Source organism: Lygodium microphyllum, chromosome 10 (assembly GCF_053477565.2).
Source record: "Lygodium microphyllum isolate KBCC chromosome 10, Lygodium_microphyllum_v1.1.10, whole genome shotgun sequence".
In the NCBI taxonomy this organism is placed as follows: domain Eukaryota; kingdom Viridiplantae; phylum Streptophyta; class Polypodiopsida; order Schizaeales; family Lygodiaceae; genus Lygodium; species Lygodium microphyllum.
Genome location: NC_141144.1, coordinates 111933409 through 112005497, shown reverse-complemented (window position 1 = coordinate 112005497; position 72089 = coordinate 111933409). Strand labels below are relative to the sequence as shown.

Sequence of the window (72089 nt, the reverse complement as noted above, 5' to 3'; positions counted from 1 at the left end):
CAAAAATATTTTTTTCTGAAATTTAAAGGTGGAGAAAAAGAGGGCCATGGATTGCAAAAATAAAAGGAAAGGTTTCTAGATTTTCTGTAATTTTTCAGAATATAAAATGGTTTTTTTAATGATTGATTTATATTTTTCAATGGTTGTGTGTGTTTTTTAGGTGTTATTTAAATGGGAAAAAAGGATTTACGGATGTGTTAATGAAAAATGTGGGAAAAATACCCAGCAACAGGCTGCGTGGCAGCTGCGTGGTCAGCAACCAATGATCAAAAGCCGACAGCCGCGTACAATCAATCACGAACAGTCTCCAGCTCCCACACGTGCGTACACACTGGCGCGTGTGTCGACGTCTCGAGGGAGAACGGGGGTGTATGTGGATGTCTGCGGGGGGGACGGGGGTAGTGTGATGGTGGGACTGGGGGCTTGCAGGGAGTTTTCTGCGGTTATCTGCGTGGGAACAGTGGTTAGAGGGGGGTAGTTTGGTGGGTTGGTTTGTTTGCGGGGGGGAAATGTGGGGCTTAGAGAAAGAGATGGTTTGGTGTGCGTGGGTGAAGGTAGGGGGGAAAGGGGGCTTAGGGAAAGGGGTGGTTGGGCTTGTGTGGGGGTGTGGGTATGTGTGTGGTGGGAAGGGGGGTTAGTGGGGGGGTTAATGGGGGTAATGGACAGGGCCACGTGGCATGGGAGGATTCGGCAGCGGGCGAACAGGGCGGGCACAGGCGACAGGAGAAGGTGGCAGCGAGGACAGGGGCGAAGAGGGAGGGAGCAGAGGCAGCGAGGACGGCGGTCGGCGGCTGGCAGGACCGTCACGGCGTCCACCAGGCGGGCGTCACGGCGGCTGGGACAGGGCGCGGGCGTCGAGGTGGGGACGCGGCTGCAGGCTGACAGGGGCGGGGCTTCAGCGATGGTGGCGACGAGGGCGATGAGGGCGGCGATCGCGAGGAGGGAGGTGGCCGAAGAGGGCGTCCAGGAGGCGGGCCGGACGACGACAGCGGATGACGGCGAAGACGGAGGGCAAGGAGGGGAAGGAGAAGGGGGAGGAAGAGGAGGAGGAAGAATGGAAGAGGAGGAGAAGGGAGAGGGAGAAGAGGAGAAGGAATGGAGAAGGAGGTCGTGGAGGGGGGAGAAGGAGTGGAGAACGCAGGGAGAGGAGGGCGCAGGGAGAGGAGAAGGAGTGAGGGGAGGGGAAGGAGGAGAGGGAGAGGAGGAAAGAAGGGAAGGAGAGGAGGTGGAGATGGAGGGAGAAGAGGGAGGAGGGAGAGGAAGGAGAGGAGAGGGAGAAGAAAGCGTGAGAGGAGGAGACGACGGGGAGAGGAGACGCACAGAGAGAGAGAGAGAGAGAGAGAGAGAGAGAGAAAGAGAAAGAAAGAGAAAGAGAGAGAAGAGAGAGAGAGAAGGGACGGTTGGCGGGAGGGGGTGTCGTTTTTGTTTTTTTTTTCTTTTTTTTTTCAAAAAGAGGTGGGCGGGCAGGTTGGGGTGGGCAGGGGGTGGTGGGCAGGTTCAATGGGCGGGTGGGTGCCCACGGGGGGCGGGTAGTGGAAATAGGGGTGGGCAAGGGCAATGGGCGGGGGGGGAAGGGTGGATGGGCAGGGGCCCAAGGGGGTGGGCAAGGGCAATGGGCGGGTGGGTAGTGGAAATAGGGGTGGGCAAGGGCAATGGGCGGGGCCTAAAAAAAACAAAAAAGGCGTATCCCCGTCCCGCGCACGTGCGCGGGGCGGGGTAAAAAAATTTTTGCCGTGGCGGGATTGGAATGGCACCGGGAAGACGGTACGGGTTACGCGGAAAACGGGCGCGAGAAAAACGTAAAAATAAAGAAAAATTAATAACTCCCAATTCGGAAGTCAAAACGAAATATCGTAAAAACGAAAAGTGGGCAGGACGACAGGGGGGAAACAAGGAAAATACGGGACGGGGGTTCCGGGAGGAGTAAAGGGCAGTCACGTGCAAAAACACAAAAAACGAACCAAAAACGCAATTTAAAAATTAATATCGAAAGATCCGTGCATCGGAATGAGGTGCAGCAAAAAGGAAAACTAGGCAAAAAGATGTGCCCGACAATCCTATCTCATCAAAACATAGTTTCGACTGAAATAAGACGCGTTCACATGGGAAAAACCCAAAAAACAAACCCGAAAATGGGATCGAAAATTAATATCGGACAAACTGTTCACCGGAATGACATGCAGTTAGAAGAAAAAATGTCCGCAGGAAGGAGTGGCACAGGGTTATCACGTTAAAACGCAGTTCCGGCGGAAGTAGGAGGGGTCCACATGTGAAAAACTCCAAAAATACTCCCGAAAAGTCATTTAAAAATTAATAAGTAAAAATCCGAACATCAAAAAAGGGTGGAGGAAAAAGGAAAAAGGTAGGGGAAGGCACAGGGGACACGGTTGTCAAAGCAAATTGGAATTCCGATGCAAACAGGGCAAGTTCACATGGAAAAATATCAAAAATACACACGAAAAAGTCTTAAAAAACCGGAAAATTAATAACGGACAAACCATGTATCGAAATGATACGGAATAAGAAGAAAAAATGTCAGGGAAGAAGCGTGGGTCAGGGCTATGACGTCAGATCATGGTTCCGAAGCAAGAAAAGCGCGTTCACATGGAAAACCGTCTAAATTGCGTAAAATGTTTCAAAAATTAATAACTCGAAAACCGTGCACCGGAACAGGGGTAGGTAAAAAGGAAAAATGATCAGTTCAATGGAAGGAACAGGGCTATAAGGTTGGATTTGGATTTAAGTGAACGTAGGGTGCATTCACATGGAAGGACCTCAAAATCAGGGAATGAAGGAAAACTGCAAGGGAACAGCCCCAAGGGTGGGTGGAAAATAACCGGGTGGGTGGGAAGGGACCCCATCAGGGTAACAGCAAGGCAATGCATTCATGCATGAACAGGGTAAGGCATATGCAGAAAGGTATGCACTGTAGACGCGCAGGGACGCGTCCCCACACTTAAGACCTTAACGGATAGGGTTAACCGATCAACAGGGACCTAGGACCATGCCACAGACCATCCACTAACTTCCCCACACTTAAAACATGAACATCACGAAGAAACAGAAGTTGTAGGGTTAGAAAAACTTGGCCCGTTTCGTCAAGAATCAAGGTTGAGTATCGATGGCACGTCCAGTGTGGTTGTCGGCGCTGGAGGAACCAAGGCAGCTTCTCGGCACACGTCCGTCATGGCAGGGACCACGCAGCAGCACCTAGGGAGGTAGCTGATGGAAGGAATCGCAAGAAATTCGTCGATAATGAGGGATATTGCACTCAACTCACAGTCACTCAATTTGGAATGAAGGAACAGTCACTCGCCCCATGACTAATATCATTCAAGGAAGAATGATTGAAACCCATATCTCATACCCGGTTGAGGAATCAACATGAGGAAAATGGTGCAGAAGGAGTATGCCAGGGTGCACAGTTGATGGTGCATTAGTGCGTCCAACTCGTCTGGCATAAGTGCAAGGAGGAAGGCAAGGGAGCCTTACAGTGCAGTGTACAGAACAGGGTGATGTGTCTTGTGATGACGGTAAAGACCCATCCCGTGGGTGCATAGGGAAACGGGAACATACCTGACTCCAAGTGTCGTAACGTCCCTCAATCTCACCTCTCGGTAATTGATTGAAGAAACTCCAGTCACACTCAACCCACCCTCTGTCTCATGCTCGGTTGATAGATACAGAAGGGCAGCCTTTTCCTGAAACCCATTGATGTAATCCTCACAGTCACTTGTGCAAAGGGTGTATGCCTTGTACGCATTTGATGGTGCAACAGTGCATCCCGCCCTGTGCCGGCATACGGTGCAAGAAGGAAGGCAAGGGAGCCTTATGGTGCAGTGCACAGAAACAAATTGTGCTTTGTGCATTGAGAGGCCCATCCCGTGCGTGCAACACTTCATTCACACTTCTCACCTCTCATTTGATTTGAAGGGAAAAGATTGGTCTCTCGCCCCACCCTCTGTCTCACTCGTTGTTGATAGATACAGAGGGCAACCGTACTCACTTCCCCATCCGGTTAGGATGAAAGCTCACATCACTCAAGGGGTTGTCGATGAAGATCGCGTCATCAGTTGTTGAAAAGGCGTACCCAGGGAGGTAGCCATCAAATCGAACATTGTATTGGATAGGAACATGTCATCTGCTAGAGGACAGTTAGTCACTTTGCAAAGAGACCCATGACACAGCGTACCAAGGGAGGCAGCTTCGGAATTGGATCCTGGGAATATCAATCAATGAATCCACTTTCTGGACTGCTGGGTGTTACCACCTTTTCCACAGCCAGCTTCCCGCCCAAGGGTGTTTACCACCTTTTCTTGAAACGAGGCCCGCTATGACAGGGAATTGCTTCCTTTTCTCTCATAACAGATTTGTTTTGTTTGTTTTTTTTTTTCTTCTTTGTTTTTTTTTTTCTTTTTCTTCTTTTCTTTTTTCCCTATTCCCGAGGGTGTTTCCACCTTTTCTCGAAGGATAGGTCGGCATGACAGGGACCTAAGTCCTTTTCTCCCATAACCGATATGTTTTTTTTTTTTCAATATTGAGCAAGGGAATGGTAGAGAGACCATTTGTCAGAACCCACCTCGCCACTGATGCTGGTGGAAAATAGAGGATAAGAGATCAAGGCTGGAAGGGGGTTTTGAGGGGACAGAGGGTTGCACCCTCTTCATCAGAAGTGGCTGAAGAACGGCTATCAGAAGTAACATCATAAGAAGTACAATGCCGCGCCAACGAGGGAAAGGATCAAGTATCCGTAATTGTCAAGATCCCCAAGGAGGGAAGTACTTCTTCAGGCGATATCCATTGATCAGAAAGGGATCATCAGAGGCATCAACGGTCTGTATTTGGACAGAGCCATTAGGGTTGACTGCAAGTACCTTATAGGGGCCCATCCACCGCTGTTGGAGCTTGCCAGGAAACTTGCCAAAGCGTGAATCATAGGCTAGGACCAAATCACCTTCTTTGAACTCCTTGTGCTTGATGAAGCTGTCATGGTAAGCCTTACGTCGAGCTTGCGTGGCTTCCATGCACTGTAGAGCCATCCGACGAATTTCGTCCAAACATTCCAAGTGCAGGAGACGGCGTTGCAGTGAATCGTCATCCCTCAAACGCTCTTTGATCGCCACTCTCAAAGAGGGTAGTTCCAATTCAACAGGAAAAACTGCTTCTGTACCATACACCAACTGGAAGGGTGTTTGTCCTGTTGCTGCTTTATGAGAGGTTCTGTACGCCCAGAGGGCCTCTGTAAGTCGATCGTCCCAATCACGACGATGTGCGGCAATTGTTCTTGTCAGAATCGAGCAGAGGATGCGATTGGTGACTTCGACTTGGCCGTTGGCTCTGGGGTAATAGGGAGTGGACTTGCGATGGCGGATCTTATACAACTCTGTCAACTCTTCCATGACTTTGTTAAGGAAATGCGTGCCTCTGTCACTTACCAGCTCTAAGGGACTACCAAAACGGGTGATGATATTCTCGTACATGAACAGGGCCACGCTGTTACCATTGTCCCGCTTTAGGGCTTTAGCTTCACACCACTTTGTGACATAATCCGTACATACGAGGATGTATCGGTTCTGCTTCCTTCTGGTAGGAGGGTCGATCGGACCTACGAAGTCGATGCCCCACTTCTCAAACGGCTTTAAGGGAAGGATAGGTTGCAGTGGCATGGCACTTGTCTTGGTGGGTTTCCCCATTCTTTGACAAGCATCACATCTTTTACAGTAATTATAGGAATCTTTGTGAATGGTAGGCCACCAATATCCTGCTAGCAGAGCCTTTCTGGCCGTAGCTTCTCCTGCAAAGTGACCTCCACATGGCTCGTCGTGGCAAGCCTTCAGAACAATCCCAATCTCATCCCCGGCAACACATCTTCGGAGCACTTCATCTTTACCTTTCTTGTACAGTGCACCGCCTAGCAGAGTGTAGGGGGCTGATTCTAGCATGAGCTTCTTCCTTTCCCGACTAGAGATACCAGGAGGGTACTGTTGGGTTGCCAACAGATTAGCAATGTCTGCATACCAGGGAGTTACAGTTTCCACCAAGAATAGGGAAGCATCAGGGAGGTCTGGATCATCCTGCTCCTCGTCTGCAGTTTGTGGGATACGCGACAGATGATCAGCCAGAACATGGGAACGACCAGGCTTAGTAATCACCTCAAAGTCGAACTCCTGGAATAAAAGGAGCCATCTCATCATTCGTCCTTTCACATCTGCTTTGTTCATCAAGAAGGACAGGGCCTCATGATCCACATAAAATTTAAAGTGGGTGGATAGGAGGTAATGGCGAAACTTTTCTAGGGCAAACACCATTGCCAAGCATTCTAGCTCTGTCACTGTATAGTTTCGTTCCCTATCAGTGACTTTTCGGCTTGCATAATAGATCGGTTGATCCAACTTTGAGGAGCCCTTTTGGCAGAGGACAGCACCTAAGCCTTCAATTGATGCATCAGTGTGTACATGGAACTCTTTCGTCCAATCAGGAGGTTGCAGAATGGGTGCCTCTATCAGGCACTGCTTCAGAGTGTGGAAGGCTTTGTTACATTCTTCCGTCCAAGTAAACTCTGCATCTTTCCTCAGGAGCTTATGCAAGGAGGTTGCCTTTGTCGCAAAATGGGCTATGAACCTTCTGTAGTAACCCACATGGCCTAGGAATCCCCTCAACTGTTTGAGGTTGGTGGGTGCTGTCAGAGCTGCGATCTTTTCGATCTTTGCAGGGTCTGTTGATATCCCTTGTGCTGAGACAATGTGGCCCAACAGGACTCCAGAAGAGACCCCAAAGATGCATTTGTCGGGGTTGAGGGAAATCCCATACTCCCGGCATCGGTCAAAGCATTGTTCCAAATGTCCCCAGTGTTCACTGATCAAACTATAGACACAAAAGTCATCTAAATATACCTCAATAAAGCCGTGCAGATGATTTTGAAATGCAGCCATCATGACTCGTTGGAAAGTAGCAGGGGCATTGCATAGTCCAAATGGGATCACTCGGTAAGCGTAGGTCCCCCATTCTGTGGTGAAGGTTGTTTTGGATTGGTCTTCTTCTGCGATCTGGACTTGGTTGTATCCGCTGAATCCATCCAAAAGGGAATAAAGCTCATGTCCTGCCACTGTGTCCAACAGTTGGTCTGTGAAAGGGATAGGAAAATGATCCTTCTTTGTCTTGGAATTAAGCTTTCGGAAATCCACACATATGCGCAATTTGCCATTCTTCTTAGGTACAACCACGATGGGTGAAACCCATTCACTATTTGCCACTGGATAGATGAACTCGGCTTCCAGAAGCTTCAGCAGCTCCGCTTTCACCAATGTGGAATAATTCGGGTTCATTCGCCTCTGTCGTTGCCGTACTGGCTTGGCATCAGGCTCCAAGTCAATATGATGTTGACATATTGTGGGATCAATCCCCTTTAGGTCTTTGTAAGACCATGCAAACACGTCCAAATTTTCTTTCAACAAGTTGTACAAGGTTAACAACTCCTCTTCTGGGAGACTGCTACCCACCTTCAAGTGGCGTTCAGTGCCTTCTGCATCCACAAAGGTTAACTGCCTTTCACCTTCTACTTCACGGATGAAGGTCTCGCGGACTGCTTCTGGATACAGATCCGACTCCTTCAAGGGAGTGATGTCCTCTTCTGATGTCCCACTAGAACCAATTTCTTCTTTTGGTGGAGACTTAGGTTGCTCCTTAAGATGTTGGAATGGGATAAGAGCTGTTTCGGATTTGGTTTCAAGATTAATTACCTCGTGGCTTGAAGACTCCTCTTCTGATGATACATCCAAGAACGTCACATAACAGGGACCCTCTGATGCTTGTTGGGTTAGTTGGATTGGTGCTTGTTGGCACGGTGCATCATCATCATCTTTCTTTGGCAAGGATGAGTTAGGACGGCAGGAGCCATACTTAAAAGACGGCTTGCTCTTCTTAATCCATTTCTTATAAAGGTTTTGCATATGAGAAGATCCATTTACCAGACCAAATGGTACCATTGCCATTCTGTCCCATAGCATGAGCTCATCGGCTTCTGATACTTCTGGAACTTCTTCTTCAAATGTATCCTCTTCAAGTGGGATAGACTCTTCTGGCTCACTTTCATCATTCTCTTCGTCCATATCATATTCATCCTCTTCGGTCTCTGCTTCTGCTTCTGCTTCTGCTTCTGCTTCTGTCTCTGTAGGAGCTCTGTAACAGAAGAACAGATTCTCTGGTTTCTCTCCTGTCTCTGTCTCTGTTTCTGCTTCTGCTTCTGCTGTGACCATGTAACAGGGAGAGCAGTACATCCATGCTTCTATCTCACTGTCAGAAGTGATTTCCGAAGTCATTTCTGATTCAGACAGGAAGTATTCACCCATTGATAATGGCTTTGCATCTTTTGGAAGTCGGCTTACAGTTTCCACTGTTAAGGAATGTGCCACTGTTTTCTTGGGAAGGATCTGTTTGACAGCATCTTCGTCTGCTGACGTTCCATCTGTAGCAACATAGGGGAGTCAGAAGATAATTCCAAGGAGGTGGATCCATGTCCTTTTTGAGAACCATACAGTTTCAGCACCACTTTGTTGGGTCCTCTGCCCAAGGTCAAGGTTCCTTTGAACCAATCCGTCCTTGCTCGGGCTTCAAAAAGCCATGGTCTGCCCAGTAACAGAGGATAGGATGTACCATAAGAGTTTGGCTTCACCACCAAATAGGTCAGCCAATAATCTTTTCCAGCCACAGTAGTCTTCACATATGGGAGAATGCCCAAAGGCTTGATTCTACTCTGATCCGCCAGTCTGATGAGCCATTGGGTTGGTTGCATACCTTGTAGGCCTAGATCCTTCATCGTCACATCCGTCATAATGTTCACTGATGAACCACCATCAATCAGTGCATTTGCAATGAAGCAACCTTCTATCCATACGCCAGTCTCTGGAGTACCTGGATCTAGGAAAGCGTTAGCCACATCCACTTCTTTTACAGGCTCGGTAGCCTTGTTGGACTTTGTTGCTGTTGAGGGAGCAATCCTTAAACCACGTCTTTTTGTCAGTATACTTTTGAATCTTTTCCGGCAACTGGGAGACAACATCAATAATTGTCGGAATGTGAGGTTTGGTTTAAAGGTATCTAGATCTCTGACCAGATCGTATTCCTTAATAGGATCCACTGGCTTCTCTAACCGATTAGGGAATGGGGCAACACCCATTTTCATTTTCCCTCTTTCTTCCATCAGAGGAATTACAGGAACTTCTTCTGCCATTTGTGGCACTTCCTCCTCTTCTGTATCCTGGACCTCTGGTCCTGTCTCTGTAACTGTCTCTGTAACTCTCTGTGGCACTGTAGGGCTCTGTACGGCACTGTTAGGCTCTGTTCTGTTCTGTTCTTCTGGTGGAAGATTGAACTTCACTGTTCTGGCAGGAGGGTTATTTTCTTTCTGGATAGGTGGGTCCTTCTGCTTTGCACGCGTGATGGCAGCAACTTCCAATTCCACCAAATTGGAGGTAGGCTTTTGGGCCTTGGACGAACTATCAGTAGCACTGTTTTTCACTGGGGCTGGGCTTGGACAGTCTTTTGCAGTGTGGCCTTCTCCTTTGCATCGACTGCATAAGGGCTTGTAATCCACTGACCTTCGAGGATTTGGACAATTTGGTGAGATGTGGCCCTTTTCTCCGCATCTGTAACACTCCACTTCTGATCTCTGACCACCGCCAGACTGTCTTCCTCTGTAACTTTGAGAAGGAAATCGTCTGGGTCCGAAATTAGGACCAAACTCTCTAGGCTTGGGTCCAATATCTTGTGTTGTCATTTTGGATTCTAGCAAGTTAAATCTTGCGTCTTCTTCCTTCCTTCTCCTATCATGCATCTCCTTCAGAGAGCAAATGTCCTCTGTATGGTTCTTTCGCAAACAGTAGGAACAGAAGGCTCCAGGGATTGTTGGTTTTCGTGTACATTCAGTGGCTAAATGACCTGCTTGATGACACTTACCACACCAAGTGTTTGACCGCATCACATCTCTTCCTGCTCCTGCAACGTTGGATATGCTAGCGGTATTCACTTTCAGCGTCTGTAGATGCTCTGTAATCACATCCATCAACTCCTTTTTGATGTTTGCAACTGAGTTAGATAAGTAGTCCTTCAAGCTTTCTCCTCCTGATGTACTGGCAGGAGGGTTTTGAGGAGTCTCTGTAATCACTGCATAAACGGGTTGGGCTGGTACAGAGGGGTCTCTGTTCTGGTTCTGATTCAGAGTTCCTGTTTGAACTGTTGGCTGTTGGCTCCAGTTGGTAGGATTCCACTGTTGCTGTTGATTTTGCATTGAGGAGATTGGTTGGGACCATTGTTGTTGTGGTTGAACCATCATTTGAGGCATGGATTGTGGCCACTGTGGATTTGGTGCACTGTACTGTGATACCGGGGGCATCTGTTGGTAGGGATAGGGAACAGTCCCTGGAACTACATTTGGTGGGTACATCATTCCTGGCATCAGAGGAGGTAAGACTCCTCTTCCCGAATTCATCGCTAATCGAGCTTCCACTTCATCGTACAGTCTTGCACCTTCCGTTGCAGCTTGTAGTGTGACTGGTCTTTGTAGCTCCACAAACTTACGGACTTCTGGTTGTAATCCTCTGAGAAATACCCCCTTTTGAATGCCATCATCTAGATTATGGTTAGTCCATCTCTTCAGGATGGATTCCATTCGTGAGACATAGGCTTCTACTCTTTCTCCAGAGGACTGACTTAGGTTCATAAATTCCTCTCTCATCCGCTCTTCAAAACCTTCACGCCTGAATTTAGTGAGGAAGGCCAACTTCAGGTCGTCCCATGTGCCAAAAGTTCCTGCTGCTTGTCTCTCATACCACTGAAACGCCGCGCCCTTGAAAGTGGCGGGGAATATTGCTAACCAATGCTCAGGGGTTCTGGCATTGTTAGCCACACATGCTACCATAAACTCTGCTACATGAAGATCGGGGTCTTCATTGTACTCTCCCTTAAAAACTGGCAATGGGACTACGTTCGCTGGTCTGTCATCAATATTTTCAGGACGGATCTGGCTTGGAAGTGGACCTCCAGCAGGAGGAGGAAGGGCTTGATGTGCCATTGGGACTTCTGTAAAGAGTTCCGCAAGGGCGTCAAAGGCGGCTTCCGCTGCGAGCTCGTTCTCAGCCTTGATTTTTGCTTTCTCTCTTCTCACGTACCTCTGGACTCGTTCTAACGCTTGCCTTTTTATTGCGTCATTCATCAGGGGGTTGACTCCACTATGTTGTTAGTGCTCCACAGAGGGTTAACAGAAGGCTTCAGTCTCTGGAGGACTCTCTTGCCAACATTTCTTCTACTTCTTTCTTTTCAACGTCCCTGAATTCTGCTTTCATGCCACTACACAGGGGAAGGTATTCGGTTCTGAAGGTGTCAAAATGCATACGTCTGAGCATTGTGGTAGTGCCATCATCATAGTAATGCCAACTTCTGATGGTTTCAATAGTGTATGTTGTGAAAAACACTCTGTCTACCAACTTCCAATGGGTTGCTAATTGAACAAACAAAAGATTATCAGTACACCAAGCATCCCATGTATCTTGCTGTTGAGCATCCACGAACAAATTCCAACTCTTTTCCTTCTTGTCTTTGTGAACCTCTACAGACCAAGACTCCTGAAGCTTCTTCACAATCTCCCACTTGATGTTGTCTGGAAACTTCTCAATGAATGCCAAATCTTCCATGGATGTTCATTCTCTCTGTTTGTGCTCTTCAGTTTGTTCCCAAACAGTTTGCCACCAAGATGCAAGTTTCTGCTGCTTCAATAGGAAGAGGAAACTGTCCACCACATAGAGCATGCATCATGATGGTGATGTGTTTCCGCCATTGTGGGATGAACTTCTTGTGGAAAGTGGCTTTGATTATAAGGAATTCCAACTCTTCAGTGGAAGAATGAACTTTACAAACATCCATTGAATTCTTCTCTTCTTGGCAATGCCAATTCCTTCATTTTCAGCCTCTTTTGGTGCTTGTTGATGGCAAGTTTCCCCGGCTGCGCATCAAAAACATGGAGCCCCGAGAGGAACACCAAGGAAAAGGGAATTCTCTTGCAAGAAAATCTATCTTGTAACATCAACAAGCTTGTTTATCATGTTTCATATGATCACAATGAAGAAAAGAACACCAGGCACAACAAATCTTCATGCAGCATCATGTAAATCTCCCACGGTTTTTAATAGAATCAACCATATTCTTCAACATCTTCACAAAATCCATCAATAGACCAAAGAAAGCAAAGAAGTACACCATCTTTGAATGGAAATACATCACATAGTATTCATCTTCAATATCTTCATAGTCTTCTCTCTCAATCTCTCATATACAATCACTCTGTTTTAGTAGAATTGGCTATCTCTGACTCTCTCTCACACACTCCATCAATAATACATCATATCCTCACTACAATCTCTCAAAAATTACTCTCAATAATCACTCTTAGGTCGTGGATACCCCTCCCAAGAGGTATGTCTGATATGAAAGGTCACCAGAGCCACTACAGTGTCTCTTCATAGCTCACTACTGTCACTTCACTCTAGTCTTCTCTTGAGTCTTCAGCAGCTACTTCTTCCACTTCTTTCAGCTCTTTTACACTTGTATTCACCTCTTTCCAAGGCTAGAAAACTTTCCCAAAATCACAGATACATTCCACAGAACACTTACAGAACAGTCTACAGAACAGTACCAGAACAGTTACAGTACAGAACAGAACAGAAACAGAACAGAAGCAGAAGCTCTACAGAAGACCTACAGAAGGTTACAGAAGGTTATCAAAACCTCATAACTCACTCTCAAACCATTCCAAACTCTCACAAACCATTCAATAAACTTCCACAATATCTCATTCTTCATCACAGACCAAAACAGAACAAAACAGAAGGTATACAGAACCTATCAGAACCTATCAGAACATCACAAAACCATCAACAAACATCATGATCTTCCAAAACACAATCATTATCATCTAAAACACTCTCAATCCACTTCCAAATCAATCAATCATCCCTTAAAATCAACCATTCAGCTCTCAAAAACAACAAAAATCAGCCAAAAAACAAGTCATTTCAACACTCAACAGTCAGCTAGCTGAATGGATTTTGTGTTTCTTTCCTTCTACATGTTATCTATATATATCACTTCTTCAAAAACCCTTACCACCAGCATGTCACTTTGCAAACTCGAATTACTTGCAAGTGTCTAACAAAGCTCTTTATTTTAGATCCCATTTATGAATACATCGGATACGATTTTTTGCATGGGTCATATCATTATTGGAATTCTCTTATAGAGGCTACAAACATGGGTGATATTGTCGTGGATATCTTCTCTATCCTTTTGATTGACATTCACCAGCTTAACAATTAGATTGTCAACATAATCTGCATCAACAATTCTCTTCATAAAGAGATCCTTGAGTACGTCAAAGTCATTGTGCTCCAAGTTATCTAGGCTGGTGAACCAAGTGCATCCCTTTTCTCCTAAGCACAACCCAAAAGCTTGTGTATGCTGACCAACATCTTGGAGTTTGTTGTGGGCCTCACAAACCTACTCAAACTGCTTGATAAAGCTATAAGGGTAGTCTCCTACTTTGTACTTCTCAACTTCTTTTGTGGCTATCGCAAATTTTGTTTGGCTCCTGGTGTTGGGTGCAATTCCTACCCTTGCTAAGATGAAGCGGCTAATGCTGTGCTACTTCATTCATTGGCTGAATTATCTAGCAACCTCTTAGTTAAAATCTTGACTGGCATGAGATCTTCCCTAAGCACTACAAGGAAACACATGTATAGCGACGACGGGTAGCGACACAATAATAGTGACGTCCCTATTTGTGTTGCTATTAGCGTCGCATTTGCGACGCAAATAGCAACGCCCCAGAGGGAAAAAAAGAGGGCCGAAACCCGAGCGTGTTTCATTTCGTGCATTAGTGAGACATTTCGAGAGGAAGAGCGAGAGAGCGAGAGAGAGCGACCGTTTTGCATAGAGGGTGAGAGAGAGAGAGAGAGGAAGAAGGCTTGCCACCACCGCTGCCACCGCCACCGCCATTCGCGAAGGAGAGGAGGAGCCGCTGTCACGAAGAGGAGCCACCAAACCCTCGCCAAATCTTTACGATGAGTCTATTCTCTATCTCTCGGGACTTCTCTCATCATTGAAGTTTTAACAAACATTCACTTGCATCTTCCTGTTTTCTAACACCAGAGCTTTGGTGTTTGCAGGCGAGGAAACAAAAAGCACATTGGGAAGATTTGTCCTTATCATTTGGTTGTTTGTAGTTCTCATTATTATTTCAAGCTACACAGCCAATTTGACTTCTATACTTACAGTACAGGAGCTTGTTCCAACAATTCAAGGAATCAGTAGTTTGCAAGCAAGTGATGGTATATTGAGAGACGGAGAGGAAATGAGAGAGATAGAGAGGGAGAGGGAGAGGGAGAGGAAGGGAGAGAAAGAGAAAGAGAGGGAGAGGGAGGGGAAGGAAATGAGAGAGGGAGAGGGAGGGAGAGAAAGAGAAAGAGAGGGAGAGGGAGGGGGAGGGGGAGGGGGAGGAAATGAGAGAGGGAAAGGGAGGGAGAGTGCATTCTCTCTCTCTTTTACTTTTTTTTATATAATTTGTGTATATATATTGAGAGAGGGAGAGGAAATGAGAGAGAAAGAGAGGAAGAGGGAGAGGGAGAGGGAGGAAAAGGGAGGGAGAGGGAGGGAGGGAGAGGGAAAGAGAGGGAGAGGGAGAGGGAGGAAATGGAAGAGGGAGGGGGATGAAATGAGAGGGAGGGAGAGTGTATTCTCTCTCTTTTTTATTTATTATTTGTATAATTTTTGTATAATGAGAGAGGGAGAGGAAATGAGAGAGAGGGAGAGGGAGAGGGAGAGATCGAAAGAGAGGGAAATTAAAGAGAGAGAGAGAGGGAGGAAATGGGAGAGGGAGGGGGAGGAAATGAGAGAGGGAGAGGGAGGAAGAGAGAGAGAGGGAGAAAAAAAGAGAGGGAGAGGGAGAGGGAGAGGGTGAGGAAATGGGAACGAAAGAGGGAGGGAGAGGGAGAGGGAGAGGAGGAGGGGGAGGAAATGGGAACGGAAGAGGGAGGGAGAGGGAGAGGGAGGGAGGGAGAGGGAGAGGGAGGGAGAGAAAATGAGAGAGAGAGAAGGAGACATTAAACATAATAGGAAATGAGAGAGGGAGAGGGAGAGGGGGGGAGACGAAAACATAATAGGGAAATGAGAGAGGGAGAGGGAGGGAGAAGAAATGAGAGAAGGAGAGGAAGAGAGCAAAAGGAAATGAGAGAGGGAGAGGAGAGAGAAAAAAAGAGAGAATGAGAGGAGAGAGAAAAAGAGATAAGATGTTAAACATAATAGGAAAAGAGAGAAAGAGAGGGTGTGGGTGAGGGCGAGGGCGAGGGAGAGAGAGGAAATGAGAGAGGGAGAGGAAGAGAGAAAAGGAAATGAGAGAGGGAGAGGAGAGAGAAAGATCATTAAACCTAATGGGAAAAGAGAGAAAGAAAGGGTCAAGGTGAGGGAGGGAGAGGAAATGAGAGAGGGAGAGAAAGAAAGAAAGGGAACTGAGAGAAGGAGAGGAGAGAGAAAAAGAGAAAAAAATCATTAAACCTAATAGGGAAAGAGGAGAGAGAGAGGAGAGAGAGAGAGGAGAGAGAGAGGAGAGAGAAAAAGAGAAAAAAATCATTAAACCTAATAGGGAAAGAGAGAAAGAGAGGGTAAGGGTGAGGGAGGGAGAGGAAATGAGAGAGGGGGAGAAAGAGAGAAAGGGAAATGAGAGAGGGAGAGGAGAGAGAAAAAGAGAAAAAAACATTAAACCTAATAGAGAAAGAGAGGGTGAGAGTGAGAAAGGGAGAGGAAATGAGAGAGGGAGAAAGAGAGAAAGGAAAATGAGAGATGGAGAGGAGAGAGAAAAAGAAATATAAGAGAGAGGAGAGAGAAAAAGAGAGAAAAATCATTAAACATAATAGGGAAAGAGAGAAAGAGAGGGTGAGGGTGAGGGTGAGGGAGGGAGAGAAAATGAGAGAGGGAGAGAAAGAGGGAGGAAGAGGAAATGAGAGAGAGAGAGAGAAAGATAGAAAAGTAAATAGGACCTTACAATAAGCTTAGGGTACTATGATAGTGTGTACTAAGAATGAGTCCACCTCACTAAGAATAGGATTGGCGATTCACCTTACTAAGAATGAGTCTATGTACCTATCACATACCATCATAGTACCCTCTTAGGGTACTATGATAGTGCGTACTAAGAATGAGTCCACCTCACTAAGAATAGGATTGGCGATTCACCTTACTAAGAATGAGTCCATGTACCTATCACATACCATCATAGTACCCTCTTAGCATCATCCCCATAACCTCATAGTATCCTAGAATCAAGCTTCCACTTGTGTCAGCACAAGGGTACCATCGTATTTTACCCTCCTGCTCTCTATATTTGTGTATGCATCTAGGTACAAAGGATACAAATACATTATCCTAGAAACTACATTATACAAGCTTCCACTTGTGTTGGCACAAGGGTACCATCATATTTCACCCTCCCCCTCTCTATATTTGTGTATGCATCTACGTACAAAGGGTACAAATAAAAACAGACAGAAGAGAAGCCAAATAGACAAATGTAACAATATGTGGGTATAATAGTCAGTGTTACAACTTCTCTTCTTCTTTACTACACATATTTGCTATTGTACCCAAGTATTATGAAGGTAGATAAATAGATAGATTAATAGATAGATGGATAGATAGATAAAGAGATAGACAGAGTGTCAAGAATCGCGTGGTGGAGGGGGTTACTCAAGATGCTGCACCGAACACACACAGAATGCACAAGGAGAAGCTCAGTCAAGAGACAAGAAGAGAGATGGAGGCCAAAACGTTTTCTTGCTGATTTCTTCTTCTTCTTCCACACACTTTACAATGTACACAAAGTATAGATAAGATACAACATAAAAGGAAAGTGGCCTATTAAGTCAAACAATGCATAACCGACTACACTAGTCGACTGGCGCTATAACTATGCCAGCTGTAAATAGGTGTAACGACCTGAATATAATAAGTAATGAGTCAGTGGCCATGTGAGATTGATAATGACCACCGACATACTAAGTGTAGACGTGTGGACCCATCTAACCAGGCGGTCCATCATCAATGTCCGCATGTGTTGAGCTTGTCATCTCAACACTCCCCCTCAAGCTCAACTGCATCTCTGCAACTCCAAGTAAGCTTCGAAACTTTTGAAGCTTCTCTGTACCCAATGCTTTCGTGAAGATGTCAGCTATCTGATCCTATGTGCTGACATACACCAAGTCAATCTCACCTGCTAGTACCTTCTCTCTCACAAAGTGGTAGTGTACCTCAATATGTTTTGTCCTGGCATGGAACACAGGGTTCCTAGCCAACTGTATACTGCTCATGTTGTCACAATAAATGACAACCGGACCTTCCACCTGGACATCCAAATTAGCCAATAGCTTTTGCAGCCATACTACCTCACATGCTGCAATAGCAGCACCTCTATACTCAGCCTCTGTACTCGACAAAGCAACTATAGATTGCTTTTTGCTGCTCCATGCAACTGCTGCACTACCAAGAGAGAACATGTATCCGCTGGTAGATCTTCTATCAGACATACTACCAGCCCAATCTGCATCTGTGTATCCAAATACATGTACATCTGTACCCGCCTCATAGAAAAGTCCATAATGTAATGTGGACTTCACATATCTCAATATGCGTCTGACTGCATCCAAATGTGGCTTTCTAGGTACTTGCATAAACTGACTCACATGACCAACAGCGTAGCTCAAGTCTGGCCTTGTAATGGTCATGTAGATCAAACTCCCTACTATCCTCCTGAACATAGTAGGGTCTTCTATCTCATCCCCAACATCAGCACTCAGCTTTACATTCTGCTCCAATGTGACTGAAAGTGGTTTGCATGCAGTCATACCATACTTAGACAACATATCCAAGCCATACTGTCTTTGGAACAGCCATATACCATCATCACATCTGATCACCTCAATGCCAAGGAAGTACCTTAGCTTACCTAAATCCTTCATCTCAAACTTCATCTTCAAACAGCCCTTGACTTCAGCAATCCCACTATCACTATCACCTGTAATAATCAAGTCATCCACATAGATGACTATGATGACCAAACCTGCATCTCCCTTTCTCACATAAAGTGAGTGATCAGCATCAGAAACATAAAAGCCAATATTGACAAGATACTCTCTAATCTTGTCAGACCATGCTCTAGGTGCTTGCTTGAGCCCATAGAGTGCCTTCTTCAACCTGCACACATACGTGGGATGCTCTAAATCTTCATAACCTGCTGGCTGATCCATATACACTTCTTCCTGCAAATCACCATGCAAGAAGGCATTCTTTACATCCATTTGCTGCAACCTCCAACCTTTGGCTGCTGCCAAAGCAATCACACATCTGACAGTTGCCATCCTAGCAACTGGACTGAAGGTTTCATCATAATCTATGCCATATGTCTGGGCATAGCCTTTTGCAACCAACCTAGCTTTGTACCTGCTAATAGAACCATCTGCATTGTGCTTAATCTTATAAACCCACTTACATCCAATAGCTTTCTTTCCCTTCGGCAATGATACTAGATCCCAAGTCTTATTGGCCTCTAATGCAGTCATCTCTTCATCCATTGCTGCATCCCAATGAGCATGACCAACAGCCTCCTCAAAACATGTGGGCTCAACATCCTCAACTAGTTTCACCATATAAGCATAATGGTGAGCTGCATAACCTTCAAAACCAAATCTTTTAATAGGGTATCTCACCCTGCTAGACCTGCGTACCACTGGATTACTCAATGGAGTCTTTGCATTAACGCGTGCTCTCTGCGCACCTGGAGTCCTCACTGAAGGAATGCCAAGTTCATCATCCAAGCTCTCTGAGCCACTGGAGTCTCCATCAAGAACTGCATCAATGCCTTCTGACACTTTATTCTTTCCTTTGTCTTTACCTGTAGTGCTACTAGATGCACCCGAAGATGTAGAGGTACTCCTTAGTCTCCCAGACCAAGGACTACAAGATGATGTCTCTGGTCCGCTAAGAGTTCGTGATTCTTGCTTTTCAACCTGCACATGAGTGTCATGATCATCATCATCATCCAATGCATCACCACTAGATGCATACCAACTGCTCATTTCATTAAAGATGACATCCCTGCTCACTCTGAACTTGCATGTGACAGGGTTGTAACAGCAATACCCTTTCTGCTCTAAAGAGTATCCAATAAAGACACAGTTTTCAGCCTTTGGATCCAATTTCTTCCGCAACTCATCTGGCACATGAACATACGCAATGCAGCCAAATACTTTCAAGTGTGAAACATCAGGCTTCTTACTTGTAAAATATTCTTCGGGGGTCATACCATGAACTGCAGCTGTGGGAGTTCTGTTCATAATATAAACAGCAGTATGAACAGCCTCAGACCAAAAATTCTTAGGCATATTCTTTTCAGCCATCAAGGCGCGTGTAACTTCTGCAATATGCCTGTTTTTCCTTTATGCAACCCCATTTTGCTATGGGGTATATCTGCATGTGAACTGTCTCTTTATCCCATGAGACCTCAGAAAATCACTGAACTCATTTGAGAGGTACTCTCCCCCTCCATCTAACCTCAAGCACTTTACTTTCAAGCCTGTTTCTCTTTCAACTGCAGCCTTGAAAGTTCTAAAGTGCTCAAAAGCTTCACTCTTTTCCTTCATAAAATATACCCACAGCTTTCTAGAACAATCATCAATGAATGTGACGAAGTATGAACTACCTCCAAGAGATACATTTTGTGTAGGCCCCCAAATGTCTGTATGCACAACATCAAGGATATTTCTGCTTACATCTCTGTCATGTGAAAAGGGTTGTCTTGCCTGCTTACCAAACTGACATGCTTCACATACCTTCTGAAATTCTGCAACTTTAAATGTAGGCAAACCTGTAACCAACCCTTTGGACTGCATTAATTTCAGCCTTTGTACATTTGCATGTCCAATGCGTTTGTGCCAAATTTCAATGTCTGCAACAACACCTTTTCCTTTGGCATATATAGCAGCATTCATAGTAGGAATTCCAACATCTAGAGTGAACATACGTCCAACTCTACTTCCCTTTGCTACCAACCTGCACTTGTCATTGAAGTCTTCTACAAAGCAGCCCTTTGCATTAAATCTGACTTGCAGCCCTTGCTCTACCATTTGACCGACTAACACCAAGTTCTTTGTAATAGATGGCACATGTAATACATCTGAAAGACTCTTTGTCTTACCATCATGCAAGGACAAGGGAACTTTTTCAATGTGTGAAATTGGGTGGTATGAGTCATCACCCGTCTGTACATAACCTGCATTCTGCAAATTCTGCATCTCTCCAAACCATTCTGCATGGCTGGTCATATGATTGGATGCACCTGAATCAACATACCAAACATCTTCATGTGTTCCATTTCCTGTAACAGCATTCAGCATATGCTGCATAACGAACAAACGTTCATTTTTGTCTTCATTCTGTCGTGAAGACGATGCATAGTTTCCTTGCTGCAACTTACCACTGCGGATATCATCTTTCTTAGCATAACATTGGGCTGCAATATGACCTGTTTTGCCACAGTAGTGGCACACAATACCAGAGTTGTTAGAACCTCTATTCTGCCATCCACCTCTTCCTCTAAAGCTCCCCCTGCCTCTAAAGTTACCACGACCTCCTGAAACCTGCATATCGCCAAATTGCTGATTCAATCTGTTTTGCTGGTTGTCACTACCACGTCCTGTACCACGGCCTCTTGAAGAGAACCTGCCACGTCCCCTTCCAGAACTGGAGTAGAAAGCTTGGACCTGTTCACCACTTCTTTCAGATGTCTCACTCTGCATGTTGATCTCTTCAGTGATCATAAGGGAGACCAATTCATCGAAATCTGGAAATGGCTTTCTGACATATACGGAAGTTACAAAAGACTTCCAAGCCTTTTCATTGTTAAGTCCACCCAAGGTAGACGACACCAAATCATCATCATCGGGCATTGCATCAATCGCTACCAATGCATCTGCAATGCTTCTTACCTTCAGTGCATACTCATTGATAGACATCTTCCCTTTCTTTAATGTATTCAACTCTTGCTTGAGTTGAATCTTTCGTGCCTTTGTATTTACAGAAAACATACTTTCAAGTATGGTCCAAGCTGCATATGAATTCTCTGCATTTCTAATGTGTCCCAGCATATTATTGTCAATTACTGCAGACAATCAATACATGATATTTTTATCCTTTGCATTCCATTCTTTCCGTGCCTTTGTCTCTTCTGCAGTTGGAGGATCACTCATCTCCGGCTCCTTTTCTTCACCTGAAACGAACTCGTAGAGGCCTTTTCCAATAAGGAAGTTTGTGACACGGAACTTCCATGAAGGGTAGTTGTTCTTGTCGAGCTTCTCAATGATGGGGCTTCCATTGTTCTCTCCAACAGCAAGCAAATCTTCTGCAACCCTGGACCTGTAGTGCATAGCAATACACCAGACAGCCTTTTTCACTGTCTACTCAACAATACATTCAATTTGCAACCTATTTGTAGATAAACCTTGTGTTTACTCACTGGTAAACACCTTTGAACTTACAGATCTGAAATTTGTAACCTGCACATCCACTTTCGGTCAATACAGTCGAAGTCACAGCGTACCCTGAAACTGCTGTCCGCAACCTTGCGGCTCTAAAACGGACCCTGAAACGGCCTCAGATGCCCAAAATAACTGCGGACAAGCCCTAAAGGGCTTATCTGCACAATAACAACGCTCTTCGCGTACACCAAATCTCACTGCAATCTGAGATTTTTGCTCTGCCCTGCTTCCGGTGCCTCCACAGGCACTATCCAAGAGAAAGAGTTGAAGGATGGGAGAGCTTCTTACCTGTGGCTTGCTTGCTCGAACCTTGCTTCTTCTCCTTTGCTTCAACCTTCGAAATCAACCTCTCTCAATGGCGCGGCTCTGATACCATGTCAAGAATCGCGTGGTGGAGGGAGTTACTCAAGATGCTACACCGAACACACACAGAATGCACAAGGAGAAGCTCAGTCAAGAGACAAGAAGAGAGATGGAGGCCAAAACGTTTTCTTGCTGATTTCTTCTTCTTCTTCCACACACTTTACAATGTACACAAAGTATAGATAAGATACAACATAAAAGGAAAGTGGCCTACTAAGTCAAACAATGCATAACCGACTACACTAATCGACTGGCGCTATAACTATGCCAGCTGTAAATAGGTGTAACGACCTGAATATAATAAGTAATGAGTCAGTGGCCATGTGAGATTCATAATGACCACCGACATGCTAAGTGTAGACGTGTGGACCCATCTAACCAGGCGGTCCATCATCAATGTCCGCATGTGTTGAGCTTGTCATCTCAACACAGAGACATAGAAACATAGTTACATAGATAGATAGATATTATTTATCTATCTAGCAAATTGTAGGTATAATATGTGTGTACCCACATATTATACCTACAATTTCTCTTATACCCATATACCGTACCCATAGGTACCATTGTACCCACATAGTGTACTCTTTTTGTGGGTACAACAGCAATTGTGGGTACAATATCTAGTACCTTCTACCTATTACATAATATCATGGTATCCTAATATTTACTATCTATTCAATATTATCATGCTAGCAAAGTATTTATTATCTATTGCATAATATCATGCTAGCCAAGTATTTACTATCTATTATATAGTATCATAGTACCCTAGTATGTACTACCTTGTACCTATTACATACTATCATAGTACCCTATTATTTAGCACCTAGTACCTAATACATAGTATCATAGAACCCTAAATCTACTACCCACTATTGAGTACCTTTTAGTACTAAAGTATTTGGTACTTAGCACATAGTATGCTAGTACCCTAGTATCGATTACCAAGTATCTGGTCCTAGCACATAGTATCCTAGTACCCTAGTATCGATTACCAAGTGTTTACACTAGTATCATAATACCCTAGTATCTAGTCGTAAGTACCTAGCACATAGTACCATAGTACCCTATTATCTAGTCGCAATTACCTATTACTTAGCACAAAGCACTTAGTACCCTAGCACCTATTACCTAGTAGCAATGTATCCTAGTAGCTAGTACCTAGTGCCCTGTATCTAGCACACACTCTCATAGTAGCCTTGTCTTTAGTACCTAGTGCCTAGTACCTAGCACATGGTGTGATATTACCCTAGTCTCTAGGAACTAGTACCATAGAACCTCACATCTACTGCATAATGCTTAAGGTACCCTAGCACCTGCTACATAGTATCATAGTACTGGGTACTTGGCACTATGATACTAGAGTACTAGGTGCTAAATACTAAGATGCTATGATATTATGTGCTAGGTATTGAGTACTAGGTACTAAATACTAGTGTTCTATGATACTATATGCTAGGTACTAGATACTAGGGTACTATGATATTATTGTAGTCGTAGTCGTAGTCATAGCCGTAGCCATGGTCGTGGTCATGGTCATAGTCGTAGCCGTGGTCGTGGTCGTGGTCGTGGTTGTGGTCGTGGTCGTGGTCGTGGTCGTGGTCGTGGTCGTAGCCGTAGACATGGTCGTGGCCATGGTCGTAGTCATAGCCATGGTCGTAACTCTACCTTCCCAGGCTTTGCTCGAGAGTCAAAGAATCTTCGGCTCGGTCTTGCAATGGATGGTGTGAACCCATTCAGTCTGCGCTCAACTTCTTACAGTGTGTGGCCTATAGTCCTTGTCAACTACAATATCCCTCCATGGCTTTCTACGAAGAAAGGACATCTCATCCTTAGGTTACTCGTCCCCGGCCGCTACAAAGTCCAAGAATGGAAATACATGATTCCAAGAATTCTTTGAGAACGAGGTGGACTCATCCTTTTGTGGTAACATGTCTATCGACCTTCCAGTGTATATGGAGTTGTGTCAGGAGATTGACATGGGACCATAGGATACTTCATACTTGGAGCATCCACTTACTCAATTCGTTGACCAATCGCTTATAAGGATACATAAGATATGCATTTTAAGTGAGGTTTTTTTTTTAGGATTTATATTACTGTGCTTTGTATGATTTAAATTGATTATTCTAACATCATTTTTTGTCTGTGCAGGTGACATTTTCAGGATGAGTCGAGGGATGAGCGATGAGGAGTTACAGGATATCTTCACACACATGTCTCCAGACCAGATCGCGAGATTCAGAGATATGGCAGACCAGGAGCTGTCTCGGTCTTCGTCAGGGCGCTCTGCTAGATCTACTTCAGCATGATCGGATGCTTCAGCTTCGAGCAGACGAGCTCGACGCTCCAGACTTGGGCCAGAGGGAGGGAGTGCTTCGAGGTCAGGGGGATGCTGCAGAGATACGGATGTAGTGAGCCCGCGGTCAACACGGGATACATGTGTAACTCCTCGCTCTCGTGGCCCTTCCAAGGAGCATGGCTCTGGCTCAGGTGGATGCTATGGAGGCACGGACGCGGTGTCTCCGTCTCGTCATTCAGCTGGAGTTACGTCACCTCAGGGATTTGTCACACCTATGGGGACGTCTACTCTAGTTACTCCGGCTTTCGCTCAGTCGTCAGCAGGTGGCACCCCTATGGGTGCCACTCTGAGAGATATTACCCCGGTCGGTACATCGGATGCACATGGGTCTCCTGGATATGCCCAGGAGTGTGGACGCAGATGGGAGATGACCTATCTTAGGCAGACTCCAGGGGGATATGAATATCTAGTCGATGATAGGTCAGGAGCCATCATCATGAATGATGAGGGAAGGAGGGTGATGGCTCGCATGAGAGAGTTGTGCCAACAAGTTTTTCGGCACAATGTCTTAGATCATTGGAAGAGCATACCGGAGGGGAGCAAGGACTACATAGTAGCATCCTTGTATGAGGAGTTTTTGATTCCAACCTCAGTAGTAGATATATTTTCTACGGGTTGGATGATGGATTACATGCATGCATATATGTCACACAGACGATCCGACGCACGCAAGGCAATCAAGAGTGAGGTGGCAAAGCTCGAGTGGTTAGATGCAGACGACTGGCGTCGACTGAGGGAGGAGGCTACAGATTCTCTAGGATGTTGGAGTGAGCAGCGCGAGGTGACGAGGGTACGACTCGAGGCCGGAGTGGTCCATCATCTTGGGAGTGGCGGCCACAAGACATATTTGGAGGACTTTATAAGTTTCGAGTGCGTTTCCCTCCCTATTTTATTTGTTGCAATTTATTATTTAGGAATGATTTAGTATTTTAAAATCTACTGTTAATGAGAGAGATTGTAATGGTGATTGCACTTCCAATATGGGGTTTTATACCTAGGAAAGAGACCTACAAATTTTGGTTGTCATCCGAGTCAATATGCAAGAGTTATAGGCTTTGGAAGGTTGATGTCTGATCGGGATTGTGCACAAGAAAAGAGAGTTGCAAGCTGCATAAAAAATTTTTGGGGTAGAATTTTTCAAAATTTGGTCTTGGTGACTCCATGGAAGTCATAAATCAAAAGTAGCCCCACAATTTTGTAGAAGAAAGCTTGGAGATCCAAGTTACAGATCAAAAGTTGTAAATAGATTTTTGTAGGTGGTCTTGCTTGATGGTTTTCAAAGCAGGGAATGATTAACCTTGATGGGTACAAAGTACTATCACCACTGACATTGGATGATAATGTCACATGTAAGTGGGATGATACAAAGTTTAGGATCCTAGTTACATGTAAAAAGATATTCATGAGGAGAGAACTAGAGAAATGTGTAGGTCCAAAGCTGGAAGAGGTAAAGTAGGATATTGATGAATAGTCAAGTCCACACTTAGCACTATCGCTCTCGAGGGTCATCCAGGGCATAGTTCAATCCTCTCAGGTTAATTGTTCCCTAGGTATAGTCAAGTCCACACTTAGGACTGTTGCTCTCAACATTTCCATCACCCAAGTTTTAAAGTCTTTGCTGCTTCTTCTTGTTCACCCCCCCCCCCCCCCCCCAAAATTAAGTTGCTTTCACGAATCTCTCCAAATAGTCTCATCAATCTCAATTGGAACTCTCTCTGGGTCGAGTTTGCCAGATGAGGTTTAATCTAGTTGAGTTCAAGCATGGGTCTTACTTTGAGCCTAGTTCTGGAGGACTGAGAAGAATTTGATGAGGCTTCTAGGGTTGCTTGTTTAGGTTCTAGCTTGATTCAGCAAGGTTAGATGTCTCATGTGCACTAGTGGATAGAGTCGTGGATTCATGCATGGCTTGAATGGACCTTGATTCAAGATGTAGATTCATAGTCCTTGACAATGTCTCTAAGTAAGACTAGAAGGCAATTTGATCACGGTAAGTGAGGAGTGGTCTGCGTTGAGGGTAAATCTTGCAAAAACAGAGAGGATTGAAGGCAAGTCAGATATGAATGCACACTCAAGCACTAGGCTGGTTTGTGTGAGAGAAAATTTTCTTTTGATATTGGTGCAGAAACATATTTGAATGTGATAGTACTTCCAACACCAAGTCCTAGCACAACTAATTTGAATGTAGGATGCAACAGTATATGCAGTGTTCAAATCAAGCACGATTGTTCCTATGACTTCAACTTAAAAGCGTGATGGAGCAAGTACTTGTGAAACAAAGTGAGGCAAGGATGCTACTATGTGACTCAAGCTTCTTGGAGTTGCTCTTGGGGGGCATTCCTTGCAATCTTGTAGCCACCAAACACTTCTCAAGGTTTCTCAAGAACATGTCTTACTCCCTTTCCACACCGAGTCAATGGCTTCGTGTCCTGAGACGAAGGGTGCTACGCTTGTTTGGTGGGTCCAAGCCCAAAACAATGATTCACCTTCTTGGCTCAATTCTATTGATGCACAAGCTTCCGAGGACAGGCTTTGATAGACATTGGAAAGCAAAGCGCTAGAATTGGCAAGGCAGTTTGCACTTGACGATGGCATCACCAAAGCAGCAAGGAAGGCTTCGCTTGGGTTTGAGGGGATCTGATTTGGCGATGCGGCATTTGAGAGTTCATGTCAGCATTCAGAAGGCAAAGCAAAGCATTCGATCTGCTTTCCTCCTGAAGCACTCGGTGATGGTGGGGACGACTTGAGCGAGATCTGATGGCAAGCATTCGATCGATCACCTAGCAAGCTCTTTCCTCAAGCATCCCATTGCTTTTTCCAAGCGTTTTATCTCCTCTCTCTCTCTCTCTTATGGCGCTCAATTCGAGGGAAGGTGCTATGAGAAGGCACTTGTCTCTGTATGCAATACAAGCCCTTCTGAGAAAAAGAGCATCCAATAGGGGTCATTTGATTCCACACTCACATATACGTTTCTTATGTCATTAGCACGAACTTTCCTTCTCCATTTCTCTCTCTCTCTCCTATCCCTTCTTCTTGGGAGGTTTGAGATTTTATTCTTACTAAAATGCTTCACCCTTGAATGCTATCCTTTGTGTTTTGTGATAGAACTTGAATGTGCCTTTGGATGCACCCCTCATAACCTTCTGTCTTTTGTCTAGTTCGAGTGCTATCATTAAATGGCCAGCTATGTATCCCTTTTTGAGGTGTGTTGGATTTCCGGGTCCCTCACCTTAACTCAAGCTCTCATGATCATGTATTCTTTCAGTTACTCTCTGGCATGCCATCTCTTTTTTTGTAGGTAGTTACAACAACATTCCTTTAGGCTCAAGCCACCTCCCTGACACTTGACTCTCTCTTAGATTTCCCCTTGTCATCTTCCTTGCCTTGTTTCTATATTTTGTGTTTCTATTTTTATTTTTATTTTTTAATATTTTAAATTTCCCTCTCTTTCTCTCCCATCCGAGTGCCTATCACACTCGAATGCTTACTACACTCAAACACAAGTTTTATTCGGGCAAAAGTCCTTTCTCTCACATTCACTCTCCTACACTTTGTGTCATTCTCTTAGGTCCCTCAATAGTAATTTGTTATGTATCTAAGTCCTAACCCTATTATATTTCCTCTTAAGGTTTCTTTCAAACACTACAACAATCTACTACAAGCAAAGAAAACATCAACACAACTCTCTTCTTCTCCCAACTAACCATGCATGTTTCAGAAACCACTATCGTGTAAGCAAAGAATCAATCCTCCATCAATGTCATGCTCCCCCTCATAGCATGTTTCCTATTCCTATGCACAGTAGAGAAGTGCTAGGTATTTTGTCATGTCATAGCTATGCTTGATGGTAGGACAAGTGTGGAGCTCCCTTTCAGGAGTTTGAACATTTGATATAGACTAGCTCTCACCTCTCTCTCAAATGTATTGGCTACCCCCACAAGTGGTAACATCAACCAATAGCACAGTTCAAGCTCACTCATTGTTGTAGTTCAAGCTCACTCATTGTTGTAGTCTCTTGCAAGCCAATGAGTTCCTCATGATCCTTGTGTAGACCTCTTGTTTTGCAAGCTCTCGATCCAATGCGCTTACCACCATGAGCCTTAGGTTGCCGTCATGAGAAGAATGCAAGAACAAGAGAAGATAAGAGAACCACCAAGCCCTTCATGCCATATCCCTCACACTCTCATAGTTGTAGTCTCTTCCTCACTCTCACACTTACTCTCTCAATAGCATCTCGAGCATTCAAAGCAATAGAAGAAGAAACTTGAAGAAAAGAAGCTCACATAAAGTTAGCACACACTCTAATCTACTCATAAAAATATTACAAGGTGCATGGGAGTGAGCTTAGCTCTCCACTTTTATATATCACATTATTCTATTGATGTGGACAAAAACTTTCCAAAAAATGTAATCCTTCCTAACATTATGCATTCCCTTACTTCTTCCTTTGCATGTAATTTGTGATGGGGATAACATATTTCAAACAAATAACCTTCAACTATATGGTCCAAGGTGCCATAGAGATGTTGGCAAAGATATGGAAAACAAAGTGAATGATCCTTGGGAAATTCAATCCAACATTGCATCAGTTTGCAAGGAGTATATCTATTTGAAAAAGAAAGGACAAAAACCCCATGGGAAAAAAGTACTTCATACTATCTTGTAGAAAACATATGAGGAAGAAAGCTTGGTTCAAATCAAGATGTATTATTGATTCAAGACTAGATTAACTCAAGCTGCACTAGTTAAATAAATGGAAAATTTGAGCCTTTTATACAACAAAATATGGTATTGGGCTTACATTGCACTTCCCTAGACTTCAACGAGAGTAAAAAATATACATTTTTTATTCTAGTTATTGTATCTAGGCTTTGCCTTAGCTGCTAAGTTTAATTACACTCCATGATTTGCTTCTCATGTTGGGATATGTGGGTTCAAGCCTTAGCTGTTAGGCAACCAATCACTGGCTGTGCCAAGCAACCCTAAATTTTGCCATGGTTTGTATCATGGTGCACATCTTCAACTCAAATATTTGGCACAATAGAAATTCTTTATTCATGCAAAGTTTGAGGAACCCTAAATGATGCACTTTTAGGATTAGTTTTTCCTTGACTAGTTTTGTTTTCAGATGCTCTTGGCTACAAGCATGGTGTATCCATCTATAATACCACATTTTGCAAATCGTGTTGGCCCTCTCATTGGATAATTTTCAACTTCAATTTCAATGCTATAGTTGCATTCTCTGCTTCACACTTTATTGCTAAAGCCTTATTTAACTATCCTACAAAACCACCACTTCCATTTGCAAAACGTCAACCTATAATCCCCTATCTTCATAATTCTTTAGTAATTTTTCCATGTTCTCAAAGATAAAGGATCCTTGAAGAGCTTAATATAGAAATGATTCATGATTGCTAACCATGGCTTTTTAGCCAGATTTAAGATATGATCTTTCATCTTCTACTACTTCATAGTAGTTTTAGCACTAAACATTCAACCTCCACATCAAGATTATGAAGTAGTTATCTTTCTATCTGTTGTAGAAGGCAATAAACATCTCCACAAAAATTGAGCTTTGACAAGTGATTATGCATTAATTGAGACAAAGATAAAAATTCCTATTCAACCTTTCCCTTCAACTCCTCAAACCATTGGGTAAACATTTTACTTGACATTTTTTAATGCACAACTTGTTGTTGCAGCTCTTCAAGCTTTTTGGTCTACATACACTCTTTCTGTTTTGCATGTTAAGAATTACATTATTATAGATAGGTAGAAAGCTCAAAGACCTTGGAAACCTGAGTAACATGGTGTTGATTAAGATCTTCATAAGAAGCAACATGTGTAGGTGCTTGAATAGGTAGTTGCCTAAAAAAGTCTATGACCTCCTCTAGTTTAGCAACGACATGAGACACCTTGAAAGTCAAGAAATTGTTTAGATGCTCCTAGAATCCCACATATTCCAAATTGGTTAATTAACTGCTCTATCAATTGCCTAATAGTTCCCCTTGTGGAGGTAGAACCAATTGTAACAAATTTAATATCCAAATTTAGGTTGCCCAATTTTAAAACCCCTTTCTTAAAGCTTTATTTTCTTGAATCCAATGGCTCTACATTATCACTCATTGTGTGTAGATCAAAATTTGAAAGCTCCATATTATTCATAGACCAAATGGATTGTTGGGCCATTTCTCCATCATAAGCCAAAGCAACTAAATCATAAAAAATTATGCATTTGGCACATTGCTAGAATTTGATACATCCAACCCAAAAGTAACCTCTTACTTAGAGGTATTAGGGATATCCTCGGATTTAGGAGACACCATTCCTCCTTTTCCTAATATCGATGTGCAGAAGGGGACAAATTAGGGTTATCTTGCTTTGTAAATTTATGAAGGGTAGACAAAACCATGCCAAATCTATTTCTATGCTCCTTTTTCCTATGTTCCAAATAGATAAACATTCCCATATCGAATTCTATACCATAGAGTTCCATATGTATCTTTGCCAATAGAATCTATCTTCATCAAGTGTATCACATGCTCCATAAACCATCTAATATGTAGCTTGCTGAGTGGTGGCACATCCTTGAAAGCAGCAGAGACATGGTGTGACCTTGTGGCTTCCCCGAAATCTTCATGCATCTCATGCACCGTACATTTCCAAATTTGTGGCTTTTGGGAGCCACAAAGCTTTAACTACTATGAGGATCAACTCAAGCAAGCCACCAAGCTACCCTTTAAACTTGCAAAGCACCTCCATCATCTATAAGGGAGCATATACATTCTACTACCATTTAATGTAGAAATTATACGGCACAACGGACATAATTTGAGCAAATAGTAGAGAAAAATATAGTAAATATGAGAAGAACAGAAACACACATAGCAAATATGAGAAGAATAGAAACTACTTTAATTTCAAACGAACTAATATAAAGATGGTGCTATCCACATGTGCACTTCCATTGTGAATCTTAGATGGCGATTTAGACAGATGATAGAGGAAGGGCTTAAGAGTACCTGGAAGAACTTTGATTGGGTGAAAGATAGATTAACGATGGCTTTGGAGGGGTCTTCCTTTTATAGCCTAGGAAGGTGGTCTAGTCGGCCTTATTCGACCATATTATGAACCTTCCCTAGTTGGCCTAGTTTGGTCATATTATGAACCTTGCCTAGTCGGCTAGGGAATAGTCCAAGGAATAATCTTTTTACCATTTTCCACACACCGCAACTCGATGTAATGTGCCTTGAATCGCTACCAATATAACTACTCTATCTAACCCAAAGGCTAGATCCACTAAGGTTTGCATCCGGTCACATAGAGACCTCATCTGACATACAAGATAAAATCCAATCAATGTCCATGTTCACACATGGCCTCTCCCATAATGGAAGCCTTACAACTCAAAGCACCATGGATCATTGGTGGCACCTTATGAGTGCGGGAGGGGCATTGAGTCTATTTAACACCCCACCTCCCTCAATGTCCCGCAAGTGAACTATATTCTTGGCCCAATACCAAGACTTTGAAGATGAATTCAAAGGAGATCCTTCGTAAGAGCTTTGGTGAAGATATCTGCTCCATTTTCCTCTGTTGGAGGATAGTAGACCAACTCTACTATCCTATCCTCAATCAAGTCATGCACATAGTGATATTGGATCTTAATGTGTTTGGTGCATGCATAAAAATTTCGATTATTGGCAATGGCGATGCAACTCTAATTATCACATCTTAGCACATCATGTGCTCCCATATGCCATAGGATCCTTCTTGATCATACTGCTTTACATGCAGAGCAAAGGAAGCGGCATTATACCTTCCTTCGATAGAAGACAATGCCACAATTGGTGACTTCTTACTAATCAAAGTGAAGATTCCTAAACCTAAAGAGAAACAATATCCAAAAATTGATTTCTTGGAATCACTATCACCTACCCAATCTAAGTCATAGTTTCCCATAAGAGCACTTCCAAAATTGTATGTGATACCAAAGTTAAGAGTTCCCTTCAAGTATCTGAGCACCCATATCCTAGCTTTCCAATGACTTTCTTATAGTTTGATTGAGAATCTGCACAAAATACCAACAATAAAACTAATATCTAGCTTAGTGTTACACAAGTAGCTCTCCAATGACTTTCTTGTGGTTTGTTTGAGAACCAGCTCAAAACACCAATAACAAAACTAATATTTGGCTTGGTGTTACACAAGTAGATGAGGCTGTCAAGCAACCTCTTGTACCTCCCAATGTCTGCTAGAAAGACCAAAATAATCTCCAATCCTTAGACCACTCTTAAGCACCAATTTTTTGCATGGTTGGTGAGTTTGATCCTAAAACCTGAGAGGCTAGTTATATCTAGATCTATACTTTGCACACATGTTTGAGTTATTATATATACTTGTAATTCACCACCAATGTATGCTTCCATATTTTTCTTTAAATGCCAAGAGTGGATTATAATGCAAATATTTGAAAGACCTTCGATACTATGCACATGTATCTCTCTCTTCCTCGGCTCAAACTTTGGTGGGTTCACCAAAGAAAAGACCAAGATAAAGACCATGAAGAAAAACAAGTCCAAGAAAGGAAGCAAGCAGATCAAGATTGGAGCCAAAGCTAAGGAGAAGAAGATCAACCAAGACTAAAGAGTCAAAGAATAGCAAGCACCAAAGACAAAAAACAGTATTATAATGTCCACTATTGGCATCAATGATGTAGCCAAGGGGACAAACTCCCAAATCCAATTGAATGTCATTTGCTCACATCTGGATTATGCCACACCACATGCTTTTGAGTATGATAGGGGCTCAAGGGGGCAATCTTATTTTGTAACCACATCCTTGATGACAATGGCAATCGGTAATGACCGACCACACATCAACAGGGGGTTTGTTAGCATATTTGATGTGTAGGCATATGAACAATGTTTATGAGAGTGGATGGATAAGGATGGATGAGGTGGCATCCAAGGAGGTCACCCACAAATATATGCACTGTATCCCATAAGTAAAGAGAGAGAAGAGTAGTATAATTGAAAAGCTATAAAACAATGTACTAGCTTCACTATGAAATCAATCAACTCTATTTGGTGGCATCCTCCACTTGTTCTTATTCTTTTCCCCATAGTTCATCTTATCTTCTTGCCTAAACCATGTTTTCCAATACGGGGAGTTGGAGACCCTAGAGTCTGACTAAATATGGAGGAGATGGGAGGCAAAATGTATTATGGGGAGAAAGAGCATGCTATAATTGTAGAGAAGCAAGTCAATTAAGCCCTAATTATCCCTATTCACCACATGAAGAGGAGGAGATATGCACCCAATGCCAATGAATCTTCCGAATAGAGAAATGATTATGCTATTGAGATCAAGGACAAGCAAGACCTACTTAAGAAAGAGAATGTGATCAATCGGAGATTATATTGAGTTTAATAATTGTGAGTTCATGTGGCTCTAGTAAAGAGGAAAAGAAAGGAAGAAACTGAACCAACTTAGAGATAAAAAAGGAGACATATAGTCGAAGGAGAATCTAGTGGAAGGAAAATAGGAAACCTAAGAGGAAGCTTAGGACTAGAGATTCACCTCTAGATATAATAGAGATGCAGTGTTGTAAGATATTTAATGTAGGTTGTCTAAAGACAACAAGTGTGAATGCATATTTTGAAATTGAGCTCATTTTGAGTCAACAGTGTGAATAGGCTCAAGACAACCGAGTTTGCTAATGAGAAAGAGGCTCAAATTTGGAGAGGCTTTAAACCTTACTGATAAGGTTTTATTTTAAAAAAGAAAGAATAAGGATAATAACCAAAATTGGCTATCTGTGCTAGCTATATGGGCATAGAATTGGTCGTCATTATTACTGGTTGGCCTATGCTAGCTATAATGGCACCAAATTTGAAGCTAATGTGGCCGCTTGTATAGCTAGATTCAAAGCTGATGTGGCTGCTTGATTTTGGATACTATGTTGTATGGAAGTCATTGCTGATGTCGATCTGCAGTGGTCAGTAATGGAGCATGCTAACTTGTTGGATACGCTATTAGATTGAATGCCATTTTGACAAGTGGGATGGCATGGACTAAATTTGAGTAGACCATGATATGTTGAGTTGATATTGATGAGTTGTTGGCTATTGGTTAAATCCTTCTAAGACTTTAAAACCCATAATGAAGAAATGAATATACGTCTCTCTCTTTGTCTTCCTTCTCTTGAACTCTTTGTCTCTAATATAGAGAGTAGACCCCCAGTTTGTTAACTTAAGAAGCCCCTGAGCTTCTGAAGAAGTAGGCCCCCAAGTTATGCCTTAAAGCTACGCCCTTGAGCAAAGGGAGCAAGCAACCCCCTTGCTTGGGCAATGACAACTAGAACTGAAACTTGTTTGAGATTTGAGACAAGCCTTACAATGGTTGTGCAACCTCTTCTTCTTAACAATGGAAGTCTTCTAAATCACTTGGAATGACAATGAGCAAATGAAGAAGATGTATCTTAATTCCTTCCTTGAATCCACACCTTTTCAATCTTCAATCCCGAGCCTTGTATTTCTTGAGTACCACCTTCTCGTCTCAAGCTTCTTTACCCCATGTGCATCAATGGATGCCTCTCTACCTCACAAGCCTCAAGGATGGAAAACATAGTTTAGGCAAGAAGATAAGATGAGCTATGGGGGAAAGAAGAAGAACAAGTGAAGAAGCATGATGCCACCAAATAGAGTTGATTGGTTTGATAGTGAAGCTAGTACATTGTTTTATAGCTTTTCAGCTATAGTACTCTTCTCTCTCTTTGCTTATGGGATACATTACATACATTTATTAGTGGCCTCCTTGGCTACCACCTCATCCATCCTTATCCATCCACTCTCATAAACATTGTTCATATGCCCATGCATCAAATATGCTACCATCCTTCCCCTCGCCCTGTCAAGATTGTGGGAGAGAAGGAAGGAGTCTCGCTTGAAGCTTTCTTGCTTGCACGATGGGGGAAGACACACAAGGGTGGAGACTGAAAACAGTTTTCCTCTTCTTAGTTGTGTAAGCCAAAAGAACTCAAGTACAAAGAAATAGAAGAACCCTATATATGGGTCTCAACCAAACTCAACTAACTAAGGTGGCATACTAACTGAGCCACGAACTAGAGTAGATAAGGATAGCTATCATGTAGCTATTATTCATGGGCGGTGTACCAACCGCGTCTGCAACTGACAAGTCGGTGACATAAATACACAACGGTCACCCTGGCGTATCACGAGTGGAGCTCGATATCTCAACACTCCCCCTCGAGCTCAATCCCAATTCCTGCACACCAAGCAGGTCTCTAAACTTGCGCAGCTTCTCTGCGCCCAATGCCTTCGTGAATGTGTCAGCTACCTGATCCTCTGTGCTGACATAAACTAGATCAATAAGACCTAGTAAAACCCTCTCTCGCACATAGTGATAATGCACCTCAATGTGCTTTGTTCTAGCATGATAGACTGGGTTATTTGCCAAGTGTATACTACTCATGTTGTCACAATAAATGACAACTGGCCCATCTGCAGACTGATGCATATCATAAAGTAGCTTATGCAACCAAGCTACCTCACATGCAGCCATTGCTGCACCCCTGTACTCAGCCTCTGTGCTTGACAAGGCAACTGTAGGCTGTTTCTTGCTGCTCCAAGTGACTGCAGCACTCCCAAAAGAGAACACATATCCACTGGTAGATCGTCTATCAGAAATACTACCAGCCCAATCAGCATCAGTGTATCCATGCAACTGTATCTGAACCCCAGTCTCATAAAATAGTCCATACTGCAATGTGGACTTCACATACCTGAGTATGCGTCTAGCCGCATCCAAATGTGGTTTCCTTGGAGCCTGCATAAACTGACTTACCAATCCAACAGCATAGCTCAAATCTGGCCTGGTAATAGTCATATAGATCAAACTTCCTACTATGCGTCTGTACATAGTAGGGTCTTCTAGACGCTCACCTGCATCTGTGCTCAGCTTCACATTCTGCTCCAAAGGAACTGAAATAGGCTTACAGCATGTCATCCCATATTTGGACAGCATGTCCAATCCATACTGCCTCTGCAAGAGCTGTATCCCACTTGGTGATCTAATCACCTCAATGCCCAAGAAATAACGCAGCTCTCCCAAATCCTTCATCTCAAACTTCTGCTTCAATAGCATTTTCACATGAAGGATATCTTCATCACTGTCACCTGTCATAATCAAATCATCAACATAAATGACAAGTAGCATAATACCTTTCTCTGTTTTTCTCACATAAAGTGAGAAATCTGCCTTGGAAATTTGAAAGCCAATAGTGACAAGATACTGTCCTATCTTGTCAGACCATGCTCTAGGTGCTTGCTTCAAGCCATACAAGGCTTTCTTCAACCTGCAAACAAACTCAGGATGAATAGCATGCACATAACCTGGTGGCTGCTCCATATAGACCTCTTCTTGCAAATCACCATGCAAGAAGGCATTCTTTACATCCATCTGATGTAAAGACCATCCCTTTGATGCAGCCATAGCAATGACCGCTCTTACGGTTGCCATCCTTGCAACTGGACTGAATGTTTCTTCATAGTCAATACCATATGTTTGTGCATACCCCTTGACTACTAATCTTGCCTTGTATCTGTTCACAGAACCATCTGCATTGTGCTTCACCTTATAAACCCACTTACAGCCAATTGCATTTTTACCTTTAGGCAAAGGTACCAATTCCCATGTAGCATTAGCTTCCAAGGCATCCATTTCTTCATCCATGGCTTTCTCCCATTTTTCTTTTTCCATGGCTTCCTCAAAAGAAGTGGGTTCTGGTTCCTGTATCACTTTGACCATATATGCATAGTGAATGGCTGTAAATCCATCATATTTCAGCCTATCAATAGGATACCTAGCTCTCGTAGACCTGCGCAAATTAGGTTCACTCCCAGGTGCTCTCAAAACATCCCTGGTCTTCCTTACTCCAGGTGTAACAATAGAAGGAATACCCAGTTCATCATCAATGCTCTGTTCTGAGCCACTGGATTCACCATCCACATAAGAGTGACCTGCATTCACATCAAACATGGGTTGATCAACCTTCTCTTTTCCTTTTCGTGATACCTGCATACCACTATCTGCATTACTTTGAGAAGATTCTCCTGATCTCAATCTGCCTGTCCATGGCGAAGAATGTAAACTACTACTAGAGGACGCTCTAGGTCCACTAATATTTTGTGACTGCTGCTGTGAATTTTGTGCAGCATTACCATTTTGTGCATCTACATCATCAATCACATTTACTGGTTTATACCAGCTACTCATCTCATCAAAAACAACATCTCTGCTCACTGTAAACTTACGAGTAAAAGGGTTATAGCATCTATACCCTTTCTGCTGCAGAGAGTAACCAATAAAGATGCACTTCTCAGCTTTTGGATCCAACTTGGATCTCAACTCATCTGGCACATGTACATAGACAATGCAACCAAAAATTTTCAAATGAGAAATATCTGGTTTCCTACCAGTATACCTCTCCTCTGGAGTCATTCCATGTATTGCTGCAGTGGGAGTCCTGTTCATTATGTAGACTGCTGTAGCAACTGCTTCAACCCAATAAAAATCTGGCAAGTATTTTTCATTGAGCATGGCACGAGATACCTCTCCAATATGCTTGTTTTTCCTTTCTGCAATTCCATTTTGTTGTGGGGTATGACTGCATGAATATTGCTGCTTTATGCCATGCTCCTGCAGGAACCTTGCAAACTCATTTGAGAGGTACTCTCCCCCTCCATCTGACCTTAGGCATTTTATCTGTAGGCCTGTTTCTTTTTCAACCATCGCTTTAAGAGTTTTGAAATGCCCAAAAACTTCACTTTTCTTTTTCATAAAATACACCCAAACTTTTCTGCTATAGTCATCAATAAAACTGACAAAATAATGACAGCCTCCAAGAGATGCAGCTTTAGTTGTCCACACATCAGAGTGGATTAATTCCAATGGCTTCTTACTCTCTTGAACATGTCTAGGAAATGGTTTCCTTGCCTGTTTTCCAAACTGACAGGCTTCACATACCTTATGCATTTCTGCAACCTTGAATTTTGGTAAACCTGCAACAATATTTTGGGCCTGCATTGATTTAAGTCGCTGTACATTAACATGACCAATGCGTTTATACCAGATATCAATATCTGCAACTACACCGATCCCATGTGCAAACATTGCTGCACTCAATTCAGACATGTCTGCATCCAATGTAAACATTCTGCCCTTCTTCTTTCCTTTTGCTATCAAGCGACCTTTATTTTTCATATCCTCAACAAAGCATCCATGAGGATTAAATCTGACCTGCAAGCCCTGCTCAACCATTTGACCAACAGAAACCAGATTCTTGGTGATATTCGGAACATGAAATACATCGGACAGGTATTTCTTTTTCCCATCCTGCATAGACAAGGGAATTTTTCCAATCTGCACAATAGGATGTGCAGTATCATCACCAGTCTCCACAAATCCTGGTTTTTCCATTTTTCTTGCATCCTCCATCCATTCTGCATGACCTGTCATGTGGTTTGATGCACCTGAGTCAACATACCATACATCATTGCTTTCTTCTGCACTTGTCACAGAATTGTTCATGTGCTGCACCATAAACAAGTGCTCATTTCTGTCATCACCCTGTCTACTAAAAGATGCATAATTCCCTTGTTGCAGTTTTCCATTCATGATGTCATTCTGCTTTTTATAGCAGTCTTTAGCCATATGACCCATTTTACCACAGTAGTAGCATTCAACATTACTGTTTGCATTTTGGCCTCTTTGCCATCCACCACGACCTCTTTGGCTCCCCCTGCCTCTAGAGTTACCACGTCCTCCTCTATAGGACTGGTTTTCTTGAGTTTGCTGCATATTCTGATTTCTGCCACGGCCTCCAAATCGGCCTCCTCTACCTCTGCCTCTACCTCTTCCAGCATTTGAGTAGAAGACAGCTTCTTTTGAAGTTCCTCCTGAAGAAGATGCACCACCATTCCTCTGCTCCTCAGAAATTAGAAGAGCAATCAACTCCTCAAAATCAGGAAATCTTTCACGGACGGAAATGGATGTTCGAAACTGTGCATAATCCTTTCCTAGACCATTCAAGGTCACGGAAACTAAATCATCATCTTCCACTGGCGACCCAATGGAAGCAAGTGCATCTGCAATCTTCTTCACCTTCATGTGGTAGTTGTTGATGCTCATACTTTCTCTTTGCACATTATGCAACTCTTGCTTGAGCTGCATTTTCCTGGCTTGCGTATTTGTGCTATACATTTTTGACAAAGTATCCCATGCCTCCTTTGGTGTACTTGCATCCTGAATATGCACAATCATAGAGTCTGAAATGCTGATAGACAGCCAATACATAACTTTCCTGGCTCTCTTATGCCATGCTTTAAATGCCTGCATTTGCTGTTGATTGGGAACATCAGGAAGAACTGGTTCTTCTTCATTTCCGGCAACAAATTCCCAATATCCTTTTCCCATAAGGAAATTCGTCATTCTAAACTTCCATGCTTGGAAGTTGTTCTTGTCAAGCTTTTCAGTGACAATCTGTGAAAAAGAATCAGATGCCATTACAGAAGACTGCAAAAAATTCTGTCACTGCAAAAACCACAGCTTCACCCCCACAAGGGAAAATCTGCAAAACTGGCAAAAGTGGTATTTGACCACACAGTCACTTCCTAGTGACGATTTTGCATCAACAGGCAACAGGGATGATTCTGTAACTCCCAATGTCTCTGCGCACAAGCATACAATGCAATTTTTACAGTAACTATTCATCGACCTGTAGAACAATGGCTGCACAGCATAAAACTGGGCCTTTTCCTGAGTGCGTGCAAAAAACTTCCGCCTCCAAAACAGGCCCCGAAATGGCCTCAAATAAAAAAAACAAGGTCGCCGAGGGCTAAAGCCCTCGCCCGCAGCATATAATGCCCTCTTGCTTCACCGCGAAGGGCGTCTCAACCTGAGACAATGCACTCTTGCAATTTCCGGCTGTGCTACCTGCAGAGATCTGCTCCCAAAACAGAAAATGAAAGCAACACTGCTCCTCTTACCAGAACACCGCGAGCTTGGCTTGCTTTCTTGAGCTCCTTACCATGAACAAGGCTCTGATACCATGTCAAGATTGTGGGAGAGAAGGAAGGAGTCTCGCTTGAAGCTTTCTTGCTTGCACGATGGGGGAAGACACACAAGGGTGGAGGCTGAAAACAGTTTTCCTCTTCTTAGTTGTGTAAGCCAAAAGAACTCAAGTACAAAGAAATAGAAGAACCCTATATATGGGTCTCAACCAAACTCAACTAACTAAGGTGGCATACTAACTGAGCCACGAACTAGAGTAGATAATGATAGCTATCATGTAGCTATTATTCATGGGCGGTGTACCAACCGCGTCTGCAACTGAGAAGTCGGTGACATAAATACACAACGGTCACCCTGGCGTATCACGAGTGGAGCTCGATATCTCAACACGCCCCCTTCTCCCCCTTCTTCTAGGCTCCTCCATGACATAAAGAGTCAAATCTTTCAATTGTATAGAAATGGCTTCCACCCCTTCCCTTAGTGAGATTTCTTCCTTATGTGTGGCAGCTACATATAGTCTCCCTACTAGGAATCGCACTTTCCATTATGGATGAAACTTTAGAGGATTACTCCATACTTAATTTTCCCAATTGAACAATTTCCACTCCTCCTTACAAGCTATGTTGACCTCTTCCTAGTAGATTTCAAGCTTCCTAGTAGGTTTCAAGCTTTTTGAACTCTACTTTAAGCCAAAAAGGAGCTTGCAAATTAGTTTTATGAATCAATCCTCCTTTAAGGTGGTAGGGGACCTTTCTTCTCCTAGTGCTTTGCCAACAAATTTCACAAGGTTTCAAACGCTCGAGTAAATTGTTCCACACTAGTTCTCTTTTTGTACGTAGAAAAGTAACTCCATCCAAAGCATTGCATTTTCTACGTTCGTAAACTTTGGGTTCAAGGCCAACTTTACACCTTCATAGTCCACTAGCACTTGGGGTTTCTTTGTATCTTATTGGATCGTGTACTCCACCCATTCCTTGGATATTGCATTTACCTTGTTGCATAAAACCTTCAACAAATGATCTTCCTTTGAGTCTCCCACTGCACGTGCATTTTGAAGTCTTCAACAAGCTCGATCATATCTTCATCTTTGTCTCTATAAAATATCTTGAATTCCATGCCATTATGTTTATGTCTAAATCTTATAAGAAAAATCCTCAACATTGGGTGCCAAAAAAAAAAAGTGATGTTAAAAGAAAAAGAGAGCAGCAATATGTCCACCCTAGTTTCACAAATCAAAAGATCACATAGATAATCAAAGAGCACCTTTGGGGAGACCTACAACTCTAACGTACAACTCCAACTCTCCACACCTCCAAGAGCATCACCTTAGTCCTCAAACATCACCAACATAGCTACGACTCCAAACTCCAAAGCTCTCATGGTAGGGAGTTAATTCATGACTTCCATCTATGTGAGCTACAACCACAACCACCTACGTCCCAAGTAGAGTGGCTTCCACACACATAAACTCAACATTTGCAATGGTAACTAGTCGATGGACAATATCTATAACTCCTCTCATACCCCATGAGCTTTGTGGCAAAGAGATCTTGGATTCCTCATCACATCTTATGTGCTATGATCTAATGGAAACCTTATGTTCCAATTGTAGCACAAATAGGGAAAAGAGTAGTAGGGCAATACCATACCAACTAATGATGCCAATCATCATGCATGCTTGATTGGAACATAAGCCATGTCATGCTTGTACTAGCTTACTTTGGAACTAGTTTATTAGATAAAGTCATTAGTCAAAAATGCGCATGGAAGGGATTCAAATGTATACAATGTTACCTAATGCATCCCATAATTAGTGGACACCAGAATGCAAAATGACATTAAGAGACATATAATAGCTTATTAAGGAGAATTGAAAATATTGTTTAATCATTTTTCCTCGGCCATGACACTTACAACTACATGTAAGAAAGTGTTAGAGAGACGATGGGTTTGATTAATTGGAGAGTAGGTTAAACAAATGAAAAGGCATCGAAAAAACAAATTGGGAAAAAAACCCACTTTTCAAAAATACCGAGTTTCAGTATCAATTAGGAAAGGACATGGATTAAACAATGTGTTGGAATTATTGAAATACGGATGATTCAAGGTCTGTTCACACAGTTCCAACGCGCAAGAAGATGGGCCAAGTGATGCACCTAGTCTGGTCTGGTGGGCCCCATGCTTCTCTCAAGGCACGTTCGCGTGCGTCGTCTAAGAGCTCGACGCCGTTGTGCCGGGCGCATTGGAGGACGGACATGGACTTCAGGTAGGTCAAGAAATCTTCCAGGGTGGCCTCCTTTTGGGCCTCGAAGCGGACGGGCCCAGTCGATGGGCGGTGCCCATGATCATCGGCCACGTTATCAACGGCCTTGAAAGGGAAGGGGAGGTTCCTGTACTCGTCGTCGACTCTGGCGCGGGCGGCCTCCCAGTGGGGGCCGGAGTCCTTGTAGAACTGCTCGAAGAGGGCGTCCACGGGCGGGTGGCCCACCGAGGGCGTCGTGTAGCACCAGGCCGCCACGACGCCGCCGGGCTTGCGGAGCGCGCGCGCGACGTGGGCGTAGAAGAGGTCCAGGTCGAACCAGTGGAGCGCCTGGGCCACCGTCACAAGATCGACGGTGCCATCCTCGCCAACTGTACGGCGGAGATCGTCCGCGGACATGCGGGTGGGCGTCAGCGCGTATGTGATGTTGGGCCGGCGGGGCGCGAAGTCCAGCTGGCTGGGGCTCACGTCCGTGGCGATCACCTCCTCGTAAAGCTCCGAGACCTGGGGCAAGCAAAGCACAGGATCTGAGGCGTTGGGTCGGGGCGCGCGAGATGCGGCCGGGATGGATCCACGTCGGGAAGAGAGAGAGAGAGAGAGAGGCCTCACCGCTACCGCCGCCTGGCCGCTGCCCGTGCCCACATCCCACGCCCGCACGTGCCGGGGCGTCAGCGAGGCGAGGAAGGAGAAGAGGGATGCCGGGTACGTGGGCCTGGCCGCCGCATAGAGCCGCGCTTGCTCGTCGAACAGACCCGCCATCGATGATGATGAGGAATGGCCAATTGCTATTTGTATATCTAAATGGGTTCCGTGGTGGTCTGTGCCCTTTCAAGTTTCATACACAATTGACTGCCTGGAGTCTCTTTTATTAAGGGTGATTTTCTTGCGCGTCGCGTCTCCCGCCAGAAGTCTACTGAATGGTTGCCAAGTCTCGACTCTCTCTAACTCTCTCTCCCTTTTGACCACGTGGATGTTCTAACTCAATAGGAATTAGGATTGTGTGATTACAACATGCCAATAGATTACTCCATGAATGAAAGAAAAGCGCATTACAAAAAGACAACCCATGCCAATAGAACAGCCGTCTATTTATACTATCATTGATCGACTTTTTTAAAAGATAACCTTAGTCTGAATTCAATATAATAAGGTAAGTTTAGCCATCAAAAATCCCCAAAAAGATCGTTTTAAACACATCTAAAAACATAATTACGTGCAATTTTTTTAATGGTTTTAGAAGCTTATAGATTTGTGCCATTGGAGAAGTGTAACTCAACCTCTCGACTCATGTATCTATGAAACTCAACCCACTCTAAAAACCAATTGGGCTACAACCCCATGGATTGTTCAATGTGTTTTAATAGGAAGACATATAATTCAGTCACATGCAATTGAATCAATATCAAAGGTTGTATCAAGATCTGTTTTCAAGGGGTCCCAATTTACCTAACATTACAACCCTTCGACCTTGACCTTGGTTTCATCACGTATAATCTTTTGCACTCAAAATAGGGACAAAAAATTTTCATATAGTAATTCATCTTCACAATATCATCCATGTAGTTTATAATGTGGTTGTTATATGTATTAAGGGTAAAAGTAAATAGCTACATCAAAAATAATAATAGGCCGTCTTTGCCAAATTCAAGTCCATCAAGCAAGACAAAGTATCTCCAATGTATTTAGATAACATGATTTTGTTAAATCAATTTGGGGACAAGTTTTGCAACAAAATCAAAAGCACAATTAACAAATGGTGTATTGCACCATTATCATTTGTTGACATGCTAGTAATTACTAAAACATCTTAACAATCACCGGCCAATGGTTTATTATTATAGTTCGACAAGAGTGTTAGGGATAGCATGAAAAACAAAATCAACAATTTTCTTTGGTCACTACTTACATCATATCTAAGGTAAATGATTTGCTAGCTAACATTCCACCTAGTCATGCTCCCTTTTTCTTCACTTTAGAGCTAGTTCTCATGCTCTTGTTCATTCCTAACATTTTCTACTTCTTTTGATACTTTGGACCACAACAATTACATGTGCAAATCCATCATATTTCTAATACTCTCACATGGCCCAAACGTAGCATCTCTTTGGATGGTGTGGACTTAGGTGTCAAGTGTGCATACATTAGTAGATGCATCATGAAGCATCTTCATTAACTTCGTGATCCTCTTCATTTTAGCCATGTACTCTATATTAGGTGTTAACTTTAGAATTTGTGTTTATGATTGGTGTGTGGTACACACACACACACACACACACACACACAAGAATCATATTGAGAGGTAGTTTTAGGCTAGGTGTATATAAACTCCACCATGTTGAGGGTGTGCTCTCAAAGTTAACATTAGTACATTGCATGGGTTTTAATTTTTGTATTTGGATATTTGGGCTAATGACGACTAAGGCAATATTTGGTTGGGCATTTATGTCCAGCTCAATTGTCTCAAATGCACTCGGGTGGTTGCCATAACCCATGCAGCTTGTATGCATCCTCTCATGCTTTAATATACGAACAACATGGTCCATTTTATCATCTGAGTTATGGTGTTCTTGCTTTCTTGTTCATCTTTTTTACCAATTGTTTCTTTGCTTCCATATATGCATCTCTTTCTCACATGGTAGTAGATGGCCAATGTCGCTAGTTTCTAATGCTTTGTGCTTATGTTTCTCACTATTATAGGTTTAGTCCAACTACATTTTTGTTCCTTGAGGTTGTTGACTAATGGGTTTTGCTCTTGGGGTCATCATTTTGGGCTAGGCAAATTGCTTTGTATGTTGTGTTTCTTATTTCTACTATCTTCTAGTTTTTTGGGCATTGTGTGTTTGTGGTGTTTACACATAGGCTTGCATAGATTTCCATGTATTCTACACCAATGCTATAACCCTATCATCACTCATTTTCTTACATCGACTACCTTCTACCCCTATCATGATCAACACACCATGATTTGCATGTACATTTGGCTAACTCAAATCCATTTTTTTGTTGATGATTGACCTTGGCATGTTGCCTTTTGTTTCCTCATGTTCCTTATAGCATATTACGAGGAGAAAAGAACATATTAGAATAACCTAGTTACTATTAGCCTCGTAGTACACTAATGGAGAGCTATAACAAAGATATACAACCAAAACCCAATGATACCACCTCTTCTCCTTCCTCCTACCTTGAAATATCATGTGACCTACTACCCAATGATAGACTTGTTTAAACTTTACATATAATAATTTTGTTCATAGCAATACAAAACCCAAAGGATTCAATGTTATTGTTCTCACTAGCAACCTCTCTAGCTCTAATATATAACAAATGTTGCAATGATTAGGAAAATGGAAGCATAACATTATGATGAAAAAAAAAGACAAGGGAATCGATTCAAATAGAGAACACCATGAAACATATTTATATTTTCAAATTACTGTTGAGAATCAAGCTCGTGATCAGTATCATCGACATCTAGACAGATGTCATCTTAGCTATCACTCTACATGTGTGGTGTAATAATTGAGTCGGTTAGACTCAACCACAGTTAGTGGTACGGTCAATTAGTAATCTAGTGTGTTTATCAATTATGTGTGATTAGACTTTTAGTAAGCATTATGGAAGAATGAGAAGAAGAGAACAAGAGAGTTCATTACTCTTTATTACAGCTCCATGTCTTTGTCACTCTCTCTCCCTCTTTGAATCTTAAACATAGTATCAAAGCTTGAATGCTGAAGCCTAAAACGGCCCGCGATTCCTAACCGTTTCAATGTGGTCTACAACTTTGCAGAAGAAAATTTTTCAAATTCCTCATAGATTTTGAGATATTCAGCATAGACCTATGTAGACTGGCTGTTGGTTACTACAGTAAATAGCAGGTGGTTCCACGGCACTGGTGACCTTCATCCTAATAATGTATATGCCCTTATTATCATACATTTGGGCATGATATTGGAGTGTTAAATGCTCAATTTTGGAGCTTATTTGTAGGATGGAAACAGTGAACTGGTTGCTGTCTTGAATTTGGAAACAATATACCTATAGGGTTGAAGTATATGTGATGCTTATTTGCTATTGACAAGTGCTTGGACCATACCAGTTGAGTGGTAGATGCTTTTTGGGATACTATGAGTGCTGAAAGGCCAAAGTTTGGACTGATTTTTTGTTGGCTATAGCAGGGTATTGACTGGTTATTGTCTGGAGGAAGGATACCTATCATCTTCACTTAACATACATGCAATATATTCTGACCGGTTGGACATGTATCAACTCTTGCATAGAGTGGCAACTGAATGAGATGTTTTGGGGCTGTTTTGAAGTCTGAATACTTTTGTTTTAATAGAGAAAATATTGCTAGTTATAGCAGTGGACTGGTTGTATTTGGTACTGCTACTTGCATACAGTACAAACATTGATGCGTGTTTAGTCACATATTGAATTTCCAATGTACTAGGACATGTCTATGGTGGTTTAAGGATATTGTTTAGCTGAGAATACCCTGATTATTGCAGAGTTTATGCTACTGGTCATAACAGGATGCTTGCCTGTCATCAACTGTGGAAAACTCTAGTGAATGTCAATATCAGTTCTATGCATCTATTGATGCTTATATGGATAGAGTTTGTTGCTGGGATGTTTTGCCACTACCATAGAATGTTTTGAAATTATTTGAGCTTGGTTTATGCTCAATTGACAATGTTTTTTCATTGCTAGAATACAATTTACAACAAGCAGGTTGTCAGGAAAACTGTTTCTGAACTACATAAAGACTATTCTTGAATTGCAAGAAAACTGTTCGTGAACTACAGGAAGACTGTTCCTGAACTACATGAAGTCTGTTTCTGAATTGTAGGAAAACTGTTCTTGAACTGTAGAAAGTCTTTTCTTGAACTACAAGGAGTCAAGCACTTACAGATTGCATATAGTATTGAATACCTTAGTTGTAAATATGATAAATGCTCAAGGCACTGACAATATCACTCAAATTGTGGGAGAGAAGCTTGATAACAAAAACTTTGCTCTATGGAAGTTCAGGATGCAAAATTTCTTGATTGGCAGAGGCTATTGGGATCTATGTATGGGGGCTACATCCGAATTACCTGAATGGAATCCTACACAAGAATAGCGGAGAGCTCACCGAGAGTGGTCGAAAAGAGCTAGTAAATTAGTGCACTGATTTTCTTTATGCATTTCTGATGCAATGGCTATGCTGATTACCAATTGCTATTCCTGGAAGGATGCTTGGAATGCACTCATGAAGAATTATGGTAATGTCACGCATGCAAGAAAGATACAGCTTTTACTCTAGTAAGCGATCTAGAGGTGGTAGAGCTTGTGGAGATTTTTGGGGTTGAGGAGACACTTGAAACGCATATGGACAACAGTAGCAAAATGATTGGCATATCTCAAATACACAAGGACAACGAGGATCTGGAGCCTTTAGAGGTAGGGGGAGATCACCTAGAGGCAGAGGCGGTTCCTGGTAGTCGCATGAGAAGTCTAACATGGATAATGACTATCATTATTGTAGAAGATATGGGCATATTGGGAAGGATTGCCATAAAAAGAAAGCTTATATGAAGGCAAAAGGTAGGCAACATGGACATTATGCATCTTCCAGTGGTACTCAGGATGACCAGGGGGATAGACTGTTTGCTATGCATCATGCATCTAAGAATACGCCTAAGCAAGGCAAAGATGAGAAGTGGTACATAGACTCAGGAGCATCCAATCATATGACTCCTCATGGTGAATGGTTTGATGAGTTTGTAGCAAGGTCTCATGGATTTGTATGTAGTGGTGATAATACACATCATGATATTCAACATACAGGTGTGGTTCCATTGCTCATGCCTGATGGCAGAAAGAAGAGCCTACATGATGTACTACATGTACCTTCTATTACCAAGAATTTACTGTCAGTTGGACAAATGGAAGAATAGAATCTACAAGTCAAATTCAATAGGATGGTTGTTTTATTGAAGAATATGGTAATGGTTGTAAATTGATTGCCAAAGGCAAGAGACATGGCAGAATGTTTACTTTGGATGCATCTATCCTGGAATTGAAGGTAGCAGTGTTTGCCCATGATAATGGAGTAGTTTAGGATGTACAAATCTGGCACAAACGCATCAGTCATGTTAATGTACAGAAGCTAAAAAATATGCAGTAAAAAGAGGTTATACTTGGCTTGCCAAAGTTCAAGTACACTAATCTTGGACATGTATGCTCTGCTTGTCAATTTGGGAAACAAGTGAGATTTCCATTCATGAAACATGTCAGAAATAGTTCTTGACCTTTGCAGTTGATACATTCAGATGTATGGGGTCCTGTCCATAATGTATCTTTTGGTGGTGCTAGGTATTATGTATCCTTCATTGATGATTTCAGTCGATACACATGGCTATACATTCTGAAGCACAAGGATGAGGTGCTCGATGTCTTTGAGGACTTTAAGAAGCATGCTGAAAATGAACTTGGCTGTTATATCTCATGTTTGAGATCTAATGGAGGTGGAGAATATCTATCTAGAGAGTTTGATGGGTACCTTGCTAAATATGGCATAAAAAGGTAGCTCACATGCAGTTACACACCTCAATAGAATGGTGTGGCAGAGAGAAAAAAGCGGGTGCTTATGGAAGCTGCCATGGCAATGCTTAATGAAAAGAATTTGACAAATGCTTATTGGGCTGAAGCATTGGTTACTACAATTTATGTGCTAAACTGAATACCTACAGCTGGGGTTCATGATTTGACTCCATATGTGATGCCAGGAGGCATATTTCACGGTGGATTCCATGCCACGGTGGATTCCGTGAGGTTTTACGGTGGATTCCGTAAACTTTGATGACCGGGGCTCATACACAAAGTGGATTCTTTGTGCGAGAAGTTGATGGGGGCGCCTGTCCTTTTCGGGCGTTTTATTAATTTAGTGTATACATGGGTGATTCCATAACGGGTGATTCCGCAAAATGCATATTAAATTAATAAACGTTTATGAGTTTAGAGTGCGCACTCGTAATAAATTAAGGTTAGGATTTATTTCTAACTAGTTGATTTATTTATGTAGCTGAAGACTGCTAGGTATTCACTTTTGTCGGTTTAATTGTATTATTTTACTAACGATTGTGAATGCTTCAGTTGATGTGTAGAGATAGCAGCAGTGGCGAAGGAAAGTATTGAAGGATACCGAGTATTCGATCTATGGATTATATTTTGATGGGCGCCACGCCTATATTTTGTCATGTCTATTGAGGCATTGATTATTTATTATTATTTTGTATGCGCCCATGTGCACGGTTATGTTATTTCTATTTGGACATTGTATTGGGCGTGCCAGATTCTATGGGCACCGTCCATTAGCTTTATTCCTATTTTTGTAAAAGCAAACTCAAAAGCTAAAAGCTTGATATATTTTTGTAAATTGGGCTATTCTTGAGCATAAAGATGAAATATACATAAAATACATGCTTTATGAAGTGCTCACACAAGGCATGGGGGGAGATTGCACCCAATTGGTCTCTTGCTCTTGTCGTTTATGCTTTTTACCTTGTAACTTGTGCAAAAAGTAGAGTTCATTGTTCTTGGGGACCTTCCGGGATTCACTACGTGAGCATACACCGACCGATCTGCGCACCAGTGGTATCAGAGCGGAGCTGAGATCAAGAGCTTCCAATCGCTACCCATCTCGTGCGAAGGCGGAGCTCCTGGAACGATCGGGCTCTACGGTCAATCTCGTCGCGAACCGTCAATACAGGCAGACTTCTGGCGATCAAGAACCCCTGTTTCTGTCATTAGATCGCGAAGGACCGGGCTATACAGGTGGAGGACCACTCCTATATCTCCTTCAACAAGTCGTGGACAACCAGAGATAAGCTCATAATCTCCATATCTAATTCTTTTCAAAAAGCTTAGTATTGAAGCTTAAAAGCTTTAGGAAGCTTAAAAAGCTTCAAAATTCGTCATCGAGCTGTCAGAGTCTGTCGGATTTTTCCGCCGCGTTGAAAAAACTTTATTTAATAGAGATTCTTATACAAGTTTTCACCTTTCGCCCATATGGAAGAATGGCATGAAGGCCTTTATTTTACCAAGATTTCCTCTCCCTAACTAGTATTGGAGGTCTCAGGAAGTCCATCATGAGTCATGTAGAGATTTCAATGCTTCCTAGGAGTCTAAGAGTTTATTGGCTAGAGCCCCCTCTGGCACCCTCAACTCCTCCTGCCTAAGGATCCCCCTATGGAGCGACCTCTCATCATCAAGGTCAGTCCAAACTTTTTCAAATGGCAAAACCAATCCCCCTTGGTAAAGAGATCCACAACTAAGCTTTGGGGGAGGTCTAGCCCGCCACTTTCCTTTTATCTTGTTGTAAATTTGGTACATTAGGGTCAATTCAATCAATTTTCTAAGTATATCAAGTAAACTTGTTTGCACCTTTTGCAAATATAAGTAGTTTTTTTCTAAGCAATAATTCTGTACAAAATAGGGAGACAATAAGAGTAAGGGTTTTAACTTAGCGAAAATCCTTTCCAACTTGGTCTTATCCCCTTTTTTTAATTTTTCTCCTAATCCCCTTTGGATTTTTCTAAGTTCCCTTCTAATTAGTCTTCCTTTCTTGGATTATCCCTTAGTTAATATAAAATTTTTTAACTCATTTTGGTCCCTGCTCGCAATCTTTCTCAACCCAACCTTTGTTGAAGATTGGTCAATTGCCTTATTACGAGTCTTGACTATTTTTCTATGCTCTTATATATTGGAAAATACTTAAATTTTATTATAATTCATGGAAACCAAGTTGGAACCTTGGAATCTTGATCGTTCTTTTGGAATCTATGTAATTCAACAAGTGAGTATTTTCCTTATGAATTTTAGGCTTCCATTCTCTTGAAGGAATGTGATATTTTTTTTCCGTTGCTTCACGATCCTAGGTTCGTATTTTCACTTTGTCATATTGGCAAAGGGATTTTTGTGATTTCAACAACTTTGACTAAATTAATAATAAATGATTTTTTTCTATTAAAAATATATTTCAATTTGATGAAGTTAATGAACTAATTTAAAATTTTAATTCACTTTATATGATTTGTAAATACCAAAGAAAATATTTCTCTATGTTTGCATGATCTATAAATACTAAGAAAATATTTCACTATGTTTGTATGATCTATGAATACTAAGAATATATATATTTTTATATTTTCATGATTTATAAATGACAAGAAAAATACTTCTCTATGTTTACTTGATTTTTAAATTTTTGTATATTTTTAAATGATTTTTCTAAAATTAAATTGATTTATTTTTTGATGTACTTATATGCAGCTATTCAATGCATTACGATGCCATGCGATCTATTCTACCTTTCAAAATATGAATTGATTTTTAATTTTTTTTCCTAATTGTTAAATGATAATTTCTTCATCAATTATTAAACAATCTTTTACTTGCATTCCTAATCTTTTTATTGAACGGATTTATGTGGGAGCTTTCGCTCAACCGCCAAGATCCACGGACCGCTTATTGTTCAAGTGTTCCAAGCGAGCTCTAGTGGCTATCTCTCACCTAGCCGACGCGCTGTCGATCCTACGAGTGTAGTGAGCTTACCTTGATACTTGATCGAGTATTCTCCTCTCTCTTGCACTCTGGTAGCTCCACGATTCTTGATGCTAGCTCAAGCATCCTCAAGCCTCCTCCATCTCCGAGCTCCATCCTCCATAGCCGCGCGCGCAAGAGAAGAGAAGAGAAGAGAAGAGAAGAGAAGAAGAGAAGAGGAGATGGTGAAGAGCTTCACCCTCTTGATCCCTCACTCCCACACACACTCACTCCCTCACACTCTCACACTCCCTCTCTCAAGAGCACACACAAGCAAGAAGGAGAGAAGAAGAGAGGAAGAAGAAGACTCTTTTTTGCCACACACCAAAGAATGAGCTTCTCATTCACTTTTCAACTTTATATACAAAGCCCTAAATCCTTTTTGGGCGGTCATCCCCTTTTCCCTTTTTTACATGGCTGGCCATAGCCTATAGGCTCTTTTTTCCATTTCCCACCATTCTAATTTATCCTATTTCCAACTAATGCGTACACTTTGCACAGGAGCGAGCCTGGCGCTCTTTTACAAAGATTCGGGGGCACTCAGACATTTTAATGGTGTGCCCTTTTACTCTTTTGTTATCTTGGGCCGACACCGAGGCTTTCTTGGGAGCTTTCGCTCAACCGCCAAGACTCACAGACCACTTATTATTCAAGCGTTCCAAGTGAGCTCTAGTGGCTATCTCTCACCTAGCCGATGCGCCGTCGATCCTACGAGTGTAGTGAGCTTACCTTAATACTTGATTGAGTATCCTCCTCTCTCTTGCACTCCGGTAGCTCCACGATTCTTGATGCTAGCTCAAGCATCCTCAAGCCTCCTCAAGCCTCCTCCATCTCCAAGCTCCATCCTCTATAGCCGCGCGTGCAAGAGAAGAGAATAGAAGAGAAGAAGAGAAGAGGAGATGGTGAAAAGCTTCACCCTCTTGATCCCTCACTCCCACACACACTCACTCCCTCACACTCACACTCCCTCTCTCAAGAGCACACACAAGCAAGAAGGAGAGAAGAAGAGAGGAAGAAGAAGACTCTTTTTTGCCACATACCAAAGAATGAGCTTCTCATTCACTTTTCAACTTTATATACAAAGCCCTAAATCCTTTTTGGGGGGTCATCCCCTTTTCCCTTTTTTACATGACTCGCCATAGCCTAGGCTCTTTTTCCCATTTCCCACTATTCTAATTTATCCTATTTCCAACTAATGCGTACACTTTGCATAGGAGCGAGCCTGGTGCTCTTTTACAAAGATTCGGGGGCGCTCCCACATTTTAATGGTGTGCCCTTTTACTCTTTTGTTGTCTCAGGTCAACACCGAGGCTTTCTGAGGGTCGTGCCCAAACATTTAAATTTTTCAGGGTCTGGTTACCGGTCAAGGCACCTTTTTCTGCTTTCATCCTGTGCCTTTTTTGCTATTTCCTTTTTCTTCTATTTTCTGCTCCTCTGTGCTGCAGGAAACATGGTAACATTACCCCCTCCTAGCCAAGTGCGAGTCCCATGGCACTGCGGTGGGACATAGCGGCTAGTTAGGTCAGCTGCTAGGTGGAATGGGTGGGTGGATGACACTGCTTCCAAGGTGGTTGGGTGAATGATAGGTGATGGAGTTTAAGGATGATGACCAGGAGAGATTCCGGCATGCTTTAGGCTCCATGAAGATACTCGGCATCTTTCACACAGTTGTGGCGTCCGTCATGTAGCCGGTGGTTCCTCGAGCATCAGAAACGCTTGAAACAATAAGCAATCCCTTAGGAGGATGGTATTGGAGGGATTTATTTCGAAGAAGCCCCCCCGACTCTGTCTTGACAAAGATATGGTTTGTCGTTGCATAGAAAATCTGTGTCGTTGATTTGGAGATCTTGTCTTTGAGTTGAAGGTCTTGGTCTTTGAGTTGAAGGTCTTCAGTACTGCGTTGAAAATCTTCAACTCTGCATTGAAATTCTTCAAGCTTGTGGAATCAATAAGCGATCCGTAGATCTTGAGGCGTTGGGCATGCATCTTTGGAAGATGAAGTTCCAAGATCTATGCCAATGGCAGACCTATCGTGACTTGGTTCAATCATGGTAGCCATCAGGTAGATGGATGGACACCGGTACAGGAAAAAGTTTTTGTCATTAAAGGATACCATGGATGATCCTCTTCAGCGGAGTAGCCAGTTCTTGAGACTTGAACATAACCTGCAAGAAAATTTGTGCACTCCCTAGGGGGTGTGTCTGCTTCATCGTGCACTGCATGGTGCCCGTGGCAGTGGAACTGGGAGATGGGTCTAACCTTGGGTAAGCCCTTGGGAATGTCCCACACTTGAGGACCCAGTTCGTATGTCATTGGAAGTGCGGTGCAATTCTTAGGGTGACAGGTCTGAAATCCCTGCCCTTGATGTGCCCTAAGTGTGAAGTGGGGAAGGGGCTAGAGAGAACCCTAGGTGCAATGACGGCGGTGTACGTTGAGGCGGAGGGGGGGGGGGGGGTTGCAAGCGAATCTTGCGAAGGTCTCACCGCTTATCTTTGCTTAATGGTAGATGCATCCCTTGGCTTTGCTGTGCTTGCTGTCATCTCTTCTTTCCAGTTCACCCTTTTTCTTTTTTCTCTTTTTTTTAAAATTTTCCTTAATTTTTTTTAAATAATATAATAAATATAAAGAGGCTCATACATGGATACATGTGATACAAGGGCATGACGGGAGTTTACTCCTCGTCATCCGAATGGCGGGTGGGGGATGGCGGAGGGCAGGGGGCCTTGTTAAGGAATCTACGACTCGACAAGTAGCCCTTGAGGTTGAGGTGGGTTTTGAGAGTGGTGGTGGAAAGGAAGGGGTGGTTGCATAGGGTGAATTTGCTATTGCTCATATCTTCGAGTAGTGCAACACAGAAGGATGGCAAAAGAGAAGCACGCATCATGAGGCAAGTCATGGTGTTGCTATCTATGGCGTTGGGGTCGAAGTAGAGGGGTGGGAGGTGGCACTCTTGAGGTGTGGGCTCTTGGTGGACTAGGACCCTAATTAGTCTAAGATAATTACAGGTGGTTATGAAGGTGGGGTCAGGACAGGAGGTGAACTCGCTAAGAAATATATCTATAGAGCTGTATAAATCAGGGAGGGTAAAGAGAAGGGAGCCCCTATGGGAGGTTCTATTGGCGTTATAGATAATGGGAAAGTCAAACTTGCTGTGGATGGACAGATTAAAGTCGACCCCTACCCTTCGAGGATACGTCATGAAAGTGGGGTCCTTCCTCTCAGAAGGGAGGGTGTTACAAAATGCCATCCATGCGTCAAGGTTGACGTAAAAAATGCGTCTTCTTCAGGTGGGTTGGCAATTATAGCCTTCCACCGATCTAGGAACCTGGAGGACTTTATCCTGCCAAAATTCGCGGTCCTCGGCTCCCCAAGCAGTCAGGTTGGCCTCTCGCTCCGCTAGCCACTTGACCTTGAGCCTTGCACCCATAGCGATGACGTCATTTACAAGTTGAATGGGCATTACTCTGTTTAATGCAGCGAGAAACTCAAAGCTCAAGTCGAAGGGGTCGCGGTTACATTGCTGCTGTTCCCAGATAATCAACTCGGCATGGAATTCAATAGGGGGATCTTGAGGGTGCAGTAGGAGAGGGGCAGGCTGTCTTGGAGCAGGTCTAAGATTCAGTTTTTTCCTTGCCTTCTCTACCATTTCTTTCCTGTGGTTCACCTGGGCTGCTTTCCTCTTAGCAGATGTGTCAGGGGGCTGCACTTCCTCTTGTTGTGGTTGAGGGGATGGCGGGACGTATTCCTCCTCCTGAGGTCCCAGATCAAACTCCGGTTCCCCCCCTTCTGCTTGCATGTCTTTTTGTGCCTTCACCTCTGTGAAACCGAGTTCGTCTATTTCCTGCACCGTCAGGCCTACCTGTGCAAGATATCTTCTTTGCTCCTCCAGGCTCTGCGGCGGGCCTCCTAGCTACAGTGGCACGTGCAGGCCTGTTGTTAGAGCTCTGCGTGCAATGGTTAGCTTCTTTTGCAAGTTGATCATTGGCTTCATTTCCTTCCGGTTTGGTGGAGTGGAGCACTGTATTGAGGAAGGTGTGCTGCTGGGCTATCATGGAGAGTTGGGCTGCCTCTGCCTGATTCTCAGCCAGTACCCTATCTCCTTCGGCTTTGGCCAGCCGGTGTGCCAAGTCCCGTATTCTCCCCTCATTGTGATTAGCCCATTCTTTTGCTCTTTTCTCCATATCTTCCAAGCTCTCCCCTTGATGGAGGGTCATAGCCATGAGTTGTTGCTGCTGGGCCTCGAGCTCGCGGTGCAGGCAGGACTGCTCCTGGCGTTCATCAGCGATCTGTGCATTGAGCTGGTCCAGCTTCACCTGCATCCTTCGCACCTGCTCTTCTCTTAACTGGTCCAGCTCTGCAGCCTCCTGTCTGATCTTGTCAAGCTGGCTTTGTGCTTCTAGGTTGACTGCAGAGAGTTGATCGTTCTTGCGCCGCAGGTGAGCATTGATCTCCCTTTCCCCGTTGAGACGCTCCATCAAGATTTTTCTCCTTCCTTCCCAAGCAGCATCACGTTCCTTCAGGGCCTTTGATTCCTCTGCATCCTTATTGCTGGCTTCCTCCTTGAGCGCAGCGATCTCCCTTTGGTATTCTGTTATCTGCTTTGTTTTCTCCAGCTGGAGAGCGGCTCGTGATTCTTGTTCTATTGCTAGCTCCTCCACGGCTGTTCTCCTTTCTTCCCTGGCCCTTTCTAGCTGCAAGATCAACTCCTTAACATATTCGTTGTATTGGCTTGCTGGAGGTGGGGGTGGGACATGATGGTGGTGGGGACAGCGGCTTCTGTTTTCTGCCTCTTTAGCTCTGGCCTCAACTCCAAATTAGCCGTGGCTGTCCTTTTGACTCCTGATGCTAGGGTGGCCACGCCCGCTTCTCTTGCCAGCTCCCATTCCACCAGGAATTGTAGCCAAGTGAGCACGTTGCTCTCATCGACTTTTGGGGTGGGGCCTTGGGTGGCGGTGGCAGTGGGTGTTGTCATGATAGGAGTGGCTAGCATGGAAGGTATGAAGAGGGGGGAAGTTGGCATCATCGGTTCTTTTCCTTTTCCTTCTGCTGGAGGTGGGGGTGTGATTTCCGGCATACTGGTACTGGAACCAGGTGCCTTTGTTCGGTGCGGGCTCTCTGCGCCTTCCTCGTCTCTTTTGTGCTACTCCTCAATGGAGTGATGGGTGGCCAAAGCTATTTCTTTCTCTTGCCAGCTCCCGTTCCACCAGGAATTGTAGCCAAGTGAGCACGTTGCTCTCATCGACTTTTAGGGTGGGGCCTTGGGTGGCCGTGGCAGTGGGTGTTGTCATGATAGGAGTGGCTGGCATGGAAGGTATGAAGAGGGGGGAAGTTGGCATCATCGATTCTTTTCCTTTTCCTTCTGCTAGAGGCGGGGGTGTGATTTCCGGCATACTGGTATTGGAACCAGGTGCCTCTGTTCGGTGCGAGCTCTCTGCGCCATCCTCCTCTCTTTTGTGCTGCTCCTCAATGGAGCGATGGGTGGCCAAAGCTATTTCTTCCTCTTCCTTCCTTCTCAGCTCCTCTTCAGTCTTCTTTTTTCTCTCCTCCTCATCCCTGTGACAAACTCCCTTTGAGCCCTCTCCAGATCCTCCTTTTCTTTCTTCTTGTGCTCCTCTTCCCTCTTTTCATGCAGGGCTTTGGTTCGTTGTTCTGTGTGCCTCTGTGGGCTGCCTTGGGACTCTCCCTCTTCGTCTTTGTCCGTCTCTGTTTCATCTGACGATCTTCGCTGCTTTTCTGTGTGAGGTGGGGATTGTGACGGTGACTCGTCACTTCCTTCGTTGCCTCCCTTCTTGTCTTCTTCTTCTCGTCCTTGACCTAGTGCTTCTTGGATGATGGCCGTAAGGACACCTCCAAACCCTATGGTTGCAGCTTTGGAGGATGATGCCTTGCGGGTTGATCGGGATGATGGGGACTCCCCTCCAGCAGCTCTTTCTCCTGTTGCTAGGGCCTTAGCCGAAGCCTCTATGGTTCTCCTCACGAACCCATTAAGGTTCACCTCGTCCACAGCGATTGTACCGCAATGTTGTCGATTAGAGGTACATTGATTCGGCTCATTATGCTGTTGTACCTCGGGCTTGAGAACAAGGCGTGCACCATTTTTGCCTGTAGCTGGATTTCTGGGTTCGGGATGTCAGCTAGGCTAATCCCATCATTGGTATGGACCTTCACCTTGTCCATTCCCAACATGGCGTAGATGTCCCTCTTCGGCTTTCTTTCCACCTTATTCGGTAGCCCTAGTGCCCTTTCCACCAACTCCGGGGTCAGCTCGATCTGCACTTGCCTGATGGCTTCATTCTCGCACACCGTGATGGTGCCTCTGTTCCTATTAAAGGTGCGCAAGAAGTCAGCGCATTGGGTGTAGTCCACCCTTCGGCCCACTGCGTCTAGGTACTTCTGCAGGTGGCACTGATCTATGATTCGACGCACTGCCGGCTCTTCGATGACCACGTCTTCAAGGTTGAAGATGTGGCGGAAATTCAACTGGTTGAAGGCTCTCGTCTCCACTGTGAGGCCGTACTTCGCTTGCTCCTCCTTCGAGAAGGGGAGCTTGCCCGCTTTGTCCTGGCTTGCCATGATCGCTACCTACAAGTTCAGCCGTTTCCACTTTTAGTGCTTTTTGACAAATAACTTGCTGAAGGAATAAAAGCGTAGCACATTTTGTTGACTATAACCTTAGCTTTTCTTTTCAGACTTTTACCCTTACATCTTACCCTTGCATTTCAAATTTAACTGACGTTTCAAACTTGGTTTACTTTTTAGATTTCACCTATTATCCCTTCCCCCTTTGAAAGAGAAGAATCCGTCCCAAGATTGGAGGTTTAGAGGCCAAGAGCGTTCAACATAAAGGGCGTTGGTCTATTTGTGCAAGAGCCAAGCATAGAAGTTGGGGTTATACTCTAGTTGAGACTCACTGTCTAGTTCGAATGGGCGGATGCCGACATGCATGATGTATGTCAGAACATCGGTTAAGAGATCGCCAGAATCGACCCGACTTGCAATGTGGAGCTCTTCCTCTGTTAAGAGACGGTCAAGGTAGGAATGCCCCTTGATATGCTCGTCCATTCGGCCTTGAAAAGTGGTTAACACTCTATACGAGGTAGGTGCGACGTAAGTGGGATCATACTCTGCCATTTTGATGGCTCGTCGGCGTTGCTCGGCCTTGGTCATTATGCGACATCTGTCAACTTCCCATTGCAACCTAAGAGCATACCACTGCCTCAAGACAGGTGATCCAGTGTCAGCAAGGTGGGATAACCTTGCGATCTCGTGGTTAGTGATACCAGAAGTGGTCCGTGGATCGTATGACGTGATGAGACGTTGTTTAATGGCTTTCTCTTTGGAGACCTCGCTACTGAGCAACTCAGCACAGCAGAGCGAGAAGCCTTTGCAAATGCGAATTCAAAAGTCTCCCAATAGCAAGGCATATTGCGCACTTCCATTGCAAAGGGTTCTTCTAATAGACCCAAGTCCAAGCAGTCGTAGCTGAGGGCTAGAAATACAAAGGTGGCATCGAGTCATTTAATGCATTCCACTACGTCATCCCCAGTGTCCTACGCAACGTCAACGGCTAGCGCCAGAAAGGATTTTCGTTCGTAGGAGGGCGTAAGGCTGGCAGGTGGTTGAGGTTTGACAGAGCAAGCGTTTTTTACCAAGGAGAGGGGCAGTTGGAAGCTTCCTTGAGCTTGTGGTTGGGCTGCTTGGAACATGGGTGGATTAGGGTCAGCCTTAACAGATGGACTGCTATATTCAGCTTTGCTTTGGGGAGTCGGATTGACTTGGTCGGGTGATGCCTCCTATGATAGTGGTTGTTGCTTGGGCCGATAGGTTTGTGCGACTCTCTTGGGCCGAAGCGCAGACAAGTCAGATGGTTGGGGCTCTGGAGAGCGCTGCGGTCTATGGTTTGGCTGTGTTGAGGGACACGGGCTGATCAAGCTTGAGGGTGGCGTACGACTAGTGTCGTTGGCCATAGGGGCCTTAGGGATCCACAGTGAGGTATTTCCCTCATAGTAGCCTTGCGCATGCAAGAGGGCTTTAGGGACCCATCTTTACTTAATCACGCGGCTCTTCCTGTGATTGCATCTAGGCCTCCTGGGTTTAGAGTGCTGGGGTTTATGAGGATAGACGCATCTAGTCCTAGGCGGTTCTTGCGGCTATTTAGGCACCCATTGAAAGCTAGGCTATTGGGCCCTTGCTTTGGTTGTTGCGGGCTGCGGTTTATGGAAGTCAGGGAATGGTAGCCACGCACTACCCCCTGCTTAGTCTTGCCTACGAACGTTTTGATCGGTGGTTTTGCGGACGGTGAAAATGTCGCGCAACCTTTACTGAAAGCTGTGACAATGCGCACGTTGCCTATTGCTAGGTGGATGCGGTGCGACTCATAATCAATATTGCAGTGAGTTTGCTTTTTGAAGGTTCGCCCCAGCAGTGACTCCGTACCTACACCTGTAGTTCTTGGCAACACGTAGAAAAGCATTGGAACAGTCTCAGACTCGATAGAAACGGCGACTCTGCACTTGCCAAGGAGTGCGTATGATTGAGCCCCATATGGGTTTAGCTTGGCCGTTGTGGGTTGAAGTAGTGGTTTGCTAAGTTGGATCCAATGATTGTGGGTTAAGACATTGAAGTCTGCTCCCTTGTTGATCAAGGCGTTGAAAGCGCATGTTTGCTTGGTAGTGACCGTGACATGGAGGTAAGCGGGTTCTACGGCTTCCTCATCATCTTCGTTGATTTCAGTGATTGTGGTTGCTCGTATTTTGACCGGCGGTTCTAACATTGGTGGCTCATGCAAGGGATGAGTGGGAGGGAAGTACTTCTTGACACGACTGCCATTGAAGAAGCCTATTCCTTCACCGTCTAGGGTCTCAAGCTCGACATTGCCGGTTCGGTTGATTGCACAAACCTTGAAGGGTTCGAGACCTCTGAATTTCATCTTTTGCTTATGCCCTTTAACTGAGTAAAGGAGCACTAAGTCACCTTGTTCGAATCCGCGCTGTTTGACATACTTGTCAAACCAGCTTTTGCGTCGGGCTTTCTCATAAATCAACGAGTGGGTGGCTAGAAGACGAGTTTCTGATAGGCGTTCCAGCTCGACCAGGCGTTGCGTCCATGCCTCCTTCCCTTCCCATCATTCTTGAAGTGCTATTCTCAGGCTAGGAACGAAGAATTCTAACGGTAGAATTGCCTCAGTCCCATAGGTCAGCCTAAAGGGGGTTTGGCCGCGACAGCCGTTTTATAAGCTGTGCGGTAGGCCCACAAGGCTGCCATCAACTTGTTGTCCCAGTTGCTTCGTGAGGCTGAAATTACTTTAGTTAGGACAGTAATAAGAATCTTGTTAGTTGATTCTGCCTGGCCATTAGCCTGAGGGTAGTATGGTGAGGATTTGCGATGGATGATGAGAAAGGTGGATAGGAGATGTGCTATCACTTCGTTGATGAAATGTGTGCCTTGGTCGCTAACTAGTTCGATGGGGCAACTGAAGCGCGAGATCACTTGCTCCCATAAGAACTTGGCAGTCGTCCTAGTGTCGTTTTTTCGTGTGGCTCTTGCCTCTGCCCATTTCGTGAGGTAATCTGTGGCCACTAAGATGTACTTGGCTTGTGAGTACTGCGCCGCACGATTGATGGGTCCTATGAAGTCAATTCCCCATTTTTCGAAGGGTTGGCGAGCAATAATTGGAGTCAACTCCATTTGATCCTTACGAATCGGGACTTTTGTCCGTTGGCACTCGTCACAATGCTTGATGAATCGCGTGGCGTCGCGGAAAAGTGTAGGCCACCATAGTTGAGATTGCAGCACCTTCCGTGCTGTCGTGTCACCGCTAAAGTGTCCTCCTGCAATGCTATTGTGCGCCTCCGAGAGCACATCATGTATCTCATGCTCACACACGCACCTACGCAGCAATCCGTCTTGCCCCAGCCTATAGAGTTGGCCTGCAATCAGCTGGTAGGGCTGGATCTTCAGGATCAAGTGCCTAAGTCATGCCTTTTCTATTGGTCAGTCAAGTAGTCCGTGCTCGAGTACTTGGACTATATCTCCTGCCCAGTATGGCATTAGATCAGCCTTAAATAGATCTCTCTCGTTGGACAGGTGGAATAAGTGGGCGTCAGGTAACTCGTCAACGATGCCTTGTCTAGCAGCTTCTCCTGTGGGTATGCAGGATATGTGGTCAACCATGTAATGTTGTTTTCCCTTTCGTACCACCACGGAGAAGTCAAACTCTAGGAGTAGGAGGAGCCATCAAGCTATGCGCCCTGTAGCACAAGGTTTGTTTACTAAATAGAGCAGGGCTTGATGGTCCACAAAGAAGATGAAGGGTGTGGCCAATAGATAATGCCAAAATTTCTTCACAGCGAACACCATGACTAGTCCCTCTCTTTCTATTGTCGAGTAGCTCATCTCCATCTCAGTGAGTTGTCTGCTAGCAAAGCTCACTGGATAATCTAAGTTGTGCTCACGAGGTTGGCACAACACTGCCCCCATGACAAACTTAGAAGCATCGATGTGCACGTGGAAGGTAATGGTCCAATCTAGGGCTCGTAGAATTGGTGCTGTTGTTAGAGTCTTTTTCAATTATTCGTATGCCCGTTGACATGCGTCGGTCCACTCGAAGACAATTAGTAGCTTGTACAATGGTTGGGCGATCAGCGCGTAGTTTAGTACAAATCGTCGATAGTATCCTATATGGCCTAAAAAGCATTGAACTCCCTTGTAATTAACTAGGGGTGGAAGGTCAACAATAACCTTGACCTTCGAGAAGTCAGTGGCAATGCCGTTCTTTGACACCACGTGTCCTAAGATGCATCCGTGCTTTACCCAAAACTGACACTTCAAGGGGTTCAAGGAGAGACGATATAAGCGGCATCGTTCGAAGACTGTGTGGAGTTTGTCTAAGTGTTCGATCCAGGTCGAATGGACACACAGGTCGTCGACAAAGACCTCTAACTCCTTGCGAAGCATGTCCTTAAAGATGGTGCACATGAGGCATTGGAAAGTGGCGGCGGCATTGGTCAACCCGAAGGGCATGACTACGTATGCAAAGACGCCCCACTCTGTGGCAAAGGCGGTCTTATGCCTATCTGCAGGATGCACTTGCACCTGGTTGTACCCTGAGAAGCCATCCAAAAAACTGTAGGCTTCCTTGCCTGCCACCCTCTGAAGCATGTGCTCAGTGTACGGCAATGGATAGTTATCTCTCTTCGTAGCAGCGTTCACTTTCTTGTAATTGACACACACTCGGATTTTTCCATTCTTCTTCATCACAATGACTATGGGTGATACCCAGTCCATGTGCTCAATTTCGTAAATGAATCTAGCTCTCATCAGCTTGTCAATCTTCTCTTTGATAGCATGAGTGTGTTTTGGATTCATAGGGTACGGTCGCTGCTTGACTGGCGTTGCTTCTGACGTCATGGGTATATTGTGAGTCACAACACTCGGATCTACCCCCTGTAGCTCCTCTAAGGACCAAGCAAACACGTCTATGTACTCCCGTAAGAGAGCGACAAGACTCAATTCTTCTTTGCTAGTCAAGTCATCGGCAATGAACACTGGTCGGGGTGTTTCCCCTTCCAGAGCTAGGTCTACCTCCTTGACTTTGGCTAGTCCTTCGATTGGTTCGCTCATCTGCCCTTGACGTTTGGCACCTAACAGAACTACCACCCTATCCCCTTTTTTGAATTTGGTGAAGCGTTTAGGGAGGTCCTGCGGCTTTCGTTGTTCTTCTGATTGTGTATCCCCAGGGTGCTTTGCCTTTTCCTGCCTTAACTGTCTGCACCTCAGGTGGATGGGTAGGTCCCCCTTGGTGCGTCTGGTCATGGGCGGCCTAGGGATCTCTGGATCACTATCCGAAGTAACTTCCGATTCAGAGTCAAATCCTCCATCTTCACTAGAAGAGGTGGTTTCCCCTGGTGGCCGCAATTCAGATGGTGATTCAGTCCTAAGTATTGACGGCGTTCTTGGCTGGGCTACGCCTGCTTGCTCAAGGTCTATGGCTCCTATGCATTCCAACCAAGCGCGATCACATTCCATGCGCATGACTCGTTGCTCTATTCTAGGGGTCTGCCTTCCCTGTGGCTTGGCGTCTGCTCATATCTGCTCAATTTCTCGTCCTTCAGTGTCGTATTCTATGGTATCTATTTCACCCTCGCTCTCTTCACTGAAGGATTGGCAATCTTCGTATTCATCGCTGGAATCCTTGTCATCCGACTGCTCGTCGTCTCCTAGGGCTTGATATGCCTCGTGTTGTTGGTCAGGAACTAGGGCCCAGTGATACATGAGGTTCAAATCGTGCACCCTGGTCCATTGCCACTTGGATTCTTCTAAGAGATCCTAGAGTGGTTTGAAATTTGCAGCTCGGTTGCTAGCTAGCTGGTTCATTAGGTATTCCAGTATCCCCTGGAGTTCCCTTTTGCTGGAAGGTACGTGGAAGGTGACAGGCTTAGGTCGTCCATGGGGGCTTGCTGCCATCATGCAGACTGGTGCTGAGAGTGCTTTGTTAGACTTGCCGATCGTTTTGATGGCCTGCTCATATGCCTCATGATTTGAGAATGGCAAGTCGATTGTAGCGAGAACGTGCATCCAATCCCACTCATCCTCTGGGCATGAGATATACTTGGTCAAGGGCCCACAGGGCTTCTTGACCTGAGTGTTCCCTTTGAGCATAGCAGAGATGGCGTCTAGGTCGACTGGTGAGGTCTTCCAAGTGTCCACCTCTATTCTTACTACGTTCGTTCTATTTCCAAGGAAGATCAAGCCGTTACCCCAATCTTCAATGACTCTAGCATTGCGCATCTAGGGTCGGCCTAATAGGACATCGTAGTCCACTCCCTTCATGACTATAAAGTCGACAGAGAACTGGACACCTGCGATCTTCACTGGCCAATTCTTCAGTACCCCGAATGGCTTCACTCTCATGCCGTTTGCTAGCATGACATTAAACCTAGCAGCCTCGATAGGTGGGTTTCCCCAAGTCTGAAGCACTGCATGGCTAAGCACACTAACCCCAACTCCCGTGTCTACGATTCCCTTTCTTGTCGTGTCACCCAGGGCTAGCACCGGTAGGACCGTGTGTATCTCAGAGCCTTCCCAAAAGGCGTTGACGTGCAAGGATCTAGGCACGGAGTGCAGCGTCAAACTTGGCAATTGCGTTTCTGCATCCTGGTCTCGAGGGTCTGCCATAATTTGCTCTTGTGATCCTTTGACCCACTGCTTAAGGTCTTGCCATAGGGTAGGGTGGTGCTTAAGCAGATCTCCCAGGCTAAGTGTTACAGGGGTGGTCACTAGTGTGGTCAGGAGATCGTTAGATACTCGTCCTTCCCTTAGCTTAGATTGTCCGTGCCAATGGCTGTGGCTGATCTGCGGCTCTGTCGTGTCAAGGCTTTGTCTTAGCGGCACTGCTCGTGGCACGGTTGCTTCTGCCGACTTAGGTTGAGGCGGTGATATCGGCGTGCTTACGCTGGAGAGATCATCGATCTCATCCTCTATGATGGGCTCAACGTCTTTGAGATGCTGTTGAGCCTCCCTTACCCATTCCTTCACCTTTTCTATGGCCTCTAATTGTCGCTTCGGATGCGGGTATTCCCCTACCTTAGCGCTTCCTTTTTCGGCTGTCTTAGGGGCTGAAGTCTCTGCCTCCGTGTCTAAAACCTTCTTATCCGCAGGTAGAGTTGTAGCACTCTTGGTCTTTAGTGCGACCTTAGCTTCCGATCTCTTCTTTTTCTGCCTGCGGCTTTTCTTCCCTATCGAGGTTGCGTCAAGATTGCTAGGTCCTGGCAGAGAGATGTCGGCCTGCTTCATTTGGGCTCGGGTCATAACCCGCAATGGAATAGGTGTGGCCTCCCCATCGGGGTTTTCGACACCAAACATTCCCAGTGGGACAGATGGCAAGTTGGTTGAACTAGAGGATGGCTTTCGCTTTGGACAATCTATGAAAAGATGGGTGATTCCGCACTCTACGCACCTTTGGTCAGCCTTGTCTCTGTTTTGCTGCTTTCTTTCAGGGCAACATGATGAGACATGACCGGGGTGACCACAAGTCCAACAAGTGACCGGATCTTGCAGCTGCCCTCCTAGGCCTCTACCTCGCCCTTGTCCTAGCGCCATCACCGGCATAGGTCGATAATCCATGAGGACCGCGTTGCCCTCATCGTTGTGCGAGACATAAGGGTATATGTAAGTGTCTTCATCGTTTGGCTCCTCCACGTAGTGTACTGGAGCATTGCTCGGTGGGTGGGTCACGTAAGGACTAGGCGGTCTAGGAATGCCTGTAGGATTTATGTCCATTCTAGGGGCAGATGGTTTCATATCGTTAGGCGCAGGAAGAGCCAATGGGGCTCCCCTTCCGAAGAATGGCTGTGGCCTGTTCGCTAGGTAAGGCTGGCCGTAGGGTTGCGAGTATGGAAGTCTTTTTGGTAATCTACAATGCGCGACATCATGGCCGAACCTATAGCAGTTAGCACAAGGTCTTGACCTAGGGTCTTGGCACTCGGCCGGTAAGTGGTTTCCGCCACAGTACACGCATTGGACTTTTTGAGATATCGAGCTCCACTCGTGATACGCCAGGGTGACCGTTGTGCATTTATGTCACCGACGTGTCAGTTGCAGATGCGGTTGGTACACCGCCCATGAATAATAGCTACATGATAGCTATCCTTATCTACTCTAGTTCGTGGCTCAGTTAGTATGCCACCTTAGTTAGTTGAGTTTGGTTTGAGACCCATATGTAGGGTTCTTCTATTTCTTTGTACTAGAGTTCTTTTGGCTTACACAACTAAGAAGAGGAAAACTGTTTTCAGCCTCCACCCTTGTGTGTCTTCCCCCATTGTGCAAGCAAGAAAGCTTCAAGCGAGACTCCTTCCTTCTCTCCCACAATCTTGACATGGTATCAGAGCCTTGTTCGTGGTAAGGAGCTCAAGAAAGCAAGCCAAGCTCGCGGTGTTCTGGTAAGAGGAGCAGTGTTGCTTTCATTTTCTGTTTTGGGAGCAGATCTCTGCAGGTAGCACAGCCGAAAATTGCAGGAGTGCATTGTCTCAGGTTGAGACGCCCTTCGCGGTGAAGCAAGAGGGCGACCCTGTTTTTTTGATTTGAGGCCATTTTGGGGCCTGTTTTGGAGGCGGAAGTTTTCTGCACGCACTCAGGAAAAGGCTCAGTTTTATGACTGTTTAGCCACTGTTCTACAGGTCGGTGAAAAGTTACTGTAGAAATTGCATCGTATGCTTGTGCGCAGAGACATTGGGAGTTTTAGAATCATCCTTGGTTCCTGTTTATGCAAAATCGTCACTAGGAAGTGACTGTGTGGTCAAATACCACTTTCGCCAGTTTTGCAGATTTGCCCTTGTGAGGGTGAAGCTGAGTTTTTGCAGTGACAGAATTTTTCGCAGTGTTTTGTAATGGCGTCTGATTCTCTTTCACAGATTGTAACTGAAAAGCTTGACAAGAACAACTTCCAGGCATGGAAGTTTAGAATGACGAATTTCCTTATGGGAAAAGGATATTGGGAATTTGTTGCAGGAAATGAAGAAGAACCAGTTCTTCCTGATGTTCCCAATCAACAGCAAATGCAGGCATTTAAGGCATGGGATGAGAGAGCCAGAAAAGTTATGTACTGGCTGTCTATCAGCATTTCAGACTCTATGATTGTGCATATTCAGGATGCAAGTACGCCAAAGGAGGCATGGGATACATTGTCAAAAATGTATAGCACAAATACTCAAGCCAGGAAAATGCAGCTCAAGCAAGAGTTGCATAATGTGCAAAGAGAAAGTATGAGCATCAATGACTACCACATGAAGGTGAAGAAGATTGCAGATGCACTTGCTTCCATTGGGTCGCCAGTGGAAGATGATGATTTAGTTTCTGTGACCTTGAATGGTCTAGGAAAGGATTATGCGCAGTTTCGGACATCCATTTCCGTCCGTGAAAGATTTCCTGACTTTGAGGAGTTGATTGCTCTTCTAATTTCTGAGGAGCAGAGAAATGGTGGTGCATCTTCTTCAGGAGGAACTTCAAAAGAAGCTGTCTTCTACTCAAATGCTGGAAGAGGTAGAGGCAGAGGTAGAGGAGGCCGATTTGGAGGCCGTGGCAGAAATCAGAATATGCAGCAAACTCAAGAAAACCAGTCCTATGGAGGAGGACGTGGTAACTCTAGAGGCAGGGGGAGCCAAAGAGGTCGTGGTGGATGGCAAAGAGGTCAAAATGCAAACAGTAATGTTGAATGCTACTACTGTGGTAAAATGGGTCATATGGCTAAAGACTGCTATAAAAAGCAGAATGACATCATGAATGGAAAACTGCAACAAGGGAATTATGCATCTTCTAGCAGACAGGGTGATGACAGAAATGAGCATTTGTTCATGGTGCAGCACATGAACAATTCTGTGACAAGTGCAGAAGAAAGCAATGATGTATGGTATGTTGACTCAGGTGCATCAAACCACATGACAGGTCATGCAGAATGGATGGAGGATACAAGGAAAATGGAAAAACCAGGATTTGTGGAGACTGGTGATGATACTGCACATCCTATTGTGCAGATTGGAAAAATTCCCTTGTCTATGCAGGATGGGAAAAAGAAATACCTGTCCGATGTATTTCATGTCCCCAATATCACCAAGAATTTGGTTTCTGTTGGTCAAATGGTTGAACAGGGCTTGCAGGTCAGATTTAATCCTCATGGATGCTTTGTTGAGGATATGAAAAATAAAGGTCGCTTGATAGCAAAAGGAAAGAAGAAGGGCAGAATGTTTACATTGGATGCAGACATGTCTGAATTGAGTGCAGCAATGTTTGCACATGGGACCGGTGTAGTTGCAGATATTGATATCTGGCATAAACGCATTGGTCATGTTAATGTACAACGACTTAAATCAATGCAGGCCCAAAATACTGTTGTAGGATTGCCAAAATTCAAGGTTGCAGAAATGCATAAGGTATGTGAAGCCTGTCAGTTTGGAAAACAGGCAAGGAAACCATTTCCTAGACATGTTCAAGAGAGTGAGAAGCCATTGGAATTAATTCACTCTGATGTGTGGACTACTAAAGCTGCATCTCTTGGAGGCTGTCATTATTTTGTCACTTTTATTGATGACTATAGCAGAAAAGTTTGGGTGTATTTTATGAAAAAGAAAAGTGAAGTTTTTGGGCATTTCAAAACCCTTAAAGCTATGGCTGAAAAAGAAACAGGTCTGCAAATAAAATGCCTAAGGTCAGATGGAGGGGGAGAGTACCTCTCAAATGAGTTTGCAAGGTTCTTGCAGGAGCATGGCATAAAGCAGCAATATTCATGCAGTTATACCCCACAACAAAATGGAATTGCAGAAAGGAAAAACAGGCATATTGGAGAGGTATCTCGTGCCATGCTCAATGAAAAAGACTTGCCAGATTTTTATTGGGCTGAAGCAGTTGCTACAGCAGTCTACATAATGAACAGGACTCCCACTGCAGCAATACATGGAATGACTCCAGAGGAGAGGTATACTGGTAGGAAACCAGATATTTCTCATTTGAAAATTTTTGGTTGCATTGCCTATGTACATGTGCCAGATGAGTTGAGATCCAAGTTGGATCCAAAAGCTGAGAAGTGCATCTTCATTGGTTACTCTCTGCAGCAAAAAGGATATAGATGCTATAACCCTTCTACTCGTAAGTTTACAGTGAGCAGAGATGTTGTTTTTGATGAGATGAGTAGCTGGTATAAACCAGTAAATGTGATTGATGATGTAGATGCACAAAATGGTAATGCTACACAGAATTCACAGCAGCAGTCACAAAATATTAGTGGACCTGGAGCGTCCTCTAGCAGTGGTTCACATTCTTCGCCATGGACAGGCAGATTGAGATCAGGAGAATCTTCTCAAAGCAATGCAGATAGTGGTATGCAGGTATCACGAAAAGGAAAAGAGAAGGTTGATCAGCCCATGTTTGATGTGAATGCAGGTCACTCTTATGTGGATGGTGAATCCAGTGGCTCAGAACAGAGCATTGATGATGAGTTGGGTATTCCTTCTATTGTTACACCTGGAGTAAGGAAGACTAGGGATGTTTTGAGAGCACCTGGGAGTGAACCCACTTTGCGCAGGTCTACCAGAGTTAGGTATCCTGTGGATAGGTTGAAATATGATGGATTTACAGCCATTCACTATGCATATATGGTCAAGGTGATACAAGAACCAGAACCCACTTCTTTTGAGCAAGCCATGGGAAAAGAAAAATGGGAGAAAGCCATGGATGAAGAAATGGATGCCTTGGAAGCAAATGCTACATGGGAATTGGTACCTTTGCCTAAAGGTAAGAATGCAATTGGCTGTAAGTGGGTTTATAAGGTGAAGCACAATGCAGACGGTTCTGTGAACAGATACAAGGCAAGATTAGTGGTCAAGGGGTATGCACAAACATATGGCATTGACTATGAAGAAACATTCAGTTCGGTTGCAAGGATGGCAACCGTAAGAGCAGTCATTGCTATGGCTGCATCAAAGGGATGGTCTTTACATCAGATGGATGTAAAGAATGCCTTCTTGCATGGTGATTTGCAAGAAGAGGTCTATATGGAGCAGCCACCAGGTTATGTGCATGCTGTTCATCCTGAGTTTGTTTGCAGGTTGAAGAAAGCCTTGTATGGCTTGAAGCAAGCACCTAGAGCATGGTCTGACAAGATAGGACAGTATCTTGTCACTATTGGCTTTCAGATTTCCAAGGCAGATTTCTCACTTTATGTGAGAAAAACAGAGAAAGGTATTATGCTACTTGCCATTTATGTTGATGATTTGATTATGACAGGTGACAGTGATGAAGATATCCTTCATGTGAAAATGCTATTGAAGCAGAAGTTTGAGATGAAGGATTTGGGAGAGCTGCGTTATTTCTTGGGCATTGAGGTGATTAGATCACCAAGTGGGATACAGCTCTTGCAGAGGCAGTATGGATTGGACATGCTGTCCAAATATGGGATGACAGGCTATAAGCCTATTTCAGTTCCTTTGGAGCAGAATGTGAAGCTAAGCGCAGATGCAGGTGAGCTTCTGGAAGACCCTACTATGTACAGACGCATAGTAGGAAGCTTGATTTATATGACTATTACCAGGCCAGATTTGAGCTATGCTGTTGGATTGGTAAGTCAGTTTATGCAGGCTCCAAGGAAATCGCATTTGGATGCGGCTAGACGCATACTCAGGTATGTGAAGTCCACATTGCAGTATGGACTATTTTATGAGACTGGGGTTCAGATACAGTTGCATGGATACACTGATGCTGATTGGGCTGGTAGTATTTCTGATAGACGATCTACCAGTGGATATGTGTTCTCTTTTGGGAGTGCTGCAGTCACTTGGAGCAGCAAGAAACAGCCTACAGTTGCCTTGTCGAGCACAGAGGCTGAGTACAGGGGTGCAGCAATGGCTGCATGTGAGGTAGCTTGGTTGCATAAGCTACTTTATGATATGCATCAGTCTACAGATGGACCAGTTGTCATTTATTGTGACAACATGAGTAGTATACACTTGGCAAATAACCCAGTCTATCATGCTAGAACAAAGCACATTGAGGTGCATTATCACTATGTGCGAGAGAGGGTTTTACTAGGTCTTATTGATCTAGTTTATGTCAGCACAGAGGATCAGGTAGCTGACATATTCACGAAGGCATTGGGCGCAGAGAAGCTGCGCAAGTTCAGAGACCTGCTTGGTGTGCAGGAATTGGGATTGAGCTCGAGGGGGAGTTTTGAGATATCGAGCTTCACTCGTGATACGCCAGGGTGACCGTTGTGCATTTATGTCACCGACGTGTCAGTTGCAGATGCGGT

General features: G+C 44.1%; 1 protein-coding gene across 1 annotated transcript; it reads right to left on the bottom strand.

The window, feature by feature from the left end:
* Window positions 1–42465: 42465 nt before the first annotated feature.
* On the bottom strand, window positions 42466–43558 carry LOC148030438 (uncharacterized). Its single transcript, XM_087687255.1, has 2 exons — window positions 43316–43558; window positions 42466–43210 (listed from the first exon to the last, which is right to left on the bottom strand). Exons 1-2 carry the CDS (start codon window positions 43463–43465, stop codon window positions 42560–42562), a joined length of 801 nt encoding a protein of 266 aa, XP_087543381.1. The 5' UTR covers window positions 43466–43558; the 3' UTR covers window positions 42466–42559.
* Between the last annotated feature and the right edge of the window lie 28531 nt (window positions 43559–72089).

Coding starts and splice junctions, on each gene's coding strand:
- LOC148030438 (XM_087687255.1), bottom strand. CDS start 43,465: ATGGCGGGTCTGTTCGACGAGCAAGCGCGGCTCTATGCGGCGGCCAGG. Junction 43,211..43,315: donor GCGGCCAGGCGGCGGTAGCG/GTGAGGCCTCTC, acceptor TGCTTGCCCCAG/GTCTCGGAGCTTTACGAGGA.